This window comes from Ranitomeya imitator, chromosome 3 (assembly GCF_032444005.1).
Source record: "Ranitomeya imitator isolate aRanImi1 chromosome 3, aRanImi1.pri, whole genome shotgun sequence".
NCBI classification, from domain to species: domain Eukaryota; kingdom Metazoa; phylum Chordata; class Amphibia; order Anura; family Dendrobatidae; genus Ranitomeya; species Ranitomeya imitator.
Genome location: NC_091284.1, coordinates 827,978,895 through 828,049,526, shown reverse-complemented (window position 1 = coordinate 828,049,526; position 70,632 = coordinate 827,978,895). Strand labels below are relative to the sequence as shown.

The 70,632-nt window shown below is 50.8% G+C and overlaps 3 protein-coding genes across 3 annotated transcripts; all 3 read left to right on the top strand.

The window, feature by feature from the left end:
- Positions 1 to 29,285: 29,285 nt before the first annotated feature.
- On the top strand, positions 29,286 to 33,632 carry LOC138671810 (uncharacterized). The gene is made up of 5 exons (XM_069759946.1): positions 29,286 to 29,474; positions 29,700 to 29,796; positions 30,259 to 30,377; positions 30,715 to 30,865; positions 33,314 to 33,632. Exons 1-5 carry the CDS (start codon positions 29,330 to 29,332, stop codon positions 33,630 to 33,632), a joined length of 831 nt encoding a protein of 276 aa, XP_069616047.1. The 5' UTR covers positions 29,286 to 29,329.
- Positions 33,633 to 45,210: 11,578 nt separating this feature from the next.
- LOC138671809 (short transient receptor potential channel 2-like) lies at positions 45,211 to 46,822 on the top strand. The gene is made up of 4 exons (XM_069759945.1): positions 45,211 to 45,399; positions 45,626 to 45,722; positions 46,185 to 46,303; positions 46,641 to 46,822. The coding sequence occupies exons 1-4, from the start codon at positions 45,255 to 45,257 to the stop codon at positions 46,820 to 46,822; spliced, it is 543 nt and encodes a 180-aa protein (XP_069616046.1). The 5' UTR covers positions 45,211 to 45,254.
- A 6,740-nt stretch (positions 46,823 to 53,562) lies between these two features.
- Positions 53,563 to 55,141, top strand: LOC138671808 (short transient receptor potential channel 2-like). The gene is made up of 4 exons (XM_069759944.1): positions 53,563 to 53,718; positions 53,945 to 54,041; positions 54,504 to 54,622; positions 54,960 to 55,141. The coding sequence occupies exons 1-4, from the start codon at positions 53,574 to 53,576 to the stop codon at positions 55,139 to 55,141; spliced, it is 543 nt and encodes a 180-aa protein (XP_069616045.1). The 5' UTR covers positions 53,563 to 53,573.
- The last annotated feature ends 15,491 nt before the right edge of the window (positions 55,142 to 70,632 follow it).

Sequence of the window (70,632 nt, the reverse complement as noted above, 5' to 3'; positions counted from 1 at the left end):
AGATGAATTTACATCGTGGGACTTTACAGATCTGCGGAAGGTATGGATATTGTTGGTTTTTTTTTTTTTTGTTACAGATCGAGGGTCTTCAGTGAGTGGATTGAGCGTAGAATAAAATATTACAACAACCTTTGTTTTTATTTCATTAAAATAATTTTTAATAATGTGTTTGTGTTTTTTTTAACCCTTTACTAGTATTGGATTAATAATGGATAGGTGTCATAATTGACGCCTCTCCATTATTAATTTGGCTTAATGTCACCTTACAATAGCAAGGTGGCATTAACCCTTCATTACCCCATATCCCACAGCTACACGGGAATGGGAAGAGAGTGGCCACGTGCCAGAATAGGCGCATCTTCCAGATGTGCCTTTTCTGGGGTGGCTGGGGGCAGGTGTTTGTAGCTAGGGGGGGGGGAATAACCATGGACCCTCTCCAGGCTATTAATATCTGCCCTCAGTCACTGGCTTTACTACTCTGGCGGAGAAAATTGCGCGGGAGCCCACGCCAATTTTTTCCGCCATTTAACCCTTTATTTTAATAGCTAGAACGGCCAAATTTTGCACATGCACACTACTAACATTAGTAGTGTGGAATATGCCAAAAACATGGGGATATGAGATGTTTAGGAAGGAGAAAGCAAAAGCCGGTAATTGAATTACCGGCTTTAAAGCTGTCTAGCGCTGGATGAAGTAATAATATATATACATATATGTGTCTCACTGACATATATATATATATATATTCTATGTGTACACATTTATTCTACCTATTCTACTGTAAGCTGTCAGTGTGATTTTACTGTACACCGCACTGAATTGCCGGCTTTTCTCTCTAACACCGCTGCGTATTTCTCGCAAGTCACACTGCTGGTCCATGTGTAATCCGTATTTTTGGGGCTTCCATAGACTTTCATTGGCGTTTTATTTGCGCAATACGGTGACAAACGCAGCATGCTGCGATTTTCTACGGCCGTAGAAAGCCGTATAATACTGATCAGGAAAATATGGCAGATAGGAGCAGGGGCATAGAGAATAATTGGGACGTTTGTTTTGCGAGTTTTACGGACGTATTTTCTGCGCTCATACGTCCGTAAAACTCGCTAGTGTGACGGCGGCCGAAGTCTTACACCCAAAGATTGTACGCCAGCAGAAAGGAGGGTGGTGGAGGCCTGATAAGCATCCAAGCCACATTCACGGATGAAACCAGGAGTATCCAGGAATACATCAGGAAAATGGCTGCAAAAGATGAGATGCTGAGAGCCTAAGGCCGGTTTCACACGTCAGTGGCTCCGGTACCTGAGGTGACAGTTTCCTCACGTACCAGAGACACTGACTCACGTAGACACATTGCAATCAATGTGTCTCTGCACATGTCAGCGTGTTTTCATGGACCGTGTGTCCGTGTGCAAAACACGGAGACATGTCAGTGTTCGTGGGAGCGCACAGATTACACGGACCCATTAAAGTCAATGGGTCCGTGTGAAACATGTACCGCACACGGACGCTGTCCGTGTGCAGTCCATGTGCCGTGCAGGAGACAGCGCTACAGTAAGCGCTGTCCCCCCAGGGTGGTGCTGAAGCCGCCATTCATATCTTCTCTCCAGCAGCGTTCGCTAGAGAGAAGATATGAAAAATCCTTTTTTCTCTTCGCCACGACAGCACCCACTGAGAGAGGGGATCCACCCCTAGGAACAGGAAACCCTACGGAGAGATAAAAGGGGCGGTCCCCCTCGCTCCCACAGTTTTGGTTTCCTGTTCCTACGGGAAAATCCACGGAGTGAAGAGGATGCCCAGCCTGGACGCCGTTTGCGCAGTTTACCTGTGAGGACGGCAAGGGCTCCAGGTCTGGAAGCAGCGTCGGGGGTCCTGGTTCAGTTTACCCCCTCTGCTGGCAGACGCCGTGAGGCCAGGACAGGGGTTACTGGCTCACGGAAGATTCATCCGGCGGTCTGCGGGGCGAGCACCGGTAAGAAGCATCGCGCCGTCCTCGGCGGACGCTCAGGCGGCATGGAGCCCGTGTATGCCCCCGGAAGTGCAGGTAAGCTTCCGGGGTGCTGGAGGAGGGAGACGGCGCCTGCGCTGATGCCGGTGACAGCGCAGGCGCATACAGTATGGCCGCGACCCGGAAGTGGTTAGCACTTCCGGGTTCGACAGGAAGAAGATGGCGGCCCCCATGTGAAAAGGACGCCGGCGCTGACAATCCGGCGTCCAAGATGGATTCTGCGAGGGAGCCTGCGATGCCTTCTGAGGAAGTCACCGCTATCACCCCACGCAGCCGTACCAGCAGCAGCCGCTCTAGACAGAGCGGATCTTCTAGGAAGAAATCGGATCGACCTATTCCTCAACCTATGCCTCAGTCTCCTCCTCAGCCGGTACCTTGACAGACAGCTTCACTGGGTGAGTGTGCATCTACCCCGCTAAGCTGATTATTGTCCCTCTCCCTCTATACACCTTAGGCAAAAAGAACAGAAAAAACGAAACACAAACAGTGTGCGTTATGTCTCCAGCCCCTTCTGGATAGTCACACTAAGAGGCTTTGTAAATCATGTATTGATACTACCTCACGGGAGGAAGCCTCAGTTAAATCAGAAGATATCAGACTCATGATTAGGGAAGAATTACGAGCCCTGCATAGTTTTGACAAAGAGTCGCGTACCAAGGGAAAAAGGGGATACGTTTCCCCTATATCTGACCAGTCTTCTGATATAGAGGATGCAGACTCGGATAAATCCCAAGATAACCTAGTGAAATCCGTTTGTAACACCATGGGCATCGAGGATTCTAAGGTCCCTAGAACACAGCAAGACATAATGTTTGCTGGTCTATCCGAAAAGAAAAGACCCTCCTATCCGGTAATAGCGGCAGTGAAAAATGTAATAAAAAAAGAGTGGGAAAGCCAGGGGCAAAGGGGTTTACCACCATCTTCAAAAAGGCGTTATACCTTCAATGATGAAGAATTCTCTACTTTGTCAAAAGCCCCGAAGGTAGACGCGGCAGTGGCGTCCACATCCAGAAAATCCTTACTGCCTGTGGAGGATTCGGGCTCATTACAAGATCCTCTAGACCGTAAAGCCGACTCGCTTTTAAAAAGAGCATGGGAGACTTCTGCAGGGGTTTTTAGACCGGCTATATCGGCTACATGCACCGCGAGGTCCATGCTAGTCTGGCTAAGTGACTTGGAGGAAGGGCTGAAAGGAGGTCTCTCTCTCTCTCTCTCTCTCTCTCTCTCTCTCTCGAGAGAGAGAGAGAGAGAGAGAAATTGTTATCCTCTATACCCCTAATTAGAGTTGCCACAGTCTTTCTGGCAGACTCATCTGCTGATTCCATACGCCTGGCAGCCAAGTCGGCAGGACTGACGAATGCAGCACGTAGGGCCCTGTGGCTTAAGGGCTGGAAGGGTGATCCCCAAACAAAATCCAAATTGTGTGGCCTCCCATGTCAGGGTGAGTAACTGTTTGGTACTAAACTGGACGATATTCTAACCAAAGCGGGGGAGAGAAAGAAGGGCTTCCCTAATAATAATAATTACCTTCCATTCTATAGGAGAGCGTTCCGAAAGCCCGCGTTTAATAAAAGGAAGGATTTTAAGAACCAAGACCGCTGGGCCACAAGAGACACAAAACAAAGAGGTGCATTCTTTGGGAAGCGCCCTTTCAAGGTTGAAAACAAACCCCGTTAGGACAGATCTGCCTGTGGGTGGTAGATTGTCCTCCTTCTCAAATCAGTGGTGAGCGATAACATCAAATGCTTGGGCAAATAGCCTCATCACCTCTGGCTTAAGATTAAAATTTTCCCGAGTCCCTCCGGACACATTTCTATTGACTTCTTTAAAGTCTCAGTTGCAACAGGAGGCTTTGGAGCAGGAAGTAATGAATCTTCTATCCAAGGGAGTTTTGGTGGAAGTTCCATTCCTTCAAGAGGGAAAGGGATTCTATTCCTCCGTTATTTTTTATTTCAAAACCGGATGGATCTTTCAGAACCATTATAAACCTTAAAAAGTTGAACATCTTCTTAGAAAATCAAACCTTTAAAATGGAGTCTATCCGGTCCACCATAAAACTCCTGTTTCCCCATTGCTTTATGACGGTTCTTGACCTTAAAGATGCATATTACCATCTACCAATTGATATAGAGCATCAACAATATCTCTGGCGATTGTATTGAATGGGTGTATCCGGCACTTTCAGTATGCAGCTATGCCTTTTGGACTATCTATAGCTCCAAGAGTGTTCACTAAATTAATGGCGGAGGTAATGTCATACCTAAGGTTAAAAGACACCCTCGTAATTCCATACCTAGACGACATCTTGGTAGTAGGAAATTCTCCTTCACAATGTCAACAACGATTGTGTGATATGATAGCATCTCTGCAAGGATTAGGCTGGTTAATAAACTGGGAAAAATCTAGGCTATTCCCAACAACTCGGCAAATTTTTCTGGGGATTATATTAGATTCTACAAGCCAGAGATGTTTCCTTCCGGAAACTAAACAAATAACGGTTGGAAATAAGGTTCAGTCGGTAATAGATAAACCCCTAATTTCTTTGAGAGAAGGCATGTCCCTTCTTGGCTCCTTCACGTCATGTATCCCAGCGGTCCCATGGGCCCAATTCCATTCGAGGCGTTTACAGTATGCAATTTTACATGAAGAGGGAAAATCACATGGTCGTTTAGATGTTAAGATCTCCCTTTCTGATGAAGTAGTCCAATCTCTGAACTGGTGGCTAGAACAAAAAAACTGTGCCGCTAATTATAGACCTGTCTCTAATCTTCCCTTCATCTCTAAACTCCTCGAACGCCTGGTCCACTCCCGTCTTACCCGCTATCTCTCAGATAACTCTCTTCTCGACCCTCTTCAATCTGGCTTCCGCTCTTTACACTCTACTGAAACTGCCCTCATTAAAGTCTCTAATGACCTACTAACAGCTAAATCTAATGGTAACTACTCCATGCTAATTCTCTTGGATCTCTCTGCAGCATTCGACACTGTGGATCATCAGCTCCTCCTCACTATGCTCCGCTCCATCGGCCTCAAGGACACCGTTCTCTCCTGGTTCTCCTCCTATCTCTCTGACCGATCCTTCACTGTATGTTTTGCTGGTTCCTCCTCCTCTCACCTTCCCCTTACTGTTGGGGTTCCTCAAGGATCAGTCCTAGGCCCCCTACTCTTCTCGTTGTATACTGCCCCTATTGGACAAACAATCAGTAGATTTGGTTTCCAGTACCATCTCTATGCTGACGACACCCAATTATACACTTCTGCTCCCGATATCACACCGACCTTTTTAGAAAACACCAGTGATTGTCTTACCGCTGTCTCTAACATCATGTCCTCCCTCTATCTGAAACTAAACCCGTCAAAAACTGAACTCCTCGTGTTCTCTCCCTCTACTAACCTACCTTTGCCTGACATTGCCATCTCCGTGTGCGGTTCCACCATTACTCCAAAGCAACATGCCCGCTGCCTTGGGGTCATCCTTGATTCTGACCTTTCATTCACCCCCTACATCCGATCACTGGCTCGCTCTTCTTACCTGCATCTCAAAAACATTTCTAGAATTCGCCCTTTTCTTACTTTCGACTCTGCAAAAACTCTGACTGTTTCACTTATTCATTCTCGTCTGGACTATTGTAACTCTCTACTAATCGGTCTCCCTCTTGCAAAACTCTCCCCGCTCCAATCTGTCCTGAATGCTGCAGCCAGGATCATATTCCTCACCAACCGTTACACCGATGCCTCTACCCTGTGCCAGTCATTACACTGGCTACCCATCCACTCCAGAATCCAGTACAAAACTACTACCCTCATCCACAAAGCACTCCATGGCTCAGCACCACCCTACATCTCCTCCCTGGTATCAGTCTACCACCCTACCCGTGCCCTCCGCTCCGCTAATGACCTCAGGTTAGCATCCTCAATAATCAGAACCTCCCACTCCCGTCTCCAAGACTTTACACGTGCTGCGCCGATTCTTTGGAATGCACTACCTAGGTTAATACGATTAATCCCCAATCCCCACAGTTTTAAGCGTGCCCTAAAAACTCATTTGTTCAGACTGGCCTACCGCCTCAATGCATTAACCTAACGATCCCTGTGTGGCCTATTTATAATAAAAAAAAAAAAAAAAAAAGGTTCCTCGCATCATGTTCTCATACACTTTATGCAGTATTAGCCCTCTGTGTCTGTACTGCTACATACTTAGGCAGGTAACTGGTTCATGCAGCTTTACATGAACACCTGAGCCTTACACTATAGCTGGTCCGAATAACTAAAGCAATTGTTACCATCCACCTCTCGTGTCTCCCCTTTTCCCCATAGTTTGTAAGCTTGCGAGCAGGGCCCTCACTCCTCCTGGTATCTGTTTTGAACTGTGATTTCTGTTATGCTGTAATGTCTATTGTCTGTACAAGTCCTCTCTATAATTTGTAAAGCGCTGCGGAATATGTTGGCGCTATATAAATAAAATTATTATTATTATTATTATTGGTTAGTGGGGTCCCCTGGGTAGTTAAACCCTCAAACACAATATATACGGATGCCAGTCCTACTGGCTGGGGAGCACATTTACGAGACCACCTAGTCCAAGGACTATGGTCAGTCACGGAGTCAGATGACTCTTCTAATATAAGAGAGCTAAAAGCTATCTATCATGCTCTATGTGAATTCCTTCCGCAGCTACACGGGACACATACCAGAATTCTGTCAGACAACATGACATCAGTGGCTTATATCAATCATCAAGGAGGAACAAGATCAGGAACACTTATGTCTATAACCAAAGACATTCTAACTATAGCCGAAGAACATCTTCTGTCTCTGTCAGTGCTACATGTCAGAGGAGTGGACAACTCAAGAGCGGACTTCCTCAGTCGTCATACCCTCCACCAAGGGGAGTGGGTTCTAAATCAGCGAATTTTCAAAATGATAACCGTGAAATGGGGTATACCCGATATAGATCTCTTCGCTACAAGAGACAACAGGCAGTTAAAAAGATTCGCTTCAATGTTCCGGGCCGACAATCCCGATATTCTCGATGCCCTTCAGATTCTTTGGACATTTCAGAAAGCCTACGCTTTTCCTCCTCTGATTCTTCTTCCATCAGTAATCAGGAAGATAAGGGAGGACCGAGCAAATATAATCCTGATTGCCCCATTTTGGCCAAAGAGACCATGGTTTTCCCTGCTCAGAGCCATGTCCATCTCAGATCCGTGGATTCTCCCGGAAGATTAGGATCTTCTCTTCCAGGGGCCCTTCAACCACCCTCATGTGAAGGGTCTACGGTTGACAGCATGGAATTTGAGAGGCAGCTGTTAAAACTAAGAGGCTTCTCTGATAAAGTAATTAATACCTTATTGTCAAGTAGAAAGAAATCCACTACTGCCATATATGTAAGAGTGTGGAAGAAATTTCTAGATCTTTATCCATCAGCCTTATCAAATGAAATTCCTGTCTCTACTATTCTAGAGTTTCTTCAGAAAGGACGTGATTTAGGCCTTTCAGTTAGTACTCTAAAAGTACAAGTCTCTGCGCTAGGCGCCTTGTATAGTCACAACGTTGCGGGTAATAGGTGGATAGCTAGATTTATTTCAGCCTGCCAGAGATCAGAACCAGTCCAGATTCCCCATATGCCTCCTTGGGATATTAATTTGGTCCTGGAAGCCTTAACAGGTCACCCGTTTGAGCCTCTAGACTCAGCTCACATTAAATGTATTTCCCTTAAGACTGCTCTCCTTGTCGCGCTGGTATCGGCAAGAAGGGTAAGTGACATACAGGCGCTATCAGTAGATCCTCCCTTTATGTCAATTTTTCCAGATAGAATTGTCCTGAAGACAGACCCTTCCCACCTACCTAAAATTTGTACTAAATTTCATAGGTCTCAAGAAATCCTTCTTCCTTCTTTCTACAATAACCCTACAAATCAGGAGGAAGAAAAGTACCATACTTTAGATGTGAGAAGGGCAATAATAGCTTATCTAGACAGGACTAGCGCCTGGAGGAAGAGCAGGGCTCTCTTTGTTTCCTTCCAGGGTCAAAGGAAAGGATCTGGTGTTACAAAAGGCACACTATCCCGATGGATTCGGGAGGCGATATACCTGGCCTATTCGTCTAAAGGGGAGAATCCACCTGAGACTGTGAAAGCACATTCCACCCGGGCGATAGCATCATCCTGGGCTGAGCGAGCAGAGGTTCCTATAGAACTCATATGTAAGGCCGCAACCTGGTCTTCTCCTTCTACCTTCTATAGTCACTATAGATTAGATCTATCTGCCTCCACTGACTTGTGTTTCGGTAGATCTGTTCTTAATACGATAATCCCCCCCAAATAACTATCTCTGAAAGTCTCTCAATGGGTGCTGTCGTGGCGAAGAGAAAACACCGGATTACGTACCGGTAATGCTCTTTTATAGAGCCACGACAGCACCCCTTCACTTCCCTCCCATTTACATATATTAGTTTGCATATGAGCACTGTTAAGGGTGGTGGATTCTTGTAATTATACGTAGTTATGTTAAAATAAATGATGATATAGAATTACCTACTAAAACTGGTGGGCGGTTCCTCGCAATCTTTCCATAGGGTTTCCTGTTCCTAGTGGCGGATCCCCTCTCTCAGTGGGTGCTGTCGTGGCTCTATAAAAGAGAATTACCGGTACGTAATCCGGTGGTTTTTTTAAAAAATTTTTGTGTTTAAAATAAAGATCCCTGTCCCCTACCCCCTTCAACCCCCTGTGCGCCCCCCCGCTGTTACTAAAATACTCATCTGGCTCCCTCGCAGCTTCCTCACAGTGCCAGCTTCTCCTGTGTGAGCGGTCACGTGGTGCCGCCGATTAGTCATGAATATGCGACTCCACCTCCCATAGGGGTGGAGCCGCATATTCATGATTGTAATGGGCAGCACCACGTGACCGCTCATACAGGAGAAGTTGCGGCGAGGACAGGACGCTGCGAGGGAGCTGGGTGAGTATTTTATTAAGAGCGGGCGGGCGCACAGGTGGTGGGAGGGGGGTGGGGACAGGGATCTTTATTTTAAACACGAAAAGAAAAAAAAAGGATTTTTCATATCTTCTCTCTAGCGAACGCTGCTGGAGAGAAGATATGAATGGCCGCTTCAGCACCAGATGCAGGGGACAGTGCTTACTTGTAGCGCTGTCTCCTGCACGGTCCGTGTGGTACCCAGTTGGCACACGGGCGGCACACGGCTGCCGCAAGTGTGCCACACTGATGTTCACGGTAAGCACATGGACACGGATAATTCCGGTACCAATTTTTCCGGTACCGGAATTATCTGGACATGTGAGACTGACTGGCCTAAAGCAGCAAAAGATCTGGAAGGAGCAGGACCATGAAGCACCATGGCAAGACAAGCCGCTGCATGGGACGTACCATCGACAGATAATGGAGGCAGCCGACATGGAGAAAGCTGGACTCAGAGACAGAGGCACTGATCATAGCGGCAATAGAGCGAGCACCAAGGACCGGATCCATAGAAGCCGGAATCTACAGGACAAGACCCAAGGTGCAGAGTATGCAAAGAAACCTCAGAAACCGTCCAGCACACAATGGCAGGACGCAAAATGCAGAAATAGCGTCTACCGAACGCCACAACCAAGGAGCGGGAACTGTATACAGGAACATCTGCACAGCATACAGACTAAGTCCAGGCGGGAGACCCCAGAGAAATGGTGGAGAATGAAAGGGCTAAAATCCTGTGGGACCTAAAGACCCAGATGGATAAGCAGGTGTTGGCGAACCAACCAGACATTGTGATAGACAAGGACCAGAGGACAGCAATGATAATGGATGAGGCAGCAACATCAGAAAGAAGGAATATGAGAAGCTGGAGAAACACCAGGGCCTCAGAGGAGAACTGGAGAAGGTGTGGAGGCAACAGTGATTCCAGTGGTGATCGGAGCATGTGGAGCAGTGACCCCCTAAAAGGAAGAATGGCTGCAACAGATCCCAGGAGCAACATCTGAGCTCTGTCCAGAAAAGCGCAATGCTGGAACAACTAAGATCCTGCACAGAACCCTCAAACTCCCAGGAGGACTCGAGAATGAGGAAGGACAACAAAGACCACCCCTATTTGGGGTGAGAAGGAAAAAATAAATGTGTGTATATATGTATATATGTGTGTATATATATATATGTATGTATGTATGTATGTATATATATATATATATTTCATCTCTTATATTTTCAAAATTACAAAAAGGACAATTGGCTGATGCAAAGATTTGTGCACCCTTGGATATAGGTGAGCTCAGATAACTTTGACCCAGGTTTCAGACCTTAATTAGCCTGTTAAGGTTATGGCTTCTTCACTATCATTGTTAGGAAAGGCCAGTGATGGAAATTTCCCAGCTTAATAAAAACCCAGCCTCCTCTAACCAAAAAACAGCAGCCTTGGATTCTTCTAAGCGGCTGCCGAGTATTCTGAAAAGGAAAATGGTGGAGCCCACAAAGCAGGAGAAGGCTATAAGAAGATAGAAAAGCGTTTTCATGTTGCCTTTTCCTCATTTAGTAATGTAGTTAAAAAATGGCAGTTACCAGAAACAGTGGAGGTCAAGATAAGGTCTGGAAGACCAAGGAAAATTTCAACAAGAGCTGCTCATAGGATTGGTAGAGAAGCAAATCAGAACTCCCACTTGGCTGCAAAAGACCTTCAGAAAGATCGAGCAGACTCTGGAGTTGTGGAACATTGTTCTACTGTTCAGAGACATCTAAACAAGCCTGATGCATTTTGGAAACAAGTCCTGAGGACCGATGAGGATAAAATAGAACTCTGGCCACAATGATAAAAGGTGGAGAAAAAAGGGCACAGAATGTCAGGAAAATAACATCTCGCCAACCATTAAGCATGGGGGAGGATCATTCTGTGTTGCAGCCAATAGCGTGGGGAAAATTTCAAGGGTAGAGTGAAGAATTGATTCAATGAAATTTCAACAAATTCTTGAAGCAAACAAAAAAACATCTGTAAAAAAGGTGAAAAGAGGAAGAGGATGGCTGCTACACATGGAGAATGGTCCTAAACACACGTCGCAATCCACAATAGACGACCTCAAAAGGCACAAAATGAAGGTTTTAAATGGCCCTCACAGTCCCCTGATCTCAGCATCATTGAAAATCTGTTGCGAAACCTTAAAATAGCAGAGGAAGCAAGACGGCCAGGAATCTCACAGAACTGGAGGAATTCTCCAAGGAAGAACGGAGGAAAAGCCCTCACACAAGAACTGAAAGACTCTTTTCTGGCTACAGAAAGCGATTACAGGCTGTGATACTTGCAAAAGGGGGTACTACTAGGTACTAACTATACGGAGTGCCAAAACTTTTGCATCGGCCCATTTTCCTTTTTGTAAATTTTAAAATGTAAAAGATGAATATATATATATATATATATATATATCCCAAAAAAAAAATGAAAGTGAAGCAGCACAGCTTTTAATAGAACACGGTGAATAATAGGTCTTATAACACTGCTGCCGTTCTCGGGAGGTGCTCGCGTATGAAAGCAGGAGGAATACCATGTAATGAAAAGAGAACAAAACGTGGCAACACTCACCGAGCCTGTGATAGGAATTGGTCTTTATTGCAGCATGTGTACACGTATCTTCATGGCACGGGGGAGTGAAACAAGGAAAGAGGTGAGCAGGGAAGGGACGACGGCCGTTTCACGCCAACACCAGCGCTTCTATGGGTCCATGTTGAGGATGTGACGCCCGAGGGGATAAGTGAAAAATCACCGCCCCTTCAGCGTCAGAACCAATCAAACAGAAACAGTGACGGGTGCAAATTAAAATACAATTAAAAACATCAATAATGAAAAATCTAAGGACATTAGAGCAAATCTCTATCCAAAATAACGAAGTCGCAGATATGAACGTACAAACCTAGAAAAAACCTAGAAATTATTTATAACGGTAATGGAATTACATCTCTCTTTATCTCTCAACTGGACAAATGGATCCAGGGAAACACGAGATCCGTTATGGACTGGCTAGATACATGGAGACAATTAGGGGTCCTATCAGATATAATAACATAGTAGCTACTAAATGAACCTTTATCGGATTTATCATAAGAAGACAGACATGTCAATTTTCTCATTTAGACCTGCGGGCCCTGTCGCCCGTGTTCTCAAAATCCATCTAGCCTCTCGTTGTAATAATAATTTGTGTAAATCCCCTCCTTGTTTCGGTAATGTAACCCTCTCAATACCCGCAAACGTTAATATATCTGGATTACCATCGTGACATTCTCTTATATACTGAATCAGCCTGGGCACCCCTTTTCCCAAAAATATGGACTTATAGTGTTCCCTGAAGCGTATATATAAATTCCTTATAGTCTTCCCAATGTAGAATCTCTTGCAGGGACAGAAAATAACATATACCACATATTCAGTCTTGCAAGTAATGAATTGTGTGACATTGTGTGAACAGGGGCCAATATTCAGGATATATATATATATAATTTTTTTTTTTTTGCCTAAAACACCAAGGAGACGCGTCATCTGTAACTTTAGGCCTTTTACAGATTATTTCATCTTTAACTCGCTTCACTGTTCACAATAACAGTGATTCTGACCAGAAGGGGATAACGGTTACATGCCACTGTAGATGTGAGTGGAGTATATGTGAATTTACAGAATGCAGCTCTGGAGGTGACTGGAGTATATGAACATTTTCAGTGGATGCAGCTCTGGAGGTGACTGGAGTGTGTACTGCTCTGGGGGGACTGCAGACTGCTGTTTTTTTTTTTTATAGAGCAGACTCCCCTCCTCTGTACAATCTCTGGTGACTTCCGTTCTCGGCAGGAGACTTCCTCGCAGGAGCCGCCCTGGAGAAGTGGGACCGTGTCCGTGTCACCTGCACGCAGCCCTTCAACAAGCAGGAGCATGACATTGGTATGGTTAATTTATGTAGGGTGCTTACCTTTTTGGCCCCAGGCCTGAAGATTCCCCCCTCCCCCAATGACCATAAATGACACTAAAACCATTGTTGGATAATTTTAGCCACAGCAGCCTTTATTAAACAAACAAATTAACATTAAATAAATAACCAATCAATAAACAACCAATCAATAAATCAGGGGTGGGTCCTTGAAGCTTGAAAATCTGGCGATTAAACAAAACCATAACAAACAGTGGACAAACCAACCGTAACTTACTCCCAGCCGTTACCCCCTGGCTCGGGAGCACCAAATCACCCCGAAGGGTGCCATTGTCCACTGAACCCCTGAGGATCAAGCCACCACTGGCCAAATCCCCCCAAATCACCAGACCAAATAACCACCACATAAGACCAACTGAGGAATCCATATGCCCATGGACCCCCCAGCGCAACTTAGCACCAACTTCAAGGACCCCTCCCAACCGCCACAACGAGGGTCCCTTGACCCCTCAAAGACCCGAGACCCCACCACACCGAATTGCTATGGCCCTCTCAATACCTTGTTGTAAACCCAGCGCCCATAAATCAATACCCACAGCGTTTAGGTGTACACCGTCACCTAACAAAAATTCCTCGCCCCCATCTTCCAGGTCCACATGCCGCACCGCCACTCCCCCATTTCGCTGCACAAACCCGGACACCGCTCGATTGAGTTTGATCCGCGCTTTATTGATCTTCGACCACGATATCCGACCACACGACAGTCAAGCCACTATACGCCAACCATAGGCGTAAAAGGTCGTGCTTAATGTCCCTCACCAGTTCCCGGAAAGGCCGAACCCCAAGATCGTTGCCTCCCGCGTGGAGCACCAAAATGTCTGGAGGCCTGTCTAGCTGTGCACTGTTGTGCACCTCCTGGCTGACCCTGCTCCACTCCATGCCTCGCGGAAACCTAACCACCGAACAACCGCCACGTCCCGATGAAAACCGAGCTGCCGTCCGTCTCGTCGCATATCGGCCCGTCGGGTGCCCCAATGGACATACGAGTGTCCCAATATCCAGACCAAGAAGGGTTTGGTACCTACAACGAAAAAGAAACTTAGCATAGGAAAACACACTATCACTCTAACTTTGTAATGCCCCCCAGCCCCTCAGGGCCGAATGTAACTCCTATACCGGTTCGACTCCCATCTACCAATTCTCTGCACCACCTCAGGCAACAAACCGCCCGACGCAGCTTCAGTCCCGGCCCCGATCCGAAAAGAATGCGAGGTGAAACGAGATGTATCCAAACCCATCAGCGTTAGCCCCTGTCTAAAAACCGCTATGAATTGAAATTTTGACAGAAATGACCCATCCGCGTGGCACAATAAAGGCCCAGACCTCACCGGATCAAAACTGAGGAACACCTGTAAACAATGAATGGGGCACATCAATGAATTAGCCACTGCCCCCAGCACAACCCTCCGACCCCTACCCAGCTGATCCGTTTTTGACCGCCGAATCCAGAATTCCAAACGACCGTTAGCCAGCACAACATCCTTTGCCAGCAAACCTCCACAACTACTCCTGCTCGGAGCCACCAGCTCCCCGATCCGTAAAGCCCCAAAAAAGGCTATGGAAAAAGCTAAACGGAAAAGAGCGATTTCAAAATCCGAAACACAAACTTCCGACATGCGCCCTCCTAGAGATTCCAACATCTGAAAAGAAACCGGGCGTCTGCGGTCCCCCGCCCCACTCTGTCGCCCGAATCCCTTAAACGCCTGCCGAACCAGAAACACTTTCGTCAGATCCCTGAGCCCTCTAAGTTTAAAGCCAAAGGCCAAGCCCGCACAAATGCGCCCTGCCTTTGCTGAGGACCAACCCTCCTTAGCCCCTTTACTCAGCCACAACAATAAAGCGCCCACCTGATCTTCCGCGGAACCTCCACCCTGGCAGGATTCCAACCACCCTTCCCATGCACCCCATACTGACTGATACGATACGCAGCTGGGAGCCAATGAAGCCCTTATCAAATGGTCTGCTGCCCTGAGACCATGCTCCAGCATTCCGGTGGGCAATCCAGACCCAGTTCCTCCGCCGTCGGAGCCAGTACACGAAAACGATCCCATTGTAAACGAGACAATGAGTCAGCAATGGAATTCTGAACCCCAGGAACATGAGTGGCGGTAACATGCGCATTCAAAGACAAGCAAGACAACACTAGCTGCCGTAAAACCCGAATCACCGGAGGTGAGGATGCTGATAGGCTGTTGATAGCACACACCACACCCATATTGTCGCAATTAAAACGGATTCTCTTATTCCGAAACTCAGACTTCCACAAATGCACAGCCACCAAAATAGGAAAGATCTCCAACAGAGTCACATTTTTAACCAAGCTGTTCGCAAACCATTCAGCTGGCCACCTCGTCGCGCACCACTGTTCTCTGAAGTAGGCCCCAAAACCTACACCGCCGGAAGCATCCGTAAACAAATCCAACTCTGCATTTACCACAATGTCCTCCATGAGCAAAGATCTACCATTGTAATCCGCCAAGAAACGATCCCAAACCTCCAAATCGGCCCTGTGCTCAGCTGTTAGCCTTACAAAATGATGCGGCGCGCGAACACCGCTCGTGGTGGCCGCCAGTCTACGGGAAAAAACCCTCCCCATCGGAACGATGCGGCATGCAAAATTTAATTTACCGAGTAACGACTGAACCTCCCGTAACTGCAACTTCTTCACACGCCTCGCCCTTGCGACCTCAAGCCGTAACACGACCACCTTCTCCTCTGGTAAACGAAATTCCCAATTCACTGTGTCGATAACGATGCCCAGGAACGAAAGGCACGTACAAGGCCCCTCAGTCTTGCCCGGAGCAAACGGCACTCCAAAAAGATCAGCCACCCAACAAACTGCACTCAAAACAAGTTCACAGCACCTGGAATCTGCCGGACCAATGCATAAGAAATCATCCAAGTAATGGATAACCGAATCAAAGCCCGATGAGTCCCGTACGACCCATTCAATAAACGAACTGAACGTTTCAAAGTACGAACACGACAAGGAACAGCCATCGGCAAACATCTGTCCACCCGCCGTTCCAAAAACACCCCAATAACTTTGAACTCTCCGGGTGCACCGGCAACAATCTAAAAGCGGATTCAATGTCCGTCTTCGCCAAAAGCGCTCCCCTACCGCAACATCGAACCCAACGGGCCGCCTCGTCAAACAAAGTATAAACAACCGAGCAGAGTTCCGGATCAATCCCGTCATTGACTGATCGACCCCGAGGGTACGACAAATGATGAATCAGCCTGAACTTATTAGGTTCTTTTTTAGGCACGACACCCAACGGGGAAACCACCAAATCCAAAAAGGGGGGATCCTGAAACGGTCCCGACATTCTGCCCAAAGCAACCTCCTTTGACAATTTCTCAGTGACGACACCAGCATATTCCTCAGCAGACCTGAGGTTTTTACAAGACCGGGGAATGACAAACGGGGGGGGGGGGGGGGCGGTATCCTATCAGGGTATCTACTTAGATAGGGGGCCATCGCGCCCAGCTTCACCGGCGTCACCCCCTTTGGAATTACCAGATTCGGACTTGGACTTGTTCTTTTTGAAACAACGTGCGGCACCATGAGAGGAACCACTGCAGTGCGAACACACATGCTTAGACCTGCACGTAGCACCGAATCTGCACTGGCCCTCGTTAAATTGCCAGCACAAGCCATGCTTCTGCCCTCCTGATTGACTCCCGGACCCCCCGGCGGACCCTTGGGATGCATACTGGCCGGTCCCACCGGCCCCACCCTGAAAGGGTTGTCCCAACCGAGTGGGTGCCATCACCCGAAGCCATAAGCCAATATCCTTTTGATCCCAACGTATAGCCGGCCGTATCGCTTTCCTCTGCCTGAACTGCTCATCATATCGGAGCCACGCCAGACCCCATATACACGGTGCGCCTCCCCGATCGAGTCCATGTAACAGAAAAGGCCGGAACAATTCTCCGGTGCCTTCTCACCCACAACACTGGCCAGGATAGCGAATGCCTGCAACCAATTCACGAAAGTCTGCGGTATAAGCCGCCACCTACGCTTCTCTTCCTCCTCCTTCTTGCTCTCGTCTTTTTTCCCCTTGTCCAAGTTAAACTTTTCCAGCGGGAGAAGGGAAAAGATTTCGACGTATTCGTCTTTCCAAATCTTTTCCCTCACTTCCTTCTTCAAATGGACCCCCAACGGGCCCTCGAAGCACACAAACACTTCGCCATGCGCCCTGTCATCTAAATGAATCCTGCATTCTTTCTCTTTCTCGGTCTGTACTGATACAGACACCGACTCAGCAGCTGTTATGCGCCACCAGGCCCCAACCCGGAAACACTCGCCCGACTTCTCGCGGCCCTACCCACGCGGCCAATTGACCAGGCAAAGATACACCACTATCCAGCCGCGCGATCAACTCTCTAACATTACCCAGCAGTTCGCTAACACCAGCTTCCCCCAAACCGGACGCCGCCGACGCGCTCTGACTGACTACGCCCAACGCCCCCACCGTACCGACCCCCACAGACTGAGATACCGCAATGGACGAACAAGACATGGAGCTATACTCACAGGGCTGCGAGAGAGCTGTGATCCCTCCAGCCACTGGGCGTGCATCCATACCGTCGATGGATGATCTCGAAGCTCCCTCCGGGGAAAGAGGTCCACTGATGACCGACCTCAAGGATCCCACTGGCGACGCTGCGGAGGGCCCGGCGGCCCTGGAAACGGGGAGCCTGTTGCTTGCAGATGAGCCAGCGGGCCCCTGTACCGGGGCGTCCCTGCTGACTCCAGACCTGCTGCCCGATCCACGCTGCGGGGAGTGATGCGACGATCCACTGCTAGCACTCCAGTGCTGGGACGCGCCGAGAGCGCCATCAGCACAGTCTACTGGCAGGTCCAGCAACCCCCGAAACCACTGGGGGGCTACCTGCCGCTGCATCCGCTGCTGTGCTCCACCGCTGGGTCATTCCCGACGACGAAGCAGGATGCCTGCCAGGTGAGTTACCCCGGCGGCCTGCTGTAACATGCCCGGGTCCTCCTGTAGCCCCAGCGCGCGCTGACACAGCCCCAGGCACAGGGGGGGAAGGGCCGCGCGACGCTGTAGGCCTCAGCCCGGCCGGTGGATTCCTCCCAGCCCGGGGCCTGCTAGGGCGCTTTGATGCAGGCGCCCGGACTGGAGGGTCCCGAGAGGGGCTCCGGCGCCGGCGCTGAGGCCCGGACGCGACGTCGGGTGAAAGCCGCGCTGGGGGACGTACCCGGCGAGAACGCCACAGCGCTCCGGAATCCGACGCTGCAGCGCCACTTCCACCGCCGACGATCCCCGCCACCTGTGCTTCTAGCCAGCCCGGCGGCTGGCTCTGCGCTGCTCTCCTAAGGGACTCCAGGGCCTGGGCCACGGACGCCATGGTGAGTGGGGGAGCGAGGGGACTTCTCCTCGTGCTTCAGAGCGGGAAAGTGCCCAGCTCCTCCCCCCCTAACATTATAAACCCCCCACCCATTACCATAGCCACCCCCCCCATGACTCATTACCCACCCCCACCCTTTTCCTTCCCCAACCCCTGTCATGACGGCTTCCACTAAGCACCGCATGGGGGATGGGCGCCTGCTCCAGCCTGTGCTGTTCGGCCTGTCGTTCATCCATGTCCGCTCTGCCCCGGATGAAGAGGATGAGGAGCGGCTCAAAGGCTCTGGGGTACGTCGTGTGGTGTAGGAAGGACGACGCGGCTACATCCCTCGTTAATGACATCATAGAACTACATCTCCCAGCATGCCTTTTGTTTCCAGAGGGGCTGACACATCTGACCCCGGATGATGGATCTCCCTCCGTAGGAGGAGACTGAATCCACTGCAGGGGACTGTAGATCTTTCGGCTCCCTCCGTTGTGCTCTCGGCGGCGGCCCCCCTCCGTTGTGCTCTCGGCGGCGGCCCCCCTCCGTTGTGCTCTCGCCGGCGGCCCCCCTCCGTTGTGCTTTCGGCGGCGGCCCCCCTCCGTTGTGCTCTCGGCGGTGGCCCCCCTCCGTTGTGCTTTCGGCGGCGGCCCCCCTCCGTAATGCTTTCGGCGGGGGCCCCCCTCCGTAATGCTTTCGGCGGGGGCCCCCCTCCGTTGTGCTCTTGCCGGCGGCCCCCCTCCGTTGTGCTCTCGGCGGTGGCCCCCCTCCGTAATGCTTTCGGCGGCGGCCCCCCTCCGTAATGCTTTTGGCGGGGGCCCCCCTCCGTTGTGCTCTCGCCGGCGGCCCCCCTCCGTTGTGCTCTCGGCGTCGGCCCCCCTCCGTTGTGCTCTCGCCGGCGGCCCCCCTCCGTTGTGCTCTCGGCGGCGGCCCCCTCCGTTGTGCTCTCGGCGGCAGCCCCCCTCCGTTGTGCTCTTGGCGGCGGCCCCCCCCCGTTGTGCTCTCGGCGGCGGCCCCCCTCCGTTGTGCTCTCGGCGGCGGCCCCCCTCCGTTGTGCTCTCGGCGGCGGCCCCACTCCGTTGTGCTCTCGGCGGCGGCCCCCCTCCGTTGTGCTCTCGCCGGCGGCCCCCCTCCGTTGTGCTTTCGGCGGCGGCCCCCCTCCGTTGTGCTCTCGGCGGTGGCCCCCCTCCGTAATGCTTTCGGCGGCGGCCCCCCTCCGTAATGCTTTCGGCGGGGGCCCCCCTCCGTTGTGCTCTCGCCGGCGGCCCCCCTCCGTTGTGCTCTCGGCGTCGGCCCCCCTCCGTTGTGCTCTCGGCGGCGGCCCCCCTCCGTTGTGCTCTCGGCGGCGGCCCCCCTCCGTTGTGCTCTCGGCGGCGGCCCCCCTCCGTTGTGCTCTCGGCGGCGGCCCCCCTCCGTTGTGCTCTCGGCGGCGGCCCCCCTCCGTTGTGCTCTCGGCGGCGGCCCCCCTCCGTTGTGCTCTCGGCGGCGGCCCCACTCCGTTGTGCTCTCGGCGGCGGCCCCCCTCCGTTGTGCTCTCGCCGGCGGCCCCCCTCCGTTGTGCTTTCGGCGGCGGCCCCCCTCCGTTGTGCTCTCGGCGGCGGCCCCCCTCCGTTGTGCTCTCGGCGGCGGCCCCCCTCCGTTGTGCTCTCGGCGGCTGCCCCCCTCCGTTGTGCTCTCGGCGGCGGCCCCCCTCCGTTGTGCTCTCGCCGGCGGCCCCCCTCCGTTGTGCTTTCGGCGGCGGCCCCCCTCCGTTGTGCTCTCGGCGGCGGCCCCCCTCCGTAATGCTTTCGGCGGCGGCCCCCCTTCGTAGTGCTTTCGGCGGGGGCCCCCCTCCGTTGTGCTCTCGGCGGCGGCCCCCCTCCGTTGTGCTCTCGGCGGCGGCCCCCCTCCGTTGTGCTCTCGGCGGCGGCCCCCCTCCGTTGTGCTCTCGGCGGCGGCCCCCCTCCGTTGTGCTCTCGGCGGCGGCCCCCCTCCGTTGTGCTCTCGGCGGCGGCCCCCCTCCGTTGTGCTCTCGGCGGCGGCCCCACTCCGTTGTGCTCTCGGCGGCGGCCCCCCTCCGTTGTGCTCTTAGTGGCGGCCCCCTCCGTTGTGCTCTCGGCGGCGGCCCCCCTCCGTTGCGCTCTCGGCGGCGGCCCCCCTCCGTTGTGCTCTTAGTGGCGGCCCCCTCCGTTGTGCTCTCGGCGGCGGCCCCCCTCCGTTGTGCTCTCGGCGGCGGCCCCCCTCCGTTGTGCTCTCGGCGGCGGCCCCCCTCCGTTGTGCTCTTAGTGGCGGCCCCCTCCGTTGAGCTCTCGGCGGCGGCCCCCCTCCGTTGCGCTCTCGGTGGCGGCCCCCCTCCGTTGTGCTCTCGGCGGCGGCCCCCCTCCGTTGTGCTCTCGGCGGCGGCCCCCCTCCGTTGTGCTCTCGGCGGCGGCCCCCCTCCGTTGTGCTCTCGGCGGCGGCCCCACTCCGTTGTGCTCTCGGCGGCGGCCCCCCTCCGTTGTGCTCTCGGCGGCGGCCCCCCTCCGTTGTGCTCTCGGCGGCGGCCCCCCTCCGTTGTGCTCTCGGCGGTGGCCCCACTCCGTTGTGCTCTCGGCGGCGGCCCCCCTCCGTTGTGCTCTTAGTGGCGGCCCCCTCCGTTGTGCTCTCGGCGGCGGCCCCCCTCCGTTGCGCTCTCGGCGGCGGCCCCCCTCCGTTGTGCTCTTAGTGGCGGCCCCCTCCGTTGTGCTCTCGGCGGCGGCCCCCCTCCGTTGTGCTCTCGGCGGCGGCCCCCCTCCGTTGTGCTCTCGGCGGCGGCCCCCCTCCGTTGTGCTCTTAGTGGCGGCCCCCTCCGTTGTGCTCTCGGCGGCGGCCCCCCTCCGTTGCGCTCTCGGTGGCGGCCCCCCTCCGTTGTGCTCTCGGCGGCGGCCCCCCTCCGTTGTGCTCTCGGCGGCGGCCACCCTCCGTTGTGCTCTCGGCGGCGGCCCCCCTCCGTTGTGCTCTCGGCGGCGGCCCCACTCCGTTGTGCTCTCGGCGGCGGCCCCCCTCCGTTGTGCTCTCGGCGGCGGCCCCCCTCCGTTGTGCTCTCGGCGGCGGCCCCCCTCCGTTGTGCTCTCGGCGGTGGCCCCACTCCGTTGTGCTCTCGGCGGCGGCCCCCCTCCGTTGTGCTCTTAGTGGCGGCCCCCTCCGTTGTGCTCTCGGCGGCGGCCCCCCTCCGTTGCGCTCTCGGCGGCGGCCCCCCACCGTTGCGCTCTCGGCGGCGGCCCCCCTCCGTTGTGCTCTCGGTAGCGCTGCCGTTAGTCGAGCTCCAGACTGTCTGTTACCCATCACTACTCTCCTCTCGTTGACGTAATTCATGGCTTCCCCCATAGCTCCGTTCTGATGGGGAATCTCAGGATCTTTGGGGGTCCGGGCGATTAGGGGCTGATTACAATATGGAGAGAACTTGACACCTTTGTGTTGAAAGACCCCTTGTAGGAGGATCCGGCACCTTGCTGCCCCCGTCCCTTGCCTTCTGATGCTGCAGAGCTCCAGGGGTTATACTGCGATGTGCCCGCCTCCGGGGGTCCTCACTGCTGACCGCAGACACATTGCAGCACGAGGCGGGGGGCTGCTCTGCTCACAGGGAGCCGTGTGACCGTTACTAACAAGCTGATAATGTCTCTTTTATCAGGAAGAGAGCGCAGACTCGTACCAGCGAGAGACACCGGACACCAAGGAGAGAGCCTGACAGTCCGAGCACCACGCAGCGTTCCCCCGGGACCGACACCAACACCTGTCTGATCTGTGCAGGTGAGAACAGGGGGCACATGTCCATTATATGGTTATTACAGGCCACGTCTCCCCCCGCTCAGCTCCTGCTCCACGCTGCCTCCTGTACGGGGGCACATGTCCATTATATGGTTATTACAGGCCACGTCTCCCCCTCTATACACATCAGTGCGGATTATACGTCTGATGACACATTATATGCTCTCAGAACACTTTCCCCCCGCTCATCTCCTGCTCCACGCTGCCTCCTCTACGGGGGGCACATGTCCATTATATGGTTATTACAGGTCACTTCTCCCCCTCTATACACATCAGTGCGGATTATACTTCTGATGACACATTATATATCTGTTCCCAGGACACTTTCCCCCCGCTCAGCTCCTGCTCCACGCTGCCTCCTGTGGTGAATCATCGGTATCGCACTGCGTCGTCCTCTCCTCTTCTGACGATGACTGGGATGACGCCCTGCAGCTGTCGGCCGCTCCGCACCGGCCCGAGTCCTGGGTTCAGTGCCCGCTGTGTGGTTTCCCACACATTTAATTTAATTTAATTAATGGAAATAAATCTTTCCTCCCTTGTTACCCATCATTCTATTCTATAATAACGCCACGTTTAGCGACCGCTCTACTCAGTATTGTAAGTACAAAATAAGACTCCCATAAAGTATCGCATGTGTAGTGACCAGGGGGCAGTCCTGTGATGCAGTGGCCACGGGTCAGTCCTGTGATGCACTGGCATGTGTAGTGACCACGGGGCAGTCCTGTGATGCAGTGGCCATGGGTTAGTCCTGTGATGCACTGGAATGTGTAGTGACCACGGGGCAGTCCTGTGATGCAGTGGCCACGGGTCAGTCCTGTGATGCACTGGCATGTGTAGTGACCACGGGGCAGTCCTGTGATGCAGTGGCCACGGGTCAGTCCTGTGATGCACTGGCATGTGTAGTGACCACGGGTTAGTCCTTTGATGCAGTGGCCATGGGTCAGTCCTGTGATGCACTGGCACGTGTAGTGACCACGGGGCAGTCCTGTGATGCAGTGGCATGTGTAGTGACCACACACGATGAAGGGTGCCTGTTATCTGCAGTTTTAGGTACAGGACTTATTTCATGAACTCCAGGGAGGCTGCAGTAATGGAAAAGGACAATGAAGTTTATATGAATAGGGGCCAGGGCTGACTTATGACTTGTGCAGTTTCTGTAGGTGGAAGGCAACGTGTGACATGGAAGGAAATATTGTATTTGTCGGACCATAAGACACACACCTAGGTTTTAGAGGAGTAAATAAGAAAAAAAATTGAAGCAAAAAATGTGGTCAATTCTGTACTTATAATCCCCTATCCTGGTAGGCATGGCCCCCATCAGAAAAACATAAACCATCCTACTTGCCTTCCTCCTTTCCTTTGCAGCGTCCTGTGCCAGCTGCTGATTTATGCTTGTAAGCAGTGCATGGCAGTGACGTCATGTGCTGCTTACAAGTCGAGGACAACTACCGGAATACTCACTGCTCTCCACGCCGGGGCTATGGGAGTGTGGAGCAGTGAATATTAATTTCTCTTTAATAGCGAGCACAGTGTCAGCCGCAGCCGCCGACTTCCTGCAGCTGCCGGTCTCGCGTGCGCCCACTACTAAAGGGAATGAATATTTACAGCATTGCACGCCTTTGGGAGTGGAGAGCAGTGAATATTCGTTGCCTTAAGTAGCGAGGACACATGAACATCAGGCAGCTGCAGGAAGATGGCTGCTGCTGCTAACAGCATTTCCGCTGTTAAAGAAAAATTAATATTCACTGCTCTCCTCTCCCATCGACGTGGAATGCAGTGAATATTAATTTATCTTTAGCAGCGGGCACAGGAGTTGGCCACAGCCTCCTGTGACCCACTGCTCCACCGCTGCCGCTCCCCCACCTCCCCACAACGGCCAGAGCAAGTACATCCGGACTATAAGACGCACCCCCCCATTTTCCACCACTTTTTTGGAGGAAAAAACTGCTTCTTCTAGTCTGAAAATTACGGTACATCAGCATTGATCTTGAAGAAACAGTTGTAGTTGCCCAACTATCTGAGAACAGACATTCTATAGTGAGAAAGATTGTGGCAAACATTCAAGTGCATTGACGAATGTTCCCATGAGTGATTGTCCCATCAAATTGGTCCAAAGGTTAGACTACATAATGCTCAGAAAAATAAAACCACAAGACCTACAGCTCAGAGTCTAAAGGCCTACAGAGGACTAGTGACTGAGGAATTTCCTGCATCCAGGGATAATGTCTTGAACTTTTTTTTTTTTTCTTTAAAGATGTGTGGATGATAAAAATAATGGAAACGCTGTGTAATAGCTTCAAGGTGGGTTTTTAATCCCAGGCCAGCACCAGCCCACCACAGGGTCGCTCACTTTAGGGGGGGCTGTGCTTTAAACAGACACAACACGGGAGTCGCCTCTGTTGGACAAACCCTCCACCGTAAGATGGGGATTGAAGAATAAACATTAAACTCTATCCAGTCCCCTTTTCTGGTTTTAGTCATAACAGAAGGTGAAACCAGAAAGGCTTTGTATGTCCGGAGCGAGCTGGAGGCTCGACTTAGTACGTTGTGCCTTACATAGATGACCTGTATTGTAGAACATGACCACAACTGAATCGCTGCTGACAGGTTCTCATCCTTTTCTTCAAATTCCAAGACTCCTTGGAGGACGTTGAGTTTTCTCTCCCAAGGCGTCACGGTGGGCCTTGGCATGGGCACATCAGTGTACATTACGAGTGACCCGTTTCAGAGCGCTACTGGCTCAGAGAGACAGATCCGGAGATACAATGTCTGCGCTCAACTAATCCTTCGATACACGTTGTTCCTGTGAGACAATGTTCTGATGTCTTTATTCCATGTACATTGTTGGCCTTTTCTACTGATTCATCTGGAAGCTTTGCGCACACCCTATGTCCTGACACCTTGGGGCCCTTTTTGGTTCCTGTAGTCTTGGTCTCGCACTGGCTACCATACCAGTGTTACTTATCCTGGCTCAGATGCCAGGCTTTGGTTCCTACGATGTTTTCCCTTTATGCAAGTCTGCTCCAGGTTGCAATGGTACCTCAGACAGCATCACCCAAGGCCTTTTTAAGGCGGACTCGGACAGCTATGTGTTATCGGAGTATCTGGAAAGCATCGCATTCAGCTACACGTCTACTCCTGGACTTTGCACCATCGTCCTCTTCACTCCGCTGTCTAATTGTCTGTTCAGCAAACTTCTGCCTTCCATTCACTTCACTTTCTGCCTTCCTTTCTCAGACCTGTGAAACGTGCTGCAAACACCTGATAATAAACTCTTTGTGCTGTTCCCACGACCAATCTGCTGCAACAGTGTAAGGCCTGTCCCACACGTCCAGATAATTCCGGTACCGGAAAAATCGGTACCGCAGTTATCCGTGTCCGTGTGCTTACCTGGCACATCATTGTGGCACACGTGCGTCAGCCGTGTGCCGACTGGGTACCACACACACCGTGCAGGAGACAGCGCTAGAGTTAAGCGCTGTCCCCTGCTTTGGGTGCTGAATCCAGAATTCATTCCTTCCCAGCAGCATTCGCTGGAGAGAAGGAATGAAAAATCATTGGTTTTTCTTTTGTGTGTTTAAAATAAATTTGCCGGTAATCTGCCCCCTCCCACCCCCTGTGCGCCCCTCCACCCCCCCCCCCCGCTGGCATTAAAATACTTACCCAGCTCCCTCGGCGCTTACATCCTCTCAGCGTCGCTGCTTGTCCTGTATGAGCGGTCACGTGGTGCCGCTTATTACAGTGATGAATATGCGGCTCCATCTCTGTTGGAGGTGGAGCCGCATATTCATCACTGTAATGTGCGGCACCACGTGACCGCTCATACAGGAAGAGCTGCGACGCTGAGAGGATGGAAGCGCCGAGGGAGCCGGGTAAGTATTTTAATGCCAGCGAGCGGGCGGGCGCACAGGGGGAGGGAGGGGGGAGATTACCAGGAACTTTATTTTAAACACACAAAAAAAACAATGATTTTTCATTCCTTCTCTCCAGCGAACGCTGCTGGAGAGAAGATATGAATGGCCGCTTCAGCACCACAAGCAGGGGACAGCGCTTAACTCTAGCGCTGTCTCCTGCACGGCACACGGACTGCACACGGACAGCATCCGTGTGCGGTACGTGTTTTACATGGACCCATTGACTTTAATGGGTCCGTGTGATCCGTGGGCTCCCACGAACACTGACATGTCTCCGTGTTTTCCAAACGGACACACGGTCCGTGAAAACACGCTGACATGTGCAGAGACACATTGATTTTAATGTGTCTACATGAGTCAGTGTCTCCAGTATGTGAGGAAACTGTCACCTCACGTACCGGAGCCACTGACGTGTGAAACCAGCCTAATCTTGTCTCCACGCATGCCGCCAATTTTGCCTTTTTAGCAATCAACCATTTGTCTTCTGATACACAACTCGGCCATTAACCATCTGTTTGCTGCAAGTCCTGGATTGACTGTATATAATTTCCAGTGTTTATCCGCATTCCTGACTGTATTTTCTGTTGCTTCTTGTTTTGCTTGTCTGCCTTTTTGTCCATACTCTGCGGTCCTGGCCCTTGCTGATACACGTTCTGTTCTGTCACTCTGACCTACAGCTTACTGATTCCAGCTCTCCAGAAACAGTGGTAGATAAGAAAAAGGGGAATGAGAAAGAGAAACGTGAAAAGGCCTATTTATTTTGTAAGCTACACACAATATTGAATCTCAGTAGGAAAGAAAAGACCAGAAGGTCAGTACGGTGGCGCAGTGGTTAGCACAGCAGCCTTGCAGCGCTGGAGTCCTGGGTTCTAATCCCACCAAGGACAACATCTGCAAAGAGTTTGTATGTTCTCTCCGTGTTTGCGTGGGTTTCCTCCCACATTCCAAAGACATACTGATAGGGAATTAAGATTGTGAGCCCCATTGAGGACAGCGATAATAATGTCTGTAAAGCGCTGCGGAATATGTTAGCGCTATATAAAAATAAAGATTATTATTATTATAAGGTGAAGCTCTGAGACAGGAACGAGTGAAACTTCATCCTCAGATTCTAGTCAAAACAGTCAGTGAATAAAATCTTTTGGTTTTTCAGACGGTCAACGATTTCTATCAAGATTCTAAGACCTTATTTTCAGTAATCTGTTTCCCAGACATCGACCTGACATAAGAAACAGGACTGGTGGCACTGATGTGGCTAGTAAGCCCATTGTTTAAGCACATAATTATTTTTGGATCTTTCATTGATAACAACTCTATAGTATAATGCACCCCCTAATATAATGCACCCCCATAGGCAGCCTCTATAGCATAATGCACCCACCATAGGCAGCCTCTATAGCATAATGCACCCGCCATAGTCAGCCTCTATAGCGTAATGCACCCCCCATAGGCAGCCTCTATTGTTATGATCTGGTGATTAAGGAGCGACATGTGACTAGCTCTGAGCAGGTGGTAGCTATACTGACCGCAGTCCCTAAGCTCAACACAACACTAGAAGTAGCCGTGGAATGCTCCTAACTCTGCCTAGGCATCTCGTCACAGCCTAAGAGCTAACTACCCCTAAAGACAGAAGCAGGAAAACTATCTTGCCTCAGAGAAAATCCCCAAAGGACAGACAGCCCCCCACATGTAATGACTGTGAGCAGGGGCAGATTATCAGAGGGTCAATATGGGCGGTAGCCCAGGGCCCAGTGGTGTGGGGGGGGGCGGCCCCCCTCCGTTGTGCTCTCGGCGGCGGCCCCACTCCGTTGTGCTCTCGGCAGCGGCCCCCCTCCGTTGTGCTCTCGGCGGCGGCCCCCCTCCGTTGTGCTCTTAGTGGCGGCCCCCTCCGTTGTGCTCTCGGCGGCGGCCCCCCTCCGTTGCGCTCTCGGCGGCGGCCCCCCTCCGTTGTGCTCTCGGTGGCAGCCCCCCTCCGTTGTGCTCTCGGTAGCGCTGCCGTTAGTCGAGCTCCAGACTGTCTGTTACCCATCACTACTCTCCTCTCCTTACAGGGCGGCCACTCCTGTCCGGTCTCTCCCCTACACTCCGGAGAGCAGCCCACCCTGGACGCTCAGGACCCCTTGGCCCGGTACGTACCTGCTGGGTGCATTGGGATCTCACGGTCTGTGGGTGCTGTCAGCAGCGTCCCTCCTGGTGCTCTGTCCCTCCGCCATTCTTTACACTGCAGCTCTTCTGCAGGTTGTGCAGCCGGACACATTGATCCCAGGTTCGTTGCTTTGCTGGAGATGGCGGTTACTGCACTGTTGTGAATTCTGTTGGCAAGCTCCCTCCTGTGGTTATGAATGGTACTTCGGCTGGTTCTGTCCTTGGGCTTCCTCTGGTGGATGTGAGTGGGGCTGCGGCTTCTGAGGTTCCGTCCACAGGTGACGAGGTTAAGTCGTTAGGTGCTGCTCTATTTAACTCCACCTAGTGCTTTGCTCTTTGCCTCCAGTCAATGTTCCAGTATTGGTCTTGCTCTCTCCTGGATCGTTATTGTGGCTTGATTTCCCTGCATAAGCTAAGTTCTGCTTGTGTTTCTTTTGTTTGCTATTTTTTCTGTCCAGCTTGCTATTTTGGTTTGTTCTTGCTTGCTGGAAGCTCTGGGACGCAGAGGGAGCACCTCCGTACCGTTAGTCGGTGCGGAGGGTCTTTTTGCGCCCTCTGCATGGTCTTTTGTAGGATTTTGTGCTGACTGCAAAGCTATCTTTCCTATCCTCGGTCTATTCAGTAAGTCGGGCCTCACTTTGCTAAATCTATTTCATCTCTGTGTTTGTATTTTCATCTTTACTCACAGTCATTATATGTGGGGGGCTGCCTTTTCCTTTGGGGAATTTTCTCTGAGGCAAGGTAGGCTTATTCTTCTGTCTTCAGGGCTAGCTAGTTTCTTAGGCTGTGACGAGGCGCATAGGGAGCGTCAGGAGCGCTCCACAGCTATTTCTAGTGTGTGCGATAGGATTAGGGATTGCGGTCAGCAGAGTTCCCACGTCTCAGAGCTCGTCCCATGTTATTAGAAACTATCAGGTCATTTTGTGTGCTCTTAACCACCAGGTTATAACACTGCACCTTTGGTCTGAGCTCTGTCCCCTGTGCTTTACCCTGCAGCATTTCTTCATCACAGCAGTGAGACCCTGTGTATTTCTTCATGTGTGAGGACCCTGATTAATCTCAGCCCACCTGCGAGCTGTTATTTCTGGGGGTCCTGGGATTTGATCCTCTGCCCCCTCATGTCGTGTCTCTACCTCAAGGAGCCAGAAGGTGTGAGACAAGCTGCAGAGCGCGGCCTCCCCTCCCCCGGCCTCCATGAGCCGCTCCGCATGCATGCTCCTGCTGTCTGCAGCCAAGTCCCGAAAACGCTGCCCTCCAATTATTGCAGCTCCGAGCCCCCCCATCCCGCCATGTTTTGGGGACAGTGGCAGCCGGCAGGGGGACAGCCCGGTGTCCTCCGGTAAGTATCCGCCTGTGGAGGACTGACATCTGGGGGATCAGTGGGACCCCCACAACTCCTGTCTGGCACATTAGATCAGAAGGGAACGACCCCTTTAAATTCAGATATTTTTGCAAACTTCTGTTTCCCCGGTGCGGTGGCCCCGTCACAGCTCCCGGCTTTTATACGGGGTCTGCCCGATCATTTACGTTACCATAACCCTTCATTTTCTGGCTTCTCCCGCAGGATCTTGTCCTGAGACCCCCATGACGAGACTCCACCCCTCAAAGAAGGAACATGAGACCCCTAATCGCCGACTGAAAATGGAGGAGGCCCGAAGAAGGTAGGACGTCTTCAGAGACCCCTGCTAGGGCTCTAACACCCCCAATGTGACGAGCTCCTAAAGGGGGTCTCCACCGACAGCGCGTCACCTCCCCGGCCCCCCGTACTGTCCGGGTGTTCCCACATCAGTCATAGGACGTAATTCATGCCTTCCCCCATAGCTCCGTTCTGATGGGGAATCTCAGGATCTTTGGGGGTCCGGGCGATTAGGGGCTGATTACAATATGGAGAGAACTTGACACCTTTGTGTTGAAAGACCCCTTGTAGGAGGATCCGGCACCTTGCTGCCCCCGTCCCTTGCCTTCTGATGCTGCAGAGCTCCAGGGGTTATACTGCGATGTGCCCGCCTCCGGGGGTCCTCACTGCTGACCGCAGACACATTGCAGCACGAGGCGGGGGGCTGCTCTGCTCACAGGGAGCCGTGTGACCGTTACTAACAAGCTGATAATGTCTCTTTTATCAGGAAGAGAGCGCAGACTCGTACCAGCGAGAGACACCGGACACCAAGGAGAGAGCCTGACAGTCCGAGCACCACGCAGCGTTCCCCCGGGACCGACACCAACACCTGTCTGATCTGTGCAGGTGAGAACAGGGGGCACATGTCCATTATATGGTTATTACAGGCCACGTCTCCCCCCGCTCAGCTCCTGCTCCACGCTGCCTCCTGTACGGGGGCACATGTCCATTATATGGTTATTACAGGCCACGTCTCCCCCTCTATACACATCAGTGCGGATTATACGTCTGATGACACATTATATGTTCTCAGAACACTTTCCCCCCGCTCAGCTCCTGCTCCACGCTGCCTCCTCTACGGGGGGCACATGTCCATTATATGGTTATTACAGGTCACTTCTCCCCCTCTATACACATCAGTGCGGATTATACTTCTGATGACACATTATATATCTGTTCCCAGGACACTTTCCCCCCGCTCAGCTCCTGCTCCACGCTGCCTCCTGTGGTGAATCATCGGTATCGCACTGCGTCGTCCTCTCCTCTTCTGACGATGACTGGGATGACGCCCTGCAGCTGTCGGCCGCTCCGCACCGGCCCGAGTCCTGGGTTCAGTGCTCGCTGTGTGGTTTCCCACACATTTAATTTAATTTAATTAATGGAAATAAATCTTTCCTCCCTTGTTACCCATCATTCTATTCTATAATAACGCCACGTTTAGCGACCGCTCTACTCAGTATTGTAAGTACAAAATAAGACTCCCATAAAGTATCGCATGTGTAGTGACCAGGGGGCAGTCCTGTGATGCAGTGGCCACGGGTCAGTCCTGTGATGCACTGGCATGTGTAGTGACCACGGGGCAGTCCTGTGATGCAGTGGCCATGGGTTAGTCCTGTGATGCACTGGAATGTGTAGTGACCACGGGGCAGTCCTGTGATGCAGTGGCCACGGGTCAGTCCTGTGATGCACTGGCATGTGTAGTGACCACGGGGCAGTCCTGTGATGCAGTGGCCACGGGTCAGTCCTGTGATGCACTGGCATGTGTAGTGACCACGGGTTAGTCCTTTGATGCAGTGGCCATGGGTCAGTCCTGTGATGCACTGGCACGTGTAGTGACCACGGGGCAGTCCTGTGATGCAGTGGCATGTGTAGTGACCACACACGATGAAGGGTGCCTGTTATCTGCAGTTTTAGGTACAGGACTTATTTCATGAACTCCAGGGAGGCTGCAGTAATGGAAAAGGACAATGATGTTTATATGAATAGGGGCCAGGGCTGACTTATGACTTGTGCAGTTTCTGTAGGTGGAAGGCAACGTGTGACATGGAAGGAAATATTGTATTTGTCGGACCATAAGACACACACCTAGGTTTTAGAGGAGTAAATAAGAAAAAAAATTGAAGCAAAAAATGTGGTCAATTCTGTACTTATAATCCCCTATCCTGGTAGGCATGGCCCCCATCAGAAAAACATAAACCATCCTACTTGCCTTCCTCCTTTCCTTTGCAGCGTCCTGTGCCAGCTGCTGATTTATGCTTGTAAGCAGTGCATGGCAGTGACGTCATGTGCTGCTTACAAGTCGAGGACAACTACCGGAATACTCACTGCTCTCCACGCCGGGGCTATGGGAGTGTGGAGCAGTGAATATTAATTTCTCTTTAATAGCGAGCACAGTGTCAGCCGCAGCCGCCGACTTCCTGCAGCTGCCGGTCTCGCGTGCGCCCACTACTAAAGGGAATGAATATTTACAGCATTGCACGCCTTTGGGAGTGGAGAGCAGTGAATATTCGTTGCCTTAAGTAGCGAGGACACATGAACATCAGGCAGCTGCAGGAAGATGGCTGCTGCTGCTAACAGCGTTTCCGCTGTTAAAGAAAAATTAATATTCACTGCTCTCCTCTCCCATCGACGTGGAATGCAGTGAATATTAATTTATCTTTAGCAGCGGGCACAGGAGTTGGCCACAGCCTCCTGTGACCCACTGCTCCACCGCTGCCGCTCCCCCACAACGGCCAGAGCAAGTACATCCGGACTATAAGACGCACCCCCCCATTTTCCACCACTTTTTTGGAGGAAAAAACTGCTTCTTCTAGTCTGAAAATTACGGTACATCAGCATTGATCTTGAAGAAACAGTTGTAGTTGCCCAACTATCTGAGAACAGACATTCTATAGTGAGAAAGATTGTGGCAAACATTCAAGTGCATTGACGAATGTTCCCATGAGCGATTGTCCCATCAAATTGGTCCAAAGGTTAGACTACATAATGCTCAGAAAAATAAAACCACAAGACCTACAGCTCAGAGTCTAAAGGCCTACAGAGGTCTAGTGACTGAGGAATTTCCTGCATCCAGGGATAATGTCTTGAACTTTTTTTTTTTTTCTTTAAAGATGTGTGGATGATAAAAATAATGGAAACGCTGTGTAATAGCTTCAAGGTGGGTTTTTAATCCCAGGCCAGCACCAGCCCACCACAGGGTCGCTCACTTTAGGGGGGACTGTGCTTTAAACAGACACAACACGGGAGTCGCCTCTGTTGGACAAACCCTCCACCGTAAGATGGGGATTGAAGAATAAACATTAAACTCTATCCAGTCCCCTTTTCTGGTTTTAGTCATAACAGAAGGTGAAACCAGAAAGGCTTTGTATGTCCGGAGCGAGCTGGAGGCTCGACTTAGTACGTTGTGCCTTACATAGATGACCTGTATTGTAGAACATGACCACAACTGAATCGCTGCTGACAGGTTCTCATCCTTTTCTTCAAATTCCAAGACTCCTTGGAGGACGTTGAGTTTTCTCTCCCGAAGCGTCACGGTGGGCCTTGGCATGGGCACATCAGTGTACATTACGAGTGACCCGTTTCAGAGCGCTACTGGCTCAGAGAGACAGATCCGGAGATACAATGTCTGCGCTCAACTAATCCTTCGATACACGTTGTTCCTGTGAGACAATGTTCTGATGTCTTAATTCCATGTACATTGTTGGCCTTTTCTACTGATTCATCTGGAAGCTTTGCGCACACCCTATGTCCTGACACCTTGGGGCCCTTTTTGGTTCCTATAGTCTTGGTCTCGCACTGGCTACCATACCAGTGTTACTTATCCTGGCTCAGATGCCAGGCTTTGGTTCCTACGATGTTTTCCCTTTATGCAAGTCTGCTCCAGGTTGCAATGGTACCTCAGACAGCATCACCCAAGGCCTTTTTAAGGCGGACTCGGACAGCTATGTGTTATCGGAGTATCTGGAAAGCATCGCATTCAGCTACACGTCTATTCCTGGACTTTGCACCATCGTCCTCTTCACTCCGCTGTCTAATTGTCTGTTCAGCAAACTTCTGCCTTCCATTCACTTCACTTTCTGCCTTCCTTTCTCAGACCTGTGAAACGTGCTGCAAACACCTGATAATAAACTCTTTGTGCTGTTCCCACGACCAATCTGCTGCAACAGTGTAAGGCCTGTCCCACACGTCCAGATAATTCCGGTACCGGAAAAATCGGTACCGCAGTTATCCGTGTCCGTGTGCTTACCTGGCACATCATTGTGGCACACGTGCGTCAGCCGTGTGCCGACTGGGTACCACACACACCGTGCAGGAGACAGCGCTAGAGTTAAGCGCTGTCCCCTGCTTTGGGTGCTGAATCCAGAATTCATTCCTTCCCAGCAGCATTCGCTGGAGAGAAGGAATGAAAAATCATTGTATTTTTTTTTGTGTTTAAAATAAATTTGCCGGTAATCTGCCCCCTCCCACCCCCTGTGCGCCCCTCCACCCCCCCCTCCCCCCCGCTGGCATTAAAATACTTACCCAGCTCCCTCGGCTCTTACATCCTCTCAGCGTCGCTGCTTGTCCTGTATGAGCGGTCACGTGGTGCCGCTTATTACAGTGATGAATATGCGGCTCCATCTCTGTTGGAGGTGGAGCCGCATATTCATCACTGTAATGTGCGGCACCACGTGACCGCTCATACAGGAAGAGCTGCGACGCTGAGAGGATGGAAGCGCCGAGGGAGCCGGGTAAGTATTTTAATGCCAGCGAGCGGGCGGGCGCACAGGGGGAGGGAGGGGGGAGATTACCAGGAACTTTATTTTAAACACACAAAAAAAACAATGATTTTTCATTCCTTCTCTCCAGCGAACGCTGCTGGAGAGAAGATATGAATGGCCGCTTCAGCACCACAAGCAGGGGACAGCGCTTAACTCTAGCGCTGTCTCCTGCACGGCACACGGACTGCACACGGACAGCATCCGTGTGCGGTACGTGTTTTACATGGACCCATTGACTTTAATGGGTCCGTGTGATCCGTGGGCTCCCACGAACACTGACATGTCTCCGTGTTTTCCAAACGGACACACGGTCCGTGAAAACACGCTGACATGTGCAGAGACACATTGATTTTAATGTGTCTACATGAGTCAGTGTCTCCAGTATGTGAGGAAACTGTCACCTCACGTACCGGAGCCACTGACGTGTGAAACCAGCCTAATCTTGTCTCCACGCACGCCGCCAATTTTGCCTTTTTAGCAATCAACCATTTGTCTTCTGATACACAACTCGGCCATTAACCATCTGTTTGCTGCAAGTCCTGGATTGACTGTATATAATTTCCAGTGTTTATCCGCATTCCTGACTGTATTTTCTGTTGCTTCTTGTTTTGCTTGTCTGCCTTTTTGTCCATACTCTGCGGTACTGGCCCTTGCTGATACACGTTCTGTTCTGTCACTCTGACCTACAGCTTACTGATTCCAGCTCTCCAGAAACAGTGGTAGATAAGAAAAAGGGGAATGAGAAAGAGAAACGTGAAAAGGCCTATTTATTTTGTAAGCTACACACAATATTGAATCTCAGTAGGAAAGAAAAGACCAGAAGGTCAGTACGGTGGCGCAGTGGTTAGCACAGCAGCCTTGCAGCGCTGGAGTCCTGGGTTCTAATCCCACCAAGGACAACATCTGCAAAGAGTTTGTATGCTCTCTCCGTGTTTGCGTGGGTTTCCTCCCACATTCCAAAGACATACTGATAGGGAATTAAGATTGTGAGCCCCATTGAGGACAGCGATAATAATGTCTGTAAAGCGCTGCGGAATATGTTAGCGCTATATAAAAATAAAGATTATTATTATTATAAGGTGAAGCTCTGAGACAGGAACGAGTGAAACTTCATCCTCAGATTCTAGTCAAAACAGTCAGTGAATAAAATCTTTTGGTTTTTCAGACGGTCAACGATTTCTATCAAGATTCTAAGACCTTATTTTCAGTAATCTGTTTCCCAGACATCGACCTGATATAAGAAATAGGACTGGTGGCACTGATGTGGCTAGTAAGCCCATTGTTTAAGCACATAATTATTTTTGGATCTTTCATTGATAACAACTCTATAGTATAATGCACCCCCTAATATAATGCACCCCCATAGGCAGCCTCTATAGCATAATGCACCCACCATAGGCAGCCTCTATAGCATAATGCACCCGCCATAGGCAGCCTCTATAGCGTAATGCACCCCCATAGGCAGCCTCTATTGTTATGATCTGGTGATTAAGGAGCGACATGTGACTAGCTCTGAGCAGGTGGTAGCTATACTGACCGCAGTCCCTAAGCTCAACACAACACTAGAAGTAGCCGTGGAATGCTCCTAACTCTGCCTAGGCATCTCGTCACAGCCTAAGAGCTAACTACCCCTAAAGACAGAAGCAGGAAAACTATCTTGCCTCAGAGAAAATCCCCAAAGGACAGACAGCCCCCCACATGTAATGACTGTGAGCAGGGGCAGATTATCAGAGGGTCAATATGGGCGGTAGCCCAGGGCCCAGTGGTGTGGGGGGGGGCGGCCCCCCTCCGTTGTGCTCTCGGCGGCGGCCCCACTCCGTTGTGCTCTCGGCGGCGGCCCCCCTCCGTTGTGCTCTCGGCGGCGGCCCCCCTCCGTTGTGCTCTTAGTGGCGGCCCCCTCCGTTGTGCTCTCGGCGGCGGCGGCGGCCCCCCTCCGTTGCGCTCTCGGCGGCGGCCCCCCTCCGTTGTGCTCTCGGTGGAGGCCCCCCTCCGTTGTGCTCTCGGTAGCGCTGCCGTTAGTCGAGCTCCAGACTGTCTGTTACCCATCACTACTCTCCTCTCCTTACAGGGCAGCCACTCCTGTCCGGTCTCTCCCCTACACTCCGGAGAGCAGCCCACCCTGGACGCTCAGCACCCCTTGGCCCGGTACGTACCCGCTGGGTGCATTGGGATCTCGCGGTCTGTGGGTGCTGTCAGCAGCGTCCCTCCTGGTGCTCTGTCCCTCCGCCATTCTTCACACTGCAGCTCTTCTGCAGGTTGTGCAGCCGGACACATTGATCCCAGGTTCGTTGCTTTGCTGGAGATGGCGGTTACTGCACTGTTGTGAATTCTGTTGGCAAGCTCCCTCCTGTGGTTATGAATGGTACTTCGGCTGGTTCTGTCCTTGGGCTTCCTCTGGTGGATGTGAGTGGGGCTGCGGCTTCTGAGGTTCCGTCCACAGGTGACGAGGTTAAGTCGTTAGGTGCTGCTCTATTTAACTCCACCAAGTGCTTTGCTCCTTGCCTCCAGTCAATGTTCCAGTATTGGTCTTGCTCTCTCCTGGATCGTTATTGTGGCCTGATTTCCCTGCATAAGCTAAGTTCTGCTTGTGTTTCTTTTGTTTGCTATTTTTTCCGTCCAGCTTGCTATTTTGGTTTGTTCTTGCTTGCTGGAAGCTCTGGGACGCAGAGGGAGCACCTCCGTACCGTTAGTCGGTGCGGAGGGTCTTTTTGCGCCCTCTGCATGGTCTTTTGTAGGATTTTGTGCTGACTGCAAAGCTATCTTTCCTATCCTCGGTCTATTCAGTAAGTCGGGCCTCACTTTGCTAAATCTATTTCATCTCTGTGTTTGTATTTTCATCTTTACTCACAGTCATTATATGTGGGGGGCTGCCTTTTCCTTTGGGGAATTTTCTCTGAGGCAAGGTAGGCTTATTCTTCTGTCTTCAGGGCTAGCTAGTTTCTTAGGCTGTGACGAGGCGCATAGGGAGCGTCAGGAGCGCTCCACAGCTATTTCTAGTGTGTGCGATAGGATTAGGGATTGCGGTCAGCAGAGTTCCCACGTCTCAGAGCTCGTCCCATGTTATTAGAAACTATCAGGTCATTTTGTGTGCTCTTAACCACCAGGTCATAACACTGCACCTTTGGTCTGAGCTCTGTCCCCTGTGCTTTACCCTGCAGCATTTCTTCATCACAGCAGTGAGACCCTGTGTATTTCTTCATGTGTGAGGACCCTGATTAATCTCAGCCCACCTGCGAGCTGTTATTTCTGGGGGTCCTGGGATTTGATCCTCTGCCCCCTCATGTCGTGTCTCTACCTCAAGGAGCCAGAAGGTGTGAGACAAGCTGCAGAGCGCGGCCTCCCCTCCCCCGGCCTCCATGAGCCGCTCCGCATGCATGCTCCTGCTGTCTGCAGCCAAGTCCCGAAAACGCTGCCCTCCAATTATTGCAGCTCCGAGCCCCCCCATCCCGCCATGTTTTGGGGACAGTGGCAGCCGGCAGGGGGACAGCCCGGTGTCCTCCGGTAAGTATCCGCCTGTGGAGGACTGACATCTGGGGGATCAGTGGGACCCCCACAACTCCTGTCTGGCACATTAGATCAGAAGGGAACGACCCCTTTAAATTCAGATATTTTTGCAAACTTCTGTTTCCCCGGTGCGGTGGCCCCGTCACAGCTCCCGGCTTTTATACGGGGGTCTGCCCGATCATTTACGTTACCATAACCCTCCATTTTCTGGCTTCTCCCGCAGGATCTTGTCCTGAGACCCCCATGACGAGACTCCACCCCTCAAAGAAGGAACATGAGACCCCTAATCGCCGACTGAAAATGGAGGAGGCCCGAAGAAGGTAGGACGTCTTCAGAGACCCCTGCTAGGGCTCTAACACCCCCAATGTGACGAGCTCCTAAAGGGGGTCTCCACCCACAGCGCGTCACCTCGCCGGCCCCCCGTACTGTCCGGGTGTTCCCACATCAGTCATAGGACGTAATTCATGGCTTCCCCCATAGCTCCGTTCTGATGGGGAATCTCAGGATCTTTGGGGGTCCGGGCGATTAGGGGCTGATTACAATATGGAGAGAACTTGACACCTTTGTGTTGAAAGACCCCTTGTAGGAGGATCCGGCACCTTGCTGCCCCCGTCCCTCGCCTTCTGATGCTGCAGAGCTCCAGGGGTTATACTGCGATGTGCCCGCCTCCGGGGGTCCTCACTGCTGACCGCAGACACATTGCAGCACGAGGCGGGGGGCTGCTCTGCTCACAGGGAGCCGTGTGACCGTTACTAACAAGCTGATAATGTCTCTTTTATCAGGAAGAGAGCGCAGACTCGTACCAGCGAGAGACACCGGACACCAAGGAGAGAGCCTGACAGTCCAAGCACCACGCAGCGTTCCCCCGGGACCGACACCAACACCTGTCTGATCTGTGCAGGTGAGAACAGGGGGCACATGTCCATTATATGGTTATTACAGGCCACGTCTCCCCCCGCTCAGCTCCTGCTCCACGCTGCCTCCTGTACGGGGGCACATGTCCATTATATGGTTATTACAGGCCACGTCTCCCCCTCTATACACATCAGTGCGGATTATACGTCTGATGACACATTATATGTTCTCAGAACACTTTCCCCCCGCTCAGCTCCTGCTCCACGCTGCCTCCTGTACGGGGGGCACATGTCCATTATATGGTTATTACAGGTCACTTCTCCCCCTCTATACACATCAGTGCGGATTATACGTCTGATGACACATTATATGTTCTCAGAACACTTTCCCCCCGCTCAGCTCCTGCTCCACGCTGCCTCCTGTGGTGAATCATCGGTATCGCACTGCGTCGTCCTCTCCTCTTCTGACGATGACTGGGATGACGCCCTGCAGCTGTCGGCCGCTCCGCACCGGCCCGAGTCCTGGGTTCAGTGCCCGCTGTGTGGTTTCCCACACATTTAATTTAATTTAATTAATGGAAATAAATCTTTCCTCCCTTGTTACCCATCATTCTATTCTATAATAACGCCACGTTTAGCGACCGCTCTACTCAGTATTGTAAGTACAAAATAAGACTCCCATAAAGTATCGCATGTGTAGTGACCAGGGGGCAGTCCTGTGATGCAGTGGCCACGGGTCAGTCCTGTGATGCACTGGCATGTGTAGTGACCACGGGTTAGTCCTTTGATGCAGTGGCCATGGGTCAGTCCTGTGATGCACTGGCACGTGTAGTGACCACGGGGCAGTCCTGTGATGCAGTGGCATGTGTAGTGACCACACGCGATGAAGGGTGCCTGTTATCTGCAGTTTTAGGTACAGGACTTATTTCATGAACTCCAGGGAGGCTGCAGTAATGGAAAAGGACAATGAAGTTTATATGAATAGGGGCCAGGGCTGACTTATGACTTGTGCAGTTTCTGTAGGTGGAAGGCAACGTGTGACATGGAAGGAAATATTGTATTTGTCGGACTATAAGACACACACCTAGGTTTTAGAGGAGTAAATAAGAAAAAAAATTGAAGCAAAAAATGTGGTCAATTCTGTACTTATAATCCCCTATCCTGGCAGGCATGGCCCCCATCAGAAAAACATAAACCATCCTACTGCCGCTCCCCCACCTCCCCACAACGGCCAGAGCAAGTACATCCGGACTATAAGACGCACCCCCCCATTTTCCACCACTTTTTTGGAGGAAAAAACTGCTTCTTCTAGTCTGAAAATTACGGTACATCAGCATTGATCTTGAAGAAACAGTTGTAGTTGCCCAACTATCTGAGAACAGACATTCTATAGTGAAAAAGATTGTGGCAAACATTCAAGTGCATTGACGAATGTTCCCATGAGCGATTGTCCCATCAAATTGGTCCAAAGGTTAGACTACATAATGCTCAGAAAAATAAAACCACAAGACCTACAGCTCAGAGTCTAAAGGCCTACAGAGGACTAGTGACTGAGGAATTTCCTGCATCCAGGGATAATGTCTTGAACTTTTTTTCTTTTTCTTTAAAGATGTGTGGATGATAAAAATAATGGAAACGCTGTGTAATAGCTTCAAGGTGGGTTTTTAATCCCAGGCCAGCACCAGCCCACCACAGGGTCGCTCACTTTAGGGGGGACTGTGCTTTAAACAGACACAACACGGGAGTCGCCTCTGTTGGACAAACCCTCCACCGTAAGATGGGGATTGAAGAATAAACATTAAACTCTATCCAGTCCCCTTTTCTGGTTTTAGTCATAACAGAAGGTGAAACCAGAAAGGCTTTGTATGTCCGGAGCGAGCTGGAGGCTCGACTTAGTACGTTGTGCCTTACATAGATGACCTGTATTGTAGAACATGACCACAACTGAATCGCTGCTGACAGGTTCTCATCCTTTTCTTCAAATTCCAAGACTCCTTGGAGGACGTTGAGTTTTCTCTCCCAAGGCGTCACGGTGGGCCTTGGCATGGGCACATCAGTGTACATTACGAGTGACCCGTTTCAGAGCGCTACTGGCTCAGAGAGACAGATCCGGAGATACAATGTCTGCGCTCAACTAATCCTTCGATACACGTTGTTCCTGTGAGACAATGTTCTGATGTCTTTATTCCATGTACATTGTTGGCCTTTTCTACTGATTCATCTGGAAGCTTTGCGCACACCCTATGTCCTGACACCTTGGGGCCCTTTTTGGTTCCTATAGTCTTGGTCTCGCACTGGCTACCATACCAGTGTTACTCATCCTGGCTCAGATGCCAGGCTTTGGTTCCTACGATGTTTTCCCTTTATGCAAGTCTGCTCCAGGTTGCAATGGTACCTCAGACAGCATCACCCAAGGCCTTTTTAAGGCGGACTCGGACAGCTATGTGTTATCGGAGTATCTGGAAAGCATCGCATTCAGCTACACGTCTACTCCTGGACTTTGCACCATCGTCCTCTTCACTCCGCTGTCTAATTGTCTGTTCAGCAAACTTCTGCCTTCCATTCACTTCACTTTCTGCCTTCCTTTCTCAGACCTGTGAAACGTGCTGCAAACACCTGATAATAAACTCTTTGTGCTGTTCCCACGACCAATCTGCTGCAACAGTGTAAGGCCTGTCCCACACGTCCAGATAATTCCGGTACCGGAAAAATCGGTACCGCAGTTATCTGTGTCCGTGTGCTTACCTGGCACATCATTGTGGCACACGTGCGTCAGCCGTGTGCCGACTGGGTACCACACACACCGTGCAGGAGACAGCGCTAGAGTTAAGCGCTGTCCCCTGCTTTGGGTGCTGAATCCAGAATTCATTCCTTCCCAGCAGCATTCGCTGGAGAGAAGGAATGAAAAATCATTTTTTTTTTTTTTGTGTGTTTAAAATAAATTTGCCGGTAATCTGCCCCCTCCCACCCCCTGTGCGCCCCTCCACCCCCCCCCGCTGGCATTAAAATACTTACCCAGCTCCCTCGGCGCTTACATCCTCTCAGCGTCGCTGCTTGTCCTGTATGAGCGGTCACGTGGTGCCGCTTATTACAGTGATGAATATGCGGCTCCATCTCTGTTGGAGGTGGAGCCGCATATTCATCACTGTAATGTGCGGCACCACGTGACCGCTCATACAGGAAGAGCTGCGACGCTGAGAGGATGGAAGCGCCGAGGGAGCCGGGTAAGTATTTTAATGCCAGCGAGCGGGCGGGCGCACAGGGGGAGGGAGGGGGGAGATTACCAGGAACTTTATTTTAAACACACAAAAAAAACAATGATTTTTCATTCCTTCTCTCCAGCGAACGCTGCTGGAGAGAAGATATGAATGGCCGCTTCAGCACCACAAGCAGGGGACAGCGCTTAACTCTAGCGCTGTCTCCTGCACGGCACACGGACTGCACACGGACAGCATCCGTGTGCGGTACGTGTTTTACATGGACCCATTGACTTTAATGGGTCCGTGTGACCCGTGGGCTCCCACGAACACTGACATGTCTCCGTGTTTTCCAAACGGACACACGGTCCGTGAAAACACGCTGACATGTGCAGAGACACATTGATTTTAATGTGTCTACATGAGTCAGTGTCTCCAGTATGTGAGGAAACTGTCACCTCACGTACCGGAGCCACTGACGTGTGAAACCAGCCTAATCTTGTCTCCACGCACGCCGCCAATTTTGCCTTTCTAGCAATCAACCATTTGTCTTCTGATACACAACTCGGCCATTAACCATCTGTTTGCTGCAAGTCCTGGATTGACTGTATATAATTTCCAGTGTTTATCCGCATTCCTGACTGTATTTTCTGTTGCTTCTTGTTTTGCTTGTCTGCCTTTTTGTCCATACTCTGCGGTCCTGGCCCTTGCTGATACACGTTCTGTTCTGTCACTCTGACCTACAGCTTACTGATTCCAGCTCTCCAGAAACAGTGGTAGATAAGAAAAAGGGGAATGAGAAAGAGAAACGTGAAAAGGCCTATTTATTTTGTAAGCTACACACAATATTGAATCTCAGTAGGAAAGAAAAGACCAGAAGGTCAGTACGGTGGCGCAGTGGTTAGCACAGCAGCCTTGCAGCGCTGGAGTCCTGGGTTCTAATCCCACCAAGGACAACATCTGCAAAGAGTTTGTATGTTCTCTCCGTGTTTGCGTGGGTTTCCTCCCACATTCCAAAGACATACTGATAGGGAATTAAGATTGTGAGCCCCATTGAGGACAGCGATAATAATGTCTGTAAAGCGCTGCGGAATATGTTAGCGCTATATAAAAATAAAGATTATTATTATTATAAGGTGAAGCTCTGAGACAGGAACGAGTGAAACTTCATCCTCAGATTCTAGTCAAAACAGTCAGTGAATAAAATCTTTTGGTTTTTCAGACGGTCAACGATTTCTATCAAGATTCTAAGACCTTATTTTCAGTAATCTGTTTCCCAGACATCGACCTGATATAAGAAATAGGACTGGTGGCACTGATGTGGCTAGTAAGCCCATTGTTTAAGCACATAATTATTTTTGGATCTTTCATTGATAACAACTCTATAGTATAATGCACCCCCTAATATAATGCACCCCCATAGGCAGCCTCTATAGCATAATGCACCCACCATAGGCAGCCTCTATAGCATAATGCACCCGCCATAGTCAGCCTCTATAGCGTAATGCACCCCCCATAGGCAGCCTCTATTGTTATGATCTGGTGATTAAGGAGCGACATGTGACTAGCTCTGAGCAGGTGGTAGCTATACTGACCTCAGTCCCTAAGCTCAACACAACACTAGAAGTAGCCGTGGAATGCTCCTAACTCTGCCTAGGCATCTCGTCACAGCCTAAGAGCTAACTACCCCTAAAGACAGAAGCAGGAAAACTATCTTGCCTCAGAGAAAATCCCCAAAGGACAGACAGCCCCCCACATGTAATGACTGTGAGCAGGGGCAGATTATCAGAGGGTCAATATGGGCGGTAGCCCAGGGCCCAGTGGTGTGGGGGGGGGCGGCCCCCCTCCGTTGTGCTCTCGGCGGCGGCCCCACTCCGTTGTGCTCTCGGCGGCGGCCCCCCTCCGTTGTGCTCTCGGCGGCGGCCCCCCTCCGTTGTGCTCTTAGTGGCGGCCCCCTCCGTTGTGCTCTCGGCGGTGGCCCCCCTCCGTTGCGCTCTCGGCGGCGGCCCCCCTCTGTTGTGCTCTCGGTGGCAGCCCCCCTCCGTTGTGCTCTCGGTAGCGCTGCCGTTAGTCGAGCTCCAGACTGTCTGTTACCCATCACTACTCTCCTCTCCTTACAGGGCGGCCACTCCTGTCCGGTCTCTCCCCTACACTCCGGAGAGCAGCCCACCCTGGACGCTCAGGACCCCTTGGCCCGGTACGTACCCGCTGGGTGCATTGGGATCTCACGGTCTGTGGGTGCTGTCAGCAGCGTCCCTCCTGGTGCTCTGTCCCTCCGCCATTCTTTACACTGCAGATCTTCTGCAGGTTGTGCAGCCGGACACATTGATCCCAGGTTCGTTGCTTTGCTGGAGATGGCGGTTACTGCACTGTTGTGAATTCTGTTGGCAAGCTCCCTCCTGTGGTTATGAATGGTACTTCGGCTGGTTCTGTCCTTGGGCTTCCTCTGGTGGATGTGAGTGGGGCTGCGGCTTCTGAGGTTCCGTCCACAGGTGACGAGGTTAAGTCGTTAGGTGCTGCTCTATTTAACTCCACCTAGTGCTTTGCTCCTTGCCTCCAGTCAATGTTCCAGTATTGGTCTTGCTCTCTCCTGGATCGTTATTGTGGCCTGATTTCCCTGCATAAGCTAAGTTCTGCTTGTGTTTCTTTTGTTTGCTATTTTTTCTGTCCAGCTTGCTATTTTGGTTTGTTCTTGCTTGCTGGAAGCTCTGGGACGCAGAGGGAGCACCTCCGTACCGTTAGTCGGTGCGGAGGGTCTTTTTGCGCCCTCTGCATGGTCTTTTGTAGGATTTTGTGCTGACTGCAAAGCTATCTTTCCTATCCTCGGTCTATTCAGTAAGTCGGGCCTCACTTTGCTAAATCTATTTCATCTCTGTGTTTGTATTTTCATCTTTACTCACAGTCATTATATGTGGGGGGCTGCCTTTTCCTTTGGGGAATTTTCTCTGAGGCAAGGTAGGCTTATTCTTCTGTCTTCAGGGCTAGCTAGTTTCTTAGGCTGTGACGAGGCGCATAGGGAGCGTCAGGAGCGCTCCACAGCTATTTCTAGTGTGTGCGATAGGATTAGGGATTGCGGTCAGCAGAGTTCCCACGTCTCAGAGCTCGTCCCATGTTATTAGAAACTATCAGGTCATTTTGTGTGCTCTTAACCACCAGGTCATAACACTGCACCTTTGGTCTGAGCTCTGTCCCCTGTGCTTTACCCTGCAGCATTTCTTCATCACAGCAGTGAGACCCTGTGTATTTCTTCATGTGTGAGGACCCTGATTAATCTCAGCCCACCTGCGAGCTGTTATTTCTGGGGGTCCTGGGATTTGATCCTCTGCCCCCTCATGTCGTGTCTCTACCTCAAGGAGCCAGAAGGTGTGAGACAAGCTGCAGAGCGCGGCCTCCCCTCCCCCGGCCTCCATGAGCCGCTCCGCATGCATGCTCCTGCTGTCTGCAGCCAAGTCCCGAAAACGCTGCCCTCCAATTATTGCAGCTCCGAGCCCCCCCATCCCGCCATGTTTTGGGGACAGTGGCAGCCGGCAGGGGGACAGCCCGGTGTCCTCCGGTAAGTATCCGCCTGTGGAGGACTGACATCTGGGGGATCAGTGGGACCCCCACAACTCCTGTCTGGCACATTAGATCAGAAGGGAACGACCCCTTTAAATTCAGATATTTTTGCAAACTTCTGTTTCCCCGGTGCGGTGGCCCCATCACAGCTCCCGGCTTTTATAAGGGGGTCTGCCCGATCATTTACGTTACCATAACCCTCCATTTTCTGGCTTCTCCCGCAGGATCTTGTCCTGAGACCCCCATGACGAGACTCCACCCCTCAAAGAAGGAACATGAGACCCCTAATCGCCGACTGAAAATGGAGGAGGCCCGAAGAAGGTAGGACGTCTTCAGAGACCCCTGCTAGGGCTCTAACACCCCCAATGTGACGAGCTCCTAAAGGGGGTCTCCACCCACAGCGCGTCACCTCCCCGGCCCCCCGTACTGTCCGGGTGTTCCCACATCAGTCATAGGACGTAATTCATGGCTTCCCCCATAGCTCCGTTCTGATGGGGAATCTCAGGATCTTTGGGGGTCCGGGCGATTAGGGGCTGATTACAATATGGAGAGAACTTGACACCTTTGTGTTGAAAGACCCCTTGTAGGAGGATCCGGCACATTGCTGCCCCCGTCCCTTGCCTTCTGATGCTGCAGAGCTCCAGGGGTTATACTGCGATGTGCCCGCCTCCGGGGGTCCTCACTGCTGACCGCAGACACATTGCAGCACGAGGCGGGGGGCTGCTCTGCTCACAGGGAGCCGTGTGACCGTTACTAACAAGCTGATAATGTCTCTTTTATCAGGAAGAGAGCGCAGACTCGTACCAGCGAGAGACACCGGACACTAAGGAGAGAGCCTGACAGTCCGAGCACCACGCAGCGTTCCCCCGGGACCGACACCAACACCTGTCTGATCTGTGCAGGTGAGAACAGGGGGCACATGTCCATTATATGGTTATTACAGGCCACGTCTCCCCCCGCTCAGCTCCTGCTCCACGCTGCCTCCTGTACGGGGGCACATGTCCATTATATGGTTATTACAGGCCACGTCTCCCCCTCTATACACATCAGTGCGGATTATACGTCTGATGACACATTATATGTTCTCAGAACACTTTCCCCCCGCTCAGCTCCTGCTCCACGCTGCCTCCTGTACGGGGGGCACATGTCCATTATATGGTTATTACAGGTCACTTCTCCCCCTCTATACACATCAGTGCGGATTATACTTCTGATGACACATTATATATCTGTTCCCAGGACACTTTCCCCCCGCTCAGCTCCTGCTCCACGCTGCCTCCTGTGGTGAATCATCGGTATCGCACTGCGTCGTCCTCTCCTCTTCTGACGATGACTGGGATGACGCCCTGCAGCTGTCGGCCGCTCCGCACCGGCCCGAGTCCTGGGTTCAGTGCCCGCTGTGTGGTTTCCCACACATTTAATTTAATTTAATTAATGGAAATAAATCTTTCCTCCCTTGTTACCCATCATTCTATTCTATAATAACGCCACGTTTAGCGACCGCTCTACTCAGTATTGTAAGTACAAAATAAGACTCCCATAAAGTATCGCATGTGTAGTGACCAGGGGGCAGTCCTGTGATGCAGTGGCCACGGGTCAGTCCTGTGATGCACTGGCATGTGTAGTGACCACGGGGCAGTCCTGTGATGCAGTGGCCATGGGTTAGTCCTGTGATGCACTGGAATGTGTAGTGACCACGGGGCAGTCCTGTGATGCAGTGGCCACGGGTCAGTCCTGTGATGCACTGGCATGTGTAGTGACCACGGGGCAGTCCTGTGATGCAGTGGCCACGGGTCAGTCCTGTGATGCACTGGCATGTGTAGTGACCACGGGTTAGTCCTTTGATGCAGTGGCCATGGGTCAGTCCTGTGATGCACTGGCACGTGTAGTGACCACGGGGCAGTCCTGTGATGCAGTGGCATGTGTAGTGACCACACACGATGAAGGGTGCCTGTTATCTGCAGTTTTAGGTACAGGACTTATTTCATGAACTCCAGGGAGGCTGCAGTAATGGAAAAGGACAATGAAGTTTATATGAATAGGGGCCAGGGCTGACTTATGACTTGTGCAGTTTCTGTAGGTGGAAGGCAACGTGTGACATGGAAGGAAATATTGTATTTGTCGGACCATAAGACACACACCTAGGTTTTAGAGGAGTAAATAAGAAAAAAAATTGAAGCAAAAAATATGGTCAATTCTGTACTTATAATCCCCTATCCTAGTAGGCATGGCCCCCATCAGAAAAACATAAACCATCCTACTTGCCTTCCTCCTTTCCTTTGCAGCGTCCTGTGCCAGCTGCTGATTTATGCTTGTAAGCAGTGCATGGCAGTGACGTCATGTGCTGCTTACAAGTCGAGGACAACTACCGGAATACTCACTGCTCTCCACGCCGGGGCTATGGGAGTGTGGAGCAGTGAATATTAATTTCTCTTTAATAGCGAGCACAGTGTCAGCCGCAGCCGCCGACTTCCTGCAGCTGCCGGTCTCGCGTGCGCCCACTACTAAAGGGAATGAATATTTACAGCATTGCACGCCTTTGGGAGTGGAGAGCAGTGAATATTCGTTGCCTTAAGTAGCGAGGACACATGAACATCAGGCAGCTGCAGGAAGATGGCTGCTGCTGCTAACAGCGTTTCCGCTGTTAAAGAAAAATTAATATTCACTGCTCTCCTCTCCCATCGACGTGGAATGCAGTGAATATTAATTTATCTTTAGCAGCGGGCACAGGAGTTGGCCACAGCCTCCTGTGACCCACTGCTCCACCGCTGCCGCACCCCCACCTCCCCACAACGGCCAGAGCAAGTACATCCGGACTATAAGACGCACCCCCCCATTTTCCACCACTTTTTTGGAGGAAAAAACTGCTTCTTCTAGTCTGAAAATTACGGTACATCAGCATTGATCTTGAAGAAACAGTTGTAGTTGCCCAACTATCTGAGAACAGACATTCTATAGTGAGAAAGATTGTGGCAAACATTCAAGTGCATTGACGAATGTTCCCATGAGCGATTGTCCCATCAAATTGGTCCAAAGGTTAGACTACATAATGCTCAGAAAAATAAAACCACAAGACCTACAGCTCAGAGTCTAAAGGCCTACAGAGGACTAGTGACTGAGGAATTTCCTGCATCCAGGGATAATGTCTTGAACTTTTTTTTTTTTTCTTTAAAGATGTGTGGATGATAAAAATAATGGAAACGCTGTGTAATAGCTTCAAGGTGGGTTTTTAATCCCAGGCCAGCACCAGCCCACCACAGGGTCGCTCACTTTAGGGGGGACTGTGCTTTAAACAGACACAACACGGGAGTCGCCTCTGTTGGACAAACCCTCCACCGTAAGATGGGGATTGAAGAATAAACATTAAACTCTATCCAGTCCCCTTTTCTGGTTTTAGTCATAACAGAAGGTGAAACCAGAAAGGCTTTGTATGTCCGGAGCGAGCTGGAGGCTCGACTTAGTACGTTGTGCCTTACATAGATGACCTGTATTGTAGAACATGACCACAACTGAATCGCTGCTGACAGGTTCTCATCCTTTTCTTCAAATTTCAAGACTCCTTGGAGGACGTTGAGTTTTCTCTCCCAAGGCGTCACGGTGGGCCTTGGCATGGGCACATCAGTGTACATTACGAGTGACCCGTTTCAGAGCGCTACTGGCTCAGAGAGACAGATCCGGAGATACAATGTCTGCGCTCAACTAATCCTTCGATACACGTTGTTCCTGTGAGACAATGTTCTGATGTCTTTATTCCATGTACATTGTTGGCCTTTTCTACTGATTCATCTGGAAGCTTTGCGCACACCCTATGTCCTGACACCTTGGGGCCCTTTTTGGTTCCTATAGTCTTGGTCTCGCACTGGCTACCATACCAGTGTTACTTATCCTGGCTCAGATGCCAGGCTTTGGTTCCTACGATGTTTTCCCTTTATGCAAGTCTGCTCCAGGTTGCAATGGTACCTCAGACAGCATCACCCAAGGCCTTTTTAAGGCGGACTCGGACAGCTATGTGTTATCGGAGTATCTGGAAAGCATCGCATTCAGCTACACGTCTACTCCTGGACTTTGCACCATCGTCCTCTTCACTCCGCTGTCTAATTGTCTGTTCAGCAAACTTCTGCCTTCCATTCACTTCACTTTCTGCCTTCCTTTCTCAGACCTGTGAAACGTGCTGCAAACACCTGATAATAAACTCTTTGTGCTGTTCCCACGACCAATCTGCTGCAACAGTGTAAGGCCTGTCCCACACGTCCAGATAATTCCGGTACCGGAAAAATCGGTACCGCAGTTATCCGTGTCCGTGTGCTTACCTGGCACATCATTGTGGCACACGTGCGTCAGCCGTGTGCCGACTGGGTACCACACACACCGTGCAGGAGACAGCGCTAGAGTTAAGCGCTGTCCCCTGCTTTGGGTGCTGAATCCAGAATTCATTCCTTCCCAGCAGCATTCGCTGGAGAGAAGGAATGAAAAATCATTGTTTTTTTTTTTGTGTGTTTAAAATAAATTTGCCGGTAATCTGCCCCCTCCCACCCCCTGTGCGCCCCTCCACCCCCCCCCCCGCTGGCATTAAAATACTTACCCAGCTCCCTCGGCGCTTACATCCTCTCAGCGTCGCTGCTTGTCCTGTATGAGCGGTCACGTGGTGCCGCTTATTACAGTGATGAATATGCGGCTCCATCTCTGTTGGAGGTGGAGCCGCATATTCATCACTGTAATGTGCGGCACCACGTGACCGCTCATACAGGAAGAGCTGCGACGCTGAGAGGATGGAAGCGCCGAGGGAGCCGGGTAAGTATTTTAATGCCAGCGAGCGGGCGGGCGCACAGGGGGACGGAGGGGGGAGATTACCAGGAACTTTATTTTAAACACACAAAAAAAACAATGATTTTTCATTCCTTCTCTCCAGCGAACGCTGCTGGAGAGAAGATATGAATGGCCGCTTCAGCACCACAAGCAGGGGACAGCGCTTAACTCTAGCGCTGTCTCCTGCACGGCACACGGACTGCACACGGACAGCATCCGTGTGCGGTACGTGTTTTACATGGACCCATTGACTTTAATGGGTCCGTGTGATCCGTGGGCTCCCACGAACACTGACATGTCTCCGTGTTTTCCAAACGGACACACGGTCCGTGAAAACACGCTGACATGTGCAGAGACACATTGATTTTAATGTGTCTACATGAGTCAGTGTCTCCAGTATGTGAGGAAACTGTCACCTCACGTACCGGAGCCACTGACGTGTGAAACCAGCCTAATCTTGTCTCCACGCACGCCGCCAATTTTGCCTTTCTAGCAATCAACCATTTGTCTTCTGATACACAACTCGGCCATTAACCATCTGTTTGCTGCAAGTCCTGGATTGACTGTATATAATTTCCAGTGTTTATCCGCATTCCTGACTGTATTTTCTGTTGCTTCTTGTTTTGCTTGTCTGCCTTTTTGTCCATACTCTGCGGTCCTGGCCCTTGCTGATACACGTTCTGTTCTGTCACTCTGACCTACAGCTTACTGATTCCAGCTCTCCAGAAACAGTGGTAGATAAGAAAAAGGGGAATGAGAAAGAGAAACGTGAAAAGGCCTATTTATTTTGTAAGCTACACACAATATTGAATCTCAGTAGGAAAGAAAAGACCAGAAGGTCAGTACGGTGGCGCAGTGGTTAGCACAGCAGCCTTGCAGCGCTGGAGTCCTGGGTTCTAATCCCACCAAGGACAACATCTGCAAAGAGTTTGTATGTTCTCTCCGTGTTTGCGTGGGTTTCCTCCCACATTCCAAAGACATACTGATAGGGAATTAAGATTGTGAGCCCCATTGAGGACAGCGATAATAATGTCTGTAAAGCGCTGCGGAATATGTTAGCGCTATATAAAAATAAAGATTATTATTATTATAAGGTGAAGCTCTGAGACAGGAACGAGTGAAACTTCATCCTCAGATTCTAGTCAAAACAGTCAGTGAATAAAATCTTTTGGTTTTTCAGACGGTCAACGATTTCTATCAAGATTCTAAGACCTTATTTTCAGTAATCTGTTTCCCAGACATCGACCTGATATAAGAAATAGGACTGGTGGCACTGATGTGGCTAGTAAGCCCATTGTTTAAGCACATAATTATTTTTGGATCTTTCATTGATAACAACTCTATAGTATAATGCACCCCCTAATATAATGCACCCCCATAGGCAGCCTCTATAGCATAATGCACCCACCATAGGCAGCCTCTATAGCATAATGCACCCGCCATAGTCAGCCTCTATAGCGTAATGCACCCCCCATAGGCAGCCTCTATTGTTATGATCTGGTGATTAAGGAGCGACATGTGACTAGCTCTGAGCAGGTGGTAGCTATACTGACCGCAGTCCCTAAGCTCAACACAACACTAGAAGTAGCCGTGGAATGCTCCTAACTCTGCCTAGGCATCTCGTCACAGCCTAAGAGCTAACTACCCCTAAAGACAGAAGCAGGAAAACTATCTTGCCTCAGAGAAAATCCCCAAAGGACAGACAGCCCCCCACATGTAATGACTGTGAGCAGGGGCAGATTATCAGAGGGTCAATATGGGCGGTAGCCCAGGGCCCAGTGGTGTGGGGGGGGGCGGCCCCCCTCCGTTGTGCTCTCGGCGGCGGCCCCACTCCGTTGTGCTCTCGGCGGCGGCCCCCCTCCGTTGTGCTCTCGGCGGCGGCCCCCCTCCGTTGTGCTCTTAGTGGCGGCCCCCTCCGTTGTGCTCTCGGCGGCGGCGGCCCTCCGTTGCGCTCTCGGCGGCGGCCCCCCTCCGTTGTGCTCTCGGTGGCAGCCCCCCTCCGTTGTGCTCTCGGTAGCGCTGCCGTTAGTCGAGCTCCAGACTGTCTGTTACCCATCACTACTCTCCTCTCCTTACAGGGCGGCCACTCCTGTCCGGTCTCTCCCCTACACTCCGGAGAGCAGCCCACCCTGGACGCTCAGGACCCCTTGGCCCGGTACGTACCCGCTGGGTGCATTGGGATCTCACGGTCTGTGGGTGCTGTCAGCAGCGTCCCTCCTGGTGCTCTGTCCCTCCGCCATTCTTTACACTGCAGCTCTTCTGCAGGTTGTGCAGCCGGACACATTGATCCCAGGTTCGTTGCTTTGCTGGAGATGGCGGTTACTGCACTGTTGTGAATTCTGTTGGCAAGCTCCCTCCTGTGGTTATGAATGGTACTTCGGCTGGTTCTGTCCTTGGGCTTCCTCTGGTGGATGTGAGTGGGGCTGCGGCTTCTGAGGTTCCGTCCACAGGTGACGAGGTTAAGTCGTTAGGTGCTGCTCTATTTAACTCCACCTAGTGCTTTGCTCCTTGCCTCCAGTCAATGTTCCAGTATTGGTCTTGCTCTCTCCTGGATCGTTATTGTGGCCTGATTTCCCTGCATAAGCTAAGTTCTGCTTGTGTTTCTTTTGTTTGCTATTTTTTCTGTCCAGCTTGCTATTTTGGTTTGTTCTTGCTTGCTGGAAGCTCTGGGACGCAGAGGGAGCACCTCCGTACCGTTAGTCGGTGCGGAGGGTCTTTTTGCGCCCTCTGCATGGTCTTTTGTAGGATTTTGTGCTGACTGCAAAGCTATCTTTCCTATCCTCGGTCTATTCAGTAAGTCGGGCCTCACTTTGCTAAATCTATTTCATCTCTGTGTTTGTATTTTCATCTTTACTCACAGTCATTATATGTGGGGGGCTGCCTTTTCCTTTGGGGAATTTTCTCTGAGGCAAGGTAGGCTTATTCTTCTGTCTTCAGGGCTAGCTAGTTTCTTAGGCTGTGACGAGGCGCATAGGGAGCGTCAGGAGCGCTCCACAGCTATTTCTAGTGTGTGCGATAGGATTAGGGATTGCGGTCAGCAGAGTTCCCACGTCTCAGAGCTCGTCCCATGTTATTAGAAACTATCAGGTCATTTTGTGTGCTCTTAACCACCAGGTCATAACACTGCACCTTTGGTCTGAGCTCTGTCCCCTGTGCTTTACCCTGCAGCATTTCTTCATCACAGCAGTGAGACCCTGTGTATTTCTTCATGTGTGAGGACCCTGATTAATCTCAGCCCACCTGCGAGCTGTTATTTCTGGGGGTCCTGGGATTTGATCCTCTGCCCCCTCATGTCGTGTCTCTACCTCAAGGAGCCAGAAGGTGTGAGACAAGCTGCAGAGTGCGGCCTCCCCTCCCCCGGCCTCCATGAGCCGCTCCGCATGCATGCTCCTGCTGTCTGCAGCCAAGTCCCGAAAACGCTGCCCTCCAATTATTGCAGCTCCGAGCCCCCCCATCCCGCCATGTTTTGGGGACAGTGGCAGCCGGCAGGGGGACAGCCCGGTGTCCTCCGGTAAGTATCCGCCTGTGGAGGACTGACATCTGGGGGATCAGTGGGACCCCCACAACTCCTGTCTGGCACATTAGATCAGAAGGGAACGACCCCTTTAAATTCAGATATTTTTGCAAACTTCTGTTTCCCCGGTGCGGTGGCCCCGTCACAGCTCCCGGCTTTTATACGGGGGTCTGCACGATCATTTACGTTACCATAACCCTCCATTTTCTGGCTTCTCCCGCAGGATCTTGTCCTGAGACCCCCATGACGAGACTCCACCCCTCAAAGAAGGAACATGAGACCCCTAATCGCCGACTGAAAATGGAGGAGGCCCGAAGAAGGTAGGACGTCTTCAGAGACCCCTGCTAGGGCTCTAACACCCCCAATGTGACGAGCTCCTAAAGGGGGTCTCCACCCACAGCGCGTCACCTCCCCGGCCCCCCGTACTGTCCGGGTGTTCCCACATCAGTCATAGGACGTAATTCATGGCTTCCCCCATAGCTCCGTTCTGATGGGGAATCTCAGGATCTTTGGGGGTCCGGGCGATTAGGGGCTGATTACAATATGGAGAGAACTTGACACCTTTGTGTTGAAAGACCCCTTGTAGGAGGATCCGGCACCTTGCTGCCCCCGTCCCTCGCCTTCTGATGCTGCAGAGCTCCAGGGGTTATACTGCGATGTGCCCGCCTCCGGGGGTCCTCACTGCTGACCGCAGACACATTGCAGCACGAGGCGGGGGGCTGCTCTGCTCACAGGGAGCCGTGTGACCGTTACTAACAAGCTGATAATGTCTCTTTTATCAGGAAGAGAGCGCAGACTCGTACCAGCGAGAGACACCGGACACCAAGGAGAGAGCCTGACAGTCCAAGCACCACGCAGCGTTCCCCCGGGACCGACACCAACACCTGTCTGATCTGTGCAGGTGAGAACAGGGGGCACATGTCCATTATATGGTTATTACAGGCCACGTCTCCCCCCGCTCAGCTCCTGCTCCACGCTGCCTCCTGTACGGGGGCACATGTCCATTATATGGTTATTACAGGCCACGTCTCCCCCTCTATACACATCAGTGCGGATTATACGTCTGATGACACATTATATGTTCTCAGAACACTTTCCCCCCGCTCAGCTCCTGCTCCACGCTGCCTCCTGTACGGGGGGCACATGTCCATTATATGGTTATTACAGGTCACTTCTCCCCCTCTATACACATCAGTGCGGATTATACTTCTGATGACACATTATATATCTGTTCCCAGGACACTTTCCCCCCGCTCAGCTCCTGCTCCACGCTGCCTCCTGTGGTGAATCATCGGTATCGCACTGCGTCGTCCTCTCCTCTTCTGACGATGACTGGGATGACGCCCTGCAGCTGTCGGCCGCTCCGCACCGGCCCGAGTCCTGGGTTCAGTGCCCGCTGTGTGGTTTCCCACACATTTAATTTAATTTAATTAATGGAAATAAATCTTTCCTCCCTTGTTACCCATCATTCTATTCTATAATAACGCCACGTTTAGCGACCGCTCTACTCAGTATTGTAAGTACAAAATAAGACTCCCATAAAGTATCGCATGTGTAGTGACCAGGGGGCAGTCCTGTGATGCAGTGGCCACGGGTCAGTCCTGTGATGCACTGGCATGTGTAGTGACCACGGGGCAGTCCTGTGATGCAGTGGCCATGGGTTAGTCCTGTGATGCACTGGAATGTGTAGTGACCACGGGGCAGTCCTGTGATGCAGTGGCCACGGGTCAGTCCTGTGATGCACTGGCATGTGTAGTGACCACGGGGCAGTCCTGTGATGCAGTGGCCACGGGTCAGTCCTGTGATGCACTGGCATGTGTAGTGACCACGGGTTAGTCCTTTGATGCAGTGGCCATGGGTCAGTCCTGTGATGCACTGGCACGTGTAGTGACCACGGGGCAGTCCTGTGATGCAGTGGCATGTGTAGTGACCACACACGATGAAGGGTGCCTGTTATCTGCAGTTTTAGGTACAGGACTTATTTCATGAACTCCAGGGAGGCTGCAGTCATGGAAAAGGACAATGAAGTTTATATGAATAGGGGCCAGGGCTGACTTATGACTTGTGCAGTTTCTGTAGGTGGAAGGCAACGTGTGACATGGAAGGAAATATTGTATTTGTCGGACCATAAGACACACACCTAGGTTTTAGAGGAGTAAATAAGAAAAAAAATTGAAGCAAAAAATGTGGTCAATTCTGTACTCATAATCCCCTATCCTGGTAGGCATGGCCCCCATCAGAAAAACATAAACCATCCTACTTGCCTTCCTCCTTTCCTTTGCAGCGTCCTGTGCCAGCTGCTGATTTATGCTTGTAAGCAGTGCATGGCAGTGACGTCATGTGCTGCTTACAAGTCGAGGACAACTACCGGAATACTCACTGCTCTCCACGCCGGGGCTATGGGAGTGTGGAGCAGTGAATATTAATTTCTCTTTAATAGCGAGCACAGTGTCAGCCGCAGCCGCCGACTTCCTGCAGCTGCCGGTCTCGCGTGCGCCCACTACTAAAGGGAATGAATATTTACAGCATTGCACGCCTTTGGGAGTGGAGAGCAGTGAATATTCGTTGCCTTAAGTAGCGAGGACACATGAACATCAGGCAGCTGCAGGAAGATGGCTGCTGCTGCTAACAGCGTTTCCGCTGTTAAAGAAAAATTAATATTCACTGCTCTCCTCTCCCATCGACGTGGAATGCAGTGAATATTAATTTATCTTTAGCAGCGGGCACAGGAGTTGGCCACAGCCTCCTGTGACCCACTGCTCCACCGCTGCCGCTCCCCCACCTCCCCACAACGGCCAGAGCAAGTACATCCGGACTATAAGACGCACCCCCCCATTTTCCACCACTTTTTGGGAGGAAAAAACTGCTTCTTCTAGTCTGAAAATTACGGTACATCAGCATTGATCTTGAAGAAACAGTTGTAGTTGCCCAACTATCTGAGAACAGACATTCTATAGTGAGAAAGATTGTGGCAAACATTCAAGTGCATTGACGAATGTTCCCATGAGCGATTGTCCCATCAAATTGGTCCAAAGGTTAGACTACATAATGCTCAGAAAAATAAAACCACAAGACCTACAGCTCAGAGTCTAAAGGCCTACAGAGGACTAGTGACTGAGGAATTTCCTGCATCCAGGGATAATGTCTTGAACTTTTTTTTTTTTTCTTTAAAGATGTGTGGATGATAAAAATAATGGAAACGCTGTGTAATGGCTTCAAGGTGGGTTTTTAATCCCAGGCCAGCACCAGCCCACCACAGGGTCGCTCACTTTAGGGGGGACTGTGCTTTAAACAGACACAACACGGGAGTCGCCTCTGTTGGACAAACCCTCCACCGTAAGATGGGGATTGAAGAATAAACATTAAACTCTATCCAGTCCCCTTTTCTGGTTTTAGTCATAACAGAAGGTGAAACCAGAAAGGCTTTGTATGTCCGGAGCGAGCTGGAGGCTCGACTTAGTACATTGTGCCTTACATAGATGACCTGTATTGTAGAACATGACCACAACTGAATCGCTGCTGACAGGTTCTCATCCTTTTCTTCAAATTCCAAGACTCCTTGGAGGACGTTGAGTTTTCTCTCCCAAGGCGTCACGGTGGGCCTTGGCATGGGCACATCAGTGTACATTACGAGTGACCCGTTTCAGAGCGCTACTGGCTCAGAGAGACAGATCCGGAGATACAATGTCTGCGCTCAACTAATCCTTCGATACACGTTGTTCCTGTGAGACAATGTTCTGATGTCTTTATTCCATGTACATTGTTGGCCTTTTCTACTGATTCATCTGGAAGCTTTGCGCACACCCTATGTCCTGACACCTTGGGGCCCTTTTTGGTTCCTATAGTCTTGGTCTCGCACTGGCTACCATACCAGTGTTACTTATCCTGGCTCAGATGCCAGGCTTTGGTTCCTACGATGTTTTCCCTTTATGCAAGTCTGCTCCAGGTTGCAATGGTACCTCAGACAGCATCACCCAAGGCCTTTTTAAGGCGGACTCGGACAGCTATGTGTTATCGGAGTATCTGGAAAGCATCGCATTCAGCTACACGTCTACTCCTGGACTTTGCACCATCGTCCTCTTCACTCCGCTGTCTAATTGTCTGTTCAGCAAACTTCTGCCTTCCATTCACTTCACTTTCTGCCTTCCTTTCTCAGACCTGTGAAACGTGCTGCAAACACCTGATAATAAACTCTTTGTGCTGTTCCCACGACCAATCTGCTGCAACAGTGTAAGGCCTGTCCCACACGTCCAGATAATTCCGGTACCGGAAAAATCGGTACCGCAGTTATCCGTGTCCGTGTGCTTACCTGGCACATCATTGTGGCACACGTGCGTCAGCCGTGTGCCGACTGGGTACCACACACACCGTGCAGGAGAAAGCGCTAGAGTTAAGCGCTGTCCCCTGCTTTGGGTGCTGAATCCAGAATTCATTCCTTCCCAGCAGCATTCGCTGGAGAGAAGGAATGAAAAATCATTGTTCTTTTTTTTTGTGTGTTTAAAATAAATTTGCCGGTAATCTGCCCCCTCCCACCCCCTGTGCGCCCCTCCCCCCCCCCCGCTGGCATTAAAATACTTGCCCAGCTCCCTCGGCGCTTACATCCTCTCAGCGTCGCTGCTTGTCCTGTATGAGCGGTCACGTGGTGCCGCTTATTACAGTGATGAATATGCGGCTCCATCTCTGTTGGAGGTGGAGCCGCATATTCATCACTGTAATGTGCGGCACCACGTGACCGCTCATACAGGAAGAGCTGCGACGCTGAGAGGATGGAAGCGCCGAGGGAGCCGGGTAAGTATTTTAATGCCAGCGAGCGGGCGGGCGCACAGGGGGAGGGAGGGGGGAGATTACCAGGAACTTTATTTTAAACACACAAAAAAAACAATGATTTTTCATTCCTTCTCTCCAGCGAACGCTGCTGGAGAGAAGATATGAATGGCCGCTTCAGCACCACAAGCAGGGGACAGCGCTTAACTCTAGCGCTGTCTCCTGCACGGCATACGGACTGCACACGGACAGCATCCGTGTGCGGTACGTGTTTTACATGGACCCATTGACTTTAATGGGTCCGTGTGATCCGTGGGCTCCCACGAACACTGACATGTCTCCGTGTTTTCCAAACGGACACACGGTCCGTGAAAACATGCTGACATGTGCAGAGACACATTGATTTTAATGTGTCTACATGAGTCAGTGTCTCCAGTATGTGAGGAAACTGTCACCTCACGTACCGGAGCCACTGACGTGTGAAACCAGCCTAATCTTGTCTCCACGCACGCTGCCAATTTTGCCTTTTTAGCAATCAACCATTTGTCTTCTGATACACAACTCGGCCATTAACCATCTGTTTGCTGCAAGTCCTGGATTGACTGTATATAATTTCCAGTGTTTATCCGCATTCCTGACTGTATTTTCTGTTGCTTCTTGTTTTGCTTGTCTGCCTTTTTGTCCATACTCTGCGGTCCTGGCCCTTGCTGATACACGTTCTGTTCTGTCACTCTGACCTACAGCTTACTGATTCCAGCTCTCCAGAAACAGTGGTAGATAAGAAAAAGGGGAATGAGAAAGAGAAACGTGAAAAGGCCTATTTATTTTGTAAGCTACACACAATATTGAATCTCAGTAGGAAAGAAAAGACCAGAAGGTCAGTACGGTGGCGCAGTGGTTAGCACAGCAGCCTTGCAGCGCTGGAGTCCTGGGTTCTAATCCCACCAAGGACAACATCTGCAAAGAGTTTGTATGTTCTCTCCGTGTTTGCGTGGGTTTCCTCCCACATTCCAAAGACATACTGATAGGGAATTAAGATTGTGAGCCCCATTGAGGACAGCGATAATAATGTCTGTAAAGCGCTGCGGAATATGTTAGCGCTATATAAAAATAAAGATTATTATTATTATAAGGTGAAGCTCTGAGACAGGAACGAGTGAAACTTCATCCTCAGATTCTAGTCAAAACAGTCAGTGAATAAAATCTTTTGGTTTTTCAGACGGTCAACGATTTCTATCAAGATTCTAAGACCTTATTTTCAGTAATCTGTTTCCCAGACATCGACCTGATATAAGAGATAGGACTGGTGGCACTGATGTGGCTAGTAAGCCCATTGTTTAAGCACATAATTATTTTTGGATCTTTCATTGATAACAACTCTATAGTATAATGCACCCCCTAATATAATGCACCCCCATAGGCAGCCTCTATAGCATAATGCACCCACCATAGGCAGCCTCTATAGCATAATGCACCCGCCATAGGCAGCCTCTATAGCGTAATGCACCCCCCATAGGCAGCCTCTATTGTTATGATCTGGTGATTAAGGAGCGACATGTGACTAGCTCTGAGCAGGTGGTAGCTATACTGACCGCAGTCCCTAAGCTCAACACAACACTAGAAGTAGCCGTGGAATGCTCCTAACTCTGCCTAGGCATCTCGTCACAGCCTAAGAGCTAACTACCCCTAAAGACAGAAGCAGGAAAACTATCTTGCCTCAGAGAAAATCCCCAAAGGACAGACAGCCCCCCACATGTAATGACTGTGAGCAGGGGCAGATTATCAGAGGGTCAATATGGGCGGTAGCCCAGGGCCCAGTGGTGTGGGGGGGCCCTGGGCTACCGCACAGATTGACCCTCTGCTAATCGTCTGTGAATGCCCGCCGGACAGTCGCATAAAAAGAGCATTAAAAGAGCACACCGATATAGGTAAGCTCCACTGTAGTGCAGAGAGACATGATTGATCTCCCTGCACTACAGCTGTCTGTTCTATAGACCGAGACGCTGAATGCCGGCCCGGAACTGTACCTAAGCTGCAGGGGTCCAACTGCAGACACGCCCACATTGCAGGCTGTGTCTGCAGGAGAGACCTCACAGCGCAGGGCAGCGGCTTCTTCCTGCTGAGAGAAGCAAGAGAAAGTCAGGACGCTGCTTCTTCCCTCCCTGAGCCCTGCATACAGGAGCAGGACAGCCAGGAGATAAATAGGACGACCTAGGAGCTCAGGCTGCGGGGGCTGGAGATGACTGCACTGTGCAGGGAGGAGGAGGCAGGACGGACACTGTTCCCCTCCTGACAAGTCCCTGAGGTTTCTTGCATCCGTTTTGCTCTGTCTCTTTCAATCTGTCTCGCTCTCTGTCTCTTTCAATCTGTCTCGCTCTGTGTCTCTTTCAATCTGTCTCGCTCTCTGTCTCTTTCAATCTGTCTCGCTCTCTGTCTCTTTCAATCTGTCTCGCTCTCTGTCTCTTTCAATCTGTCTCGCTCTGTGTCTCTTTCAATCTGTCTCGCTCTCTGTCTCTTTCAATCTGTCTCGCTCTCTGTCTCTTTCAATCTGTCTCGCTCTCTGTCTCTTTCAATCTGTCTCGCTCTCTGTCTCTTTCAATCTGTCTCGCTCTCTGTCTCTTTCAATCTGTCTCGCCCTCTGTCTCTTTCAATCTGTCTCGCTCTCTGTCTCTTTCAATCTGTCTCGCTCTCTGTCTCTTTCAATCTGTCTCGCTCTCTGTCTCTTTCAATCTGTCTCGCCCTCTGTCTCTTTCAATCTGTCTCGCTCTCTGTCTCTTTCAATCTGTCTCGCCCTCTGTCTCTTTCAATCTGTCTCGCTCTCTGTCTCGCTCTCTGTCTCTTTCAATCTGTCTCGCCCTCTGTCTCTTTCAATCTGTCTCGCTCTCTGTCTCTTTCAATCTGTCTCGCCCTCTGTCTCTTTCAATCTGTCTCGCTCTCTGTCTCGCTCTCTGTCTCTTTCAATCTGTCTCGCCCTCTGTCTCTTTCAATCTGTCTCGCTCTCTGTCTCTTTCAATCTGTCTCGCCCTCTGTCTCTTTCAATCTGTCTCGCTCTCTGTCTCTTTCAATCTGTCTCGCCCTCTGTCTCTTTCAATCTGTCTCGCTCTCTGTCTCTTTCAATCTGTCTCGCTCTCTGTCTCTTTCAATCTGTCTCGCCCTCTGTCTCTTTCAATCTGCCTCGCTCTGTCTCTTTCAATCTGTCTCGCTCTGTCTCTTTCAATCTGTCTCGCTGTCTCTTTCAATCTGTCTCGCTCTCTGTCTCTTTCAATCTGTCTCGCTCTCTGTCTCTTTCAATCTGTCTCGCCCTCTGTCTCTTTCAATCTGTCTCGCCCTCTGTCTCTTTCAATCTGTCTCGCTCTGTGTCTCTTTCAATCTGTCTCGCTCTCTGTCTCTTTCAATCTGTCTCGCCCTCCGTCTCTTTCAATCTGTCTCGCTCTCTGTCTCTTTCAATCTGTCTCGCTCTGTCTCTTTCAATCTGTCTCGCTGTCTCTTTCAATCTGTCTCGCTCTCTGTCTCTTTCAATCTGTCTCGCTCTCTGTCTCTTTCAATCTGTCTCGCCCTCTGTCTCTTTCAATCTGTCTCGCTCTGTCTCTTTCAATCTGTCTCGCTGTCTCTTTCAATCTGTCTCGCCCTCTGTCTCTTTCAATCTGTCTCGCTCTCTGTCTCTTTCAATCTGTCTCGCCCTCTGTCTCTTTCAATCTGTCTCGCCCTCTGTCTCTTTCAATCTGTCTCGCCCTCTGTCTCTTTCAATCTGTCTCGCCCTCTGTCTCTTTCAATCTGTCTCGCCCTCTGTCTCTTTCAATCTGTCTCGCTCTCTGTCTCTTTCAATCTGTCTCGCTCTCTGTCTCTTTCAATCTGTCTCGCTCTCTGTCTCTTTCAATCTGTCTCGCTCTCTGTCTCTTTCAATCTGTCTCGCCCTCTGTCTCTTTCAATCTGTCTCGCTCTGTCTCTTTCAATCTGTCTCGCTGTCTCTTTCAATCTGTCTCGCCCTCTGTCTCTTTCAATCTGTCTCGCTCTCTGTCTCTTTCAATCTGTCTCGCCCTCTGTCTCTTTCAATCTGTCTCGCCCTCTGTCTCTTTCAATCTGCCTCGCCCTCTGTCTCTTTCAATCTGTCTCGCCCTCTGTCTCTTTCAATCTGTCTCGCCCTCTGTCTCTTTCAATCTGTCTCGCCCTCTGTCTCTTTCAATCTGCCTCGCTCTCTGTCTCTTTCAATCTGTCTCGCTCTCTGTCTCTTTCAATCTGTCTCGCCCTCTGTCTCTTTCAATCTGCCTCGCTCTGTCTCTTTCAATCTGTCTCGCTCTGTCTCTTTCAATCTGTCTCGCTGTCTCTTTCAATCTGTCTCGCTCTCTGTCTCTTTCAATCTGTCTCGCTCTCTGTCTCTTTCAATCTGTCTCGCCCTCTGTCTCTTTCAATCTGTCTCGCCCTCTGTCTCTTTCAATCTGTCTCGCTCTGTGTCTCTTTCAATCTGTCTCGCTCTCTGTCTCTTTCAATCTGTCTCGCCCTCCGTCTCTTTCAATCTGTCTCGCTCTCTGTCTCTTTCAATCTGTCTCGCTCTGTCTCTTTCAATCTGTCTCGCTGTCTCTTTCAATCTGTCTCGCTCTCTGTCTCTTTCAATCTGTCTCGCTCTCTGTCTCTTTCAATCTGTCTCGCCCTCTGTCTCTTTCAATCTGTCTCGCCCTCTGTCTCTTTCAATCTGTCTCGCTCTGTGTCTCTTTCAATCTGTCTCGCTCTCTGTCTCTTTCAATCTGTCTCGCCCTCTGTCTCTTTCAATCTGTCTCGCTCTCTGTCTCTTTCAATCTGTCTCGCTCTGTCTCTTTCAATCTGTCTCGCTGTCTCTTTCAATCTGTCTCGCTCTCTGTCTCTTTCAATCTGTCTCGCTCTCTGTCTCTTTCAATCTGTCTCGCCCTCTGTCTCTTTCAATCTGTCTCGCTCTGTCTCTTTCAATCTGTCTCGCTGTCTCTTTCAATCTGTCTCGCCCTCTGTCTCTTTCAATCTGTCTCGCTCTCTGTCTCTTTCAATCTGTCTCGCCCTCTGTCTCTTTCAATCTGTCTCGCCCTCTGTCTCTTTCAATCTGCCTCGCCCTCTGTCTCTTTCAATCTGTCTCGCCCTCTGTCTCTTTCAATCTGTCTCGCCCTCTGTCTCTTTCAATCTGTCTCGCTCTCTGTCTCTTTCAATCTGTCTCGCTCTCTGTCTCTTTCAATCTGTCTCGCTCTCTGTCTCTTTCAATCTGTCTCGCTCTCTGTCTCTTTCAATCTGTCTCGCTCTCTGTCTCTTTCAATCTGTCTCGCCCTCTGTCTCTTTCAATCTGTCTCGCTCTCTGTCTCTTTCAATCTGTCTCGCTCTGTCTCTTTCAATCTGTCTCGCTGTCTCTTTCAATCTGTCTCGCTCTCTGTCTCTTTCAATCTGTCTCGCTCTCTGTCTCTTTCAATCTGTCTCGCCCTCTGTCTCTTTCAATCTGCCTCGCTCTCTGTCTCTTTCAATCTGTCTCGCTCTGTCTCTTTCAATCTGTCTCGCTCTGTCTCTTTCAATCTGTCTCGCTGTCTCTTTCAATCTGTCTCGCTCTCTGTCTCTTTCAATCTGTCTCGCTCTCTGTCTCTTTCAATCTGTCTCGCCCTCTGTCTCTTTCAATCTGTCTCGCCCTCTGTCTCTTTCAATCTGTCTCGCTCTGTGTCTCTTTCAATCTGTCTCGCTCTCTGTCTCTTTCAATCTGTCTCGCCCTCTGTCTCTTTCAATCTGTCTCGCTCTCTGTCTCTTTCAATCTGTCTCGCCCTCTGTCTCTTTCAATCTGTCTCGCTCTCTGTCTCTTTCAATCTGTCTCGCTCTGTCTCTTTCAATCTGTCTCGCTCTCTGTCTCTTTCAATCTGTCTCGCTCTCTGTCTCTTTCAATCTGTCTCGCTCTCTGTCTCTTTCAATCTGTCTCGCTCTCTGTCTCTTTCAATCTGTCTCGCTCTCTCTTTCAATCTGTCTCGCTCTCTGTCTCTGTCAATCTGTCTCGCCCTCTGTCTCTTTCAATCTGTCTCGCTCTCTGTCTCTTTCAATCTGTCTCGCTCTCTGTCTCTTTCAATCTGTCTCGCCCTCTGTCTCTTTCAATCTGTCTCGCCCTCTGTCTCTTTCAGTCTGTCTCGCCCTCTGTCTCTTTCAATCTGTCTCGCTCTGCCTCTTTCAATCTGTCTCGCTCTGCCTCTTTCAATCTGTCTCGCTCTCTGTCTCTTTCAATCTGTCTCGCTCTCTGTCTCTTTCAATCTGTCTCGCTCTCTGTCTCTTTCAATCTGTCTCGCTCTCTCTTTCAATCTGTCTCGCTCTCTGTCTCTGTCAATCTGTCTCGCCCTCTGTCTCTTTCAATCTGTCTCGCTCTCTGTCTCTTTCAATCTGTCTCGCTCTCTGTCTCTTTCAATCTGTCTCGCCCTCTGTCTCTTTCAATCTGTCTCGCCCTCTGTCTCTTTCAGTCTGTCTCGCCCTCTGTCTCTTTCAATCTGTCTCGCTCTGCCTCTTTCAATCTGTCTCGCTCTCTGTCTCTTTCAATCTGTCTCGCTCTCTGTCTCTTTCAATCTGTCTCGCTGTCTCTTTCAATCTGTCTCGCTCTCTGTCGCTTTCAATCTGTCTCGCCCTCTGTCTCTTTCAATCTGTCTCGCCCTCTGTCTCTTTCAATCTGTCTCGCCCTCTGTCTCTTTCAATCTGTCTCGCCCTCTGTCTCTTTCAATCTGTCTCGCCCTCTGTCTCTTTCAATCTGTCTCGCCCTCTGTCTCTTTCAATCTGTCTCGCCCTCTGTCTCTTTCAATCTGTCTCGCTCTCTGTCTCTTTCAATCTGTCTCGCTCTCTGTCTCTTTCAATCTGTCTCGCTCTCTGTCTCTTTCAATCTGTCTCGCTCTCTGTCTCGCTGGAGGACACTGGGGCAATGCTGGAGACACTGGGGCAGATTGCTGGAGACACTGGGGCAATGCTGGAGACACTGGGGCAATGCTGGAGACACTGGGGCAGATTGCTGGACACACTGGTGGTAATATGCTGGACACACTGGGGCAGATTGCTGGACACACTGTCTGGGGGCAATGCTGGACACACTGGGGCAGATTGCTGGACACACTGGGGCAGATTGCTGGACACACTGGGGCAGATTGCTGGACACACTGTCTAGGGGCAATGCTGGACACACTGGGGCAGATTGCTGGACACACTGGGGGCAATATGCTGGAGTCAGACACTGGGGCAGGTTGCTGGAGACACTGTCTGGGGGCAATGCTGGACACACTGGGGCAGATTGCTGGACACTGGGGCAATATGCTGGACACACTGGGGCAGATTGCTGGACACACTGGGGGCAGGACTGGAGGCATGGGCAGAATGTAGAAAAAGCAATAGTGTGCAAAAAACACACCATATATATACCCTCTGGCTCAAGACAGAATCAGCTGTGGAGGATATCCACTAATAAAACATAACTTTCAATATTAAATGCTAAAAACTGCACATCCAACAGGACACAAACGAAAAAAACATACAAAGTGCTCAGGTGAACCAGTGCTCAATAAAAAAGAATGGTTGGATCTCACCCAAGCTGCCGGACACTGTATACTTCCGTACGACACAGTAGAGATCCAATTAGATGAGGAGGGGCAGGGCTGAAGTAGTATGTCTACCCTGTAACCCCTCTGTAACTCCTGTCCTGACAAGGACAGGCCCCAAATGGACCTTGCTCTAAGGGACCAGCCCACCCAATATGTGTAAAGGCAGAGTCCCAAAACCTCTTGAAACGTAGAATCTTCCTCCCTACGCGTTTCAACTCCGGTCATGGAGAATCATCAGGGGAGTCATATGGAAAAAAGTGCCAACGGGCACAGAGATGTAAGTCCGTCTAAATTTTGGGGCCTGCAGTGGCTAGGTAACCCACGCTGGAGATGACCGTCTGTGTCCACAGTCTCTGGTTATGTTTTATTAGTGGATATCCTCCACAGCTGATTCTGCTATGGGCAGAATGTAGACACGGGGCATGATTGGAGACACGGGGCAGAATGAAAGACATGGGGCAGGATTGGATCATGGGGCAGGATGGATATGATGGAGACAGATGGGGCAGGATGGGGAGATCATATGGGGTAGAATGAATACTCATGAGGGCAGGATGCGAGAACATATGGCTGGAGCCAGGAATGAGATAAACGGGGCCAGGGTGGGGAATAGTATTACCATAGGGGCTAATTAAGGGATATTATTACTGCAGTGATGTATTTATTTTATTTTTTGAGTATACTGTTTTAAATGGGGGGGTGGTCCTGTTACTGTGCAGAGTGACACTATATCGCCTTTTTTTCTTCATGTGATGTAATGTAGAAGTTGTGAAAAATTAAGTAATGTGTTCTGCAAGCGGAGCTCAAGATAACTGTGTTATTTCCTGCAGAAACGAGTCCTGGCTGGAAGAAATGATGGAGGTCTGTGCTGGATGAAAGATGAAGGACTTCACCTAGAGACGTCACTGGTGAGTCAGTGTTACCTATACACTGACACTATACACTGTATACGATATACAGAGGTCCTGTGTACAATGTCACCAGTGATCACTGTATTACCTATACACTATATACAGAGCTCCTGTGTATAATACCACCAGTGATCTCTGTATTACCTCTACACAGACACTGTATACTAATTACAGATCTCCTGTGTATAATGGCACTTATGGTGATAGTATAGTGTTTTTTTATTACTGATCAGTATTGTAGTATTCAGTCACTATGTGGTGGTAATATGTGGTCTGGAAATGGTGTTGTGGTATTTGTCCCTTGTATGTGCTATTTGGTCACCAAGTGGTTGTAATTTGTGGTCTGGTCATGGTGCGGTGGTATTTGTTCCTTGTATGTGATATTATTGGTCAAAATACACCTAAATTGTATTGCAGATTTTAACAAATATTTAATAGGTTACAGTAGAGTAGGGCCTGGCCATTTTTCTGGAGTAATCTGGTTCGGGTATATCATGACCCCCCGTCACGTGACCCCCCGTGGGCCCACAGTGTCTGAACAGCCCGGGGCCCTGGCTACTCTTAATCCACCCCTGACTGTGAGAGGAGAAGGAAATGACATACGTAGTATGAAACAAGATTTAGCACAGGAGGCCACTGCTAGCTAGATAGAAAAAGTACAGAACAGAGCACTGTGCGGTCACAGCGCAGGGCCGCGCTTAGTAACCCGATGTTTACCCTGATTACCATCGTAAAAGTAAAAAGAACAAACACTACATACTTACCTTCAGCTGTCTGTCCCCGGCACTCTGCTTCCTGCACTGGCTGTGAGCGCCGGTCAGCCGGAAAGCAGAGCGGTGACATCACCGCTCTGCTTTCCGGCCGCTGTGCTCACAGTCAGTGCAGGAGGAGTGCAGAGAAGCAGAGCGCCGGGGACAGACAGCTGAAGGTAAGTATGTACTGTTTGGTTTTTTTACTTTTACGATGGTAACCATGGTAAACATCGGGTTACTAAGCGCGGCCCTGCGCTTAGTAACCCGATGTTTACCCTGGTTACCCGGGGACTTCGGGATCGTTGGTCGCTGGAGAGCTGTCTGTGTGACAGCTCTCCAGCGACCAAACAGCGACGCTGCAGCGATCGACATCGTTGTCGGTATCGCTGCATCGTCGCTTAGTGTGAAGGTACCTTTAGCTTTGCTGAGCTGGTCAGAGTGTCAGGAAAATCCAAAGAGCAAAGACTCCAGGCAGGAACAATTGACAACTGGCATTGAATGAGAGATAAGGCCAGACTAATATAGCCGAGCCAAGAAGAAGATCAGTGAAAACAGCTGCAGAAGCTAAATCCAAGAAGCAGCCATACCACTCAAAACCACAGGAGGGAGCCCAAGAGCAGAACTCACAAAAATGCTACTTACAACCACCGGAGGGAGCCCAAGAGCGGAATTCACAACAGTACCCCTCCCTTGAGGAGGGGTCACCGAACCCTCACCAGAGCCCCCAGGCCGATCAGGACGAGCCAAATGAAAAGCACGAACCAAATCGGCGGCATGAACATCGGAGGCAACAACCCAAGAATTATCCTCCTGGCCATAACCCTTCCACTTGACAAGATACTGAAGCTTCCGCCTCGAAAAACGAGAATCCAAAATTTTCTCAACCACATTTTCCAACTCCCCCTCAACCAACACCGGGGCAGGAGGATCAACAGATGGAACAACGGGCACACCGCAACAAAGATCTATGGAAAACATTGTGGATGGCAAAAGAGGCTGGAAGGGCCAAACGAAAAGACACAGGATTGATAATCTCAGAAATCTTATAAGGACCAATAAACCGAGGCTTGAACTTAGGGGAAGAAACCTTCATAGGAACATGACGAGAGGACAACCAGACCAAATCCCCTACACGAAGCCGAGGACCAACACACCGACGGCGGTTAGCAAAACGCTGAGCCTTTTCCTGGGACCACGTCAAATTGTCCACCACATGAGTCCAAATCTGCTGTAACCTGTCCATCACAGAATCCACACCAGGACAATCAGAAGGCTCAACCTGCCCTGAAGAAATACGAGGATGGAAACCAAAATTACAAAAGAAAGGCGAAACCAAAGTAGCCGAACTGGCCCGATTATTAAGGGCAAACTCGGCCAACGGCAAAAAGGTCACCCAATCATCCTGATCAGCAGACACAAAGCATCTCAAATAGGTTTCCAAGGTTTGATTAGTTCGCTCAGTTTGGCCATTTGTCTGAGGATGGAACACCGAAGAAAAGACAAATCAATACCCATCCTAGCACAAAAGGCCCGCCAAAACCTGGAAACAAACTGGGAACCTCTGTCAGACACAATATTCTCCGGAATGCCATGCAAACGAACCACATGTTGAAAAAACAATGGAACCAAATCAGAGGAGGAAGGCAATTTAGGCAAAGGTACCAAATGGACCATTTTAGAGAACCGGTCACAAACCACCCAGATAACAGACATCCTCTGGGACACAGGAAGATCCGAAATAAAATCCATGGAAATATGCGTCCAAGGCCTCTCCGGAATGGGCAAAGGCAAAAGCAACCCACTAGCGTGGGAACAGCAAGGCTTAGCCCGGGCACAAGTCCCACAGGACTGCACAAAAGAACGCACATCCCGCGACAAGGAAAGCCACCAAAAGGACCTAGCAACCAAATCTCTGGTACCAAAAATCCCAGGGTGACCGGCCAACACAGAACAATGGACCTCAGATATTACCTTACGTGTCCATCTATCAGGAACAAACAGCTTCCCTACAGGACAGCGGTCAGGTTTATTAGCGTGAAATTCCTGAAGTGCCCGCCGCAAATCAGGGGAGATGGCAGACAGAATCACCCCTTCTTTAAGAATACCAACCGGCTCAAGGACTCCAGGGGAATCAGGCAAAAAACTCCTAGAGAGGGCATCCGCCTTAACATTCTTAGATCCTGGAAGATATGAGACCACAAAATCAAAACGGGAGAAAAACAGTGACCACCGAGCCTGTCTAGGGTTCAGCCGCTTGGCCGACTCTAGGTAAATCAGATTCTTATGATCGGTCAAGACCACAATGCGGTGCTTGGCTCCCTCAAGCCAATGTCGCCACTCCTCAAATGCCCACTTCATAGTCAACAACTCCCGATTGCCGACATCATAATTGCGTTCTGCAGGCGAAAACTTTCGTGAAAAGAAGGCACATGGCTTCATCAAGGAACCATCAGAATTCCTCTGTGACAAAACGGCCCCTGCCCCAATCTCAGAAGCGTCAACCTCAACCTGAAAAGGAAGAGAAACATCCGGCTGACGCAAGACAGGGGCAGAAGTAAATCGGCGTTTAAGCTCCTGAAAGGCCTCAACAGCCTCAGAGGACCAATTAGTCACATCAGCGCCTTTTTTCGTCAAATCGGTCAGGGGTTTAACCACACTAGAGAAGTTGGCAATGAAACGGCGATAAAAATTAGCAAAGCCCAAAAATTTCTGAAGGCTCTTCACAGATGTGGGTTGAATCCAGTCATGAATGGCTTGGACCTTAACAGGATCCATTTCTATAGACGAAGGAGAAAAAATAAACCCCAAAAAAGAGACCTTCTGAACTCCAAATAGGCACTTAGATCCCTTCACAAATAGAGCATTATCACAAAGGATCTGGAATACCATCCTGACCTGCTTCACATGAGACTCCCAATCATC

Coding starts and splice junctions, on each gene's coding strand:
- LOC138671810 (XM_069759946.1), top strand. CDS start 29,330: ATGAGCCGCTCCGCATGCATGCTCCTGCTGTCTGCAGCCAAGTCCCGA. Junction 29,475..29,699: donor GGACAGCCCGGTGTCCTCCG/GTAAGTATCCGC, acceptor CTTCTCCCGCAG/GATCTTGTCCTGAGACCCCC. Junction 30,866..33,313: donor CGGCCCGAGTCCTGGGTTCA/GTGCTCGCTGTG, acceptor TGGTTCCTATAG/TCTTGGTCTCGCACTGGCTA.
- LOC138671809 (XM_069759945.1), top strand. CDS start 45,255: ATGAGCCGCTCCGCATGCATGCTCCTGCTGTCTGCAGCCAAGTCCCGA. Junction 45,723..46,184: donor ATGGAGGAGGCCCGAAGAAG/GTAGGACGTCTT, acceptor CTCTTTTATCAG/GAAGAGAGCGCAGACTCGTA. Junction 46,304..46,640: donor CACCTGTCTGATCTGTGCAG/GTGAGAACAGGG, acceptor ATCTGTTCCCAG/GACACTTTCCCCCCGCTCAG.
- LOC138671808 (XM_069759944.1), top strand. CDS start 53,574: ATGAGCCGCTCCGCATGCATGCTCCTGCTGTCTGCAGCCAAGTCCCGA. Junction 53,719..53,944: donor GGACAGCCCGGTGTCCTCCG/GTAAGTATCCGC, acceptor CTTCTCCCGCAG/GATCTTGTCCTGAGACCCCC. Junction 54,042..54,503: donor ATGGAGGAGGCCCGAAGAAG/GTAGGACGTCTT, acceptor CTCTTTTATCAG/GAAGAGAGCGCAGACTCGTA.